The sequence below is a fragment of the Cryptotermes secundus genome, unplaced genomic scaffold (genome assembly GCF_002891405.2).
Source record: "Cryptotermes secundus unplaced genomic scaffold, Csec_1.0 scaffold251, whole genome shotgun sequence".
NCBI classification, from domain to species: domain Eukaryota; kingdom Metazoa; phylum Arthropoda; class Insecta; order Blattodea; family Kalotermitidae; genus Cryptotermes; species Cryptotermes secundus.
This window is the reverse complement of record NW_019744108.1, coordinates 326,319-398,407: the sequence shown is the minus strand read 5'-3', so window position 1 is coordinate 398,407 and position 72,089 is coordinate 326,319. Positions and strand designations below refer to the sequence as shown.

General features: G+C 41.6%; 5 protein-coding genes across 5 annotated transcripts in view; 3 read left to right on the top strand and 2 right to left on the bottom strand.

The window, feature by feature from the left end:
• The window catches only part of LOC111874405, a 14,587-nt gene extending 3,969 nt beyond the window's left edge, over nt 1-10,618 (top strand). Inside the window, exons 2-4 of the mRNA XM_023869898.2 lie at nt 4,247-4,437; nt 6,896-7,199; nt 8,827-10,618. Coding sequence (XP_023725666.1) covers nt 4,247-4,437; nt 6,896-7,199; nt 8,827-9,729 — 1,398 coding nt within the window. The 3' untranslated portion in view covers nt 9,730-10,618. The remainder of the gene's footprint in view (nt 1-4,246; nt 4,438-6,895; nt 7,200-8,826) is intronic.
• A 2,960-nt stretch (nt 10,619-13,578) lies between these two features.
• Nucleotides 13,579-22,481, top strand: LOC111874414 (protein TIC 214-like). Its single transcript, XM_023869911.2, has 3 exons — nt 13,579-13,625; nt 18,825-18,931; nt 21,758-22,481. The coding sequence occupies exons 1-3, from the start codon at nt 13,599-13,601 to the stop codon at nt 22,479-22,481; spliced, it is 858 nt and encodes a 285-aa protein (XP_023725679.2). The 5' UTR covers nt 13,579-13,598.
• Nucleotides 22,482-30,314: 7,833 nt separating this feature from the next.
• On the top strand, nt 30,315-36,447 carry LOC111874397. Its single transcript, XM_023869867.2, has 3 exons — nt 30,315-30,470; nt 33,500-33,642; nt 35,293-36,447. Exons 1-3 carry the CDS (start codon nt 30,456-30,458, stop codon nt 35,663-35,665), a joined length of 531 nt encoding a protein of 176 aa, XP_023725635.1. The 5' UTR covers nt 30,315-30,455; the 3' UTR covers nt 35,666-36,447.
• A 5,265-nt stretch (nt 36,448-41,712) lies between these two features.
• Nucleotides 41,713-48,683, bottom strand: LOC111874404. Its single transcript, XM_023869896.2, has 3 exons — nt 48,471-48,683; nt 43,432-43,779; nt 41,713-43,103 (listed from the first exon to the last, which is right to left on the bottom strand). Exons 1-3 carry the CDS (start codon nt 48,486-48,488, stop codon nt 42,342-42,344), a joined length of 1,128 nt encoding a protein of 375 aa, XP_023725664.1. The 5' UTR covers nt 48,489-48,683; the 3' UTR covers nt 41,713-42,341.
• Nucleotides 48,684-54,594: 5,911 nt separating this feature from the next.
• LOC111874412 lies at nt 54,595-61,452 on the bottom strand. Its single transcript, XM_023869906.2, has 3 exons — nt 61,264-61,452; nt 57,695-57,979; nt 54,595-55,576 (listed from the first exon to the last, which is right to left on the bottom strand). Exons 1-3 carry the CDS (start codon nt 61,273-61,275, stop codon nt 55,298-55,300), a joined length of 576 nt encoding a protein of 191 aa, XP_023725674.1. The 5' UTR covers nt 61,276-61,452; the 3' UTR covers nt 54,595-55,297.
• Between the last annotated feature and the right edge of the window lie 10,637 nt (nt 61,453-72,089).

The following is a 72,089-nucleotide window of genomic DNA, read 5'->3' as shown; positions in this document are numbered from 1 at the left end:
CACCGTATTTCTCTTACTAACTCCATGGAGCTGAGCCCTTCTTGAGAAGCTGCCAGTTGTGCAGCTATTCAAGAATTTCTCAACATTTTATGGAACCTGAAGGCTTATTACCGTGTTCACAAGAGCTCTCCACTGTTCTCTATTCTGAGCCAGATCAATCCATTCCATACCATCCCACATCCTCTCTAAGATCCGTTTTAATATTTTCCACCCACCTACGTCTTGGTCTTCCCAGTGGTCTCTTTCCTTCTGGCTTTCCCACCAATATCCTATATGAATCCTTCTTCTCCAACATTCGTGCTACATGTCCTGCCCATCTCATCCTCCTTCACTTGATCATTCTAATTATACTTGGCGAAGACTGCAAGTCATGAAGCTGCTCATTATGCAGTTCTCTCCAACCTCCTAACACTTCATCCCTCTTCGGTCCAAATATTCTCCTCAGCACCCTGTTCCAAAGAATCCGTCGAAGTCCGAGGTCCTTTGTGATGTTTCGTAACAAGCTTATTTCTCTAACACCAAGTTTAATACCGTTCTCCCACCGTAGCGTACGTTCTTTCCTGGGGGCGAAAGCCACAGTTTATATCCAATAAAATACAATAGAAACCGGATCCTCTGCCTCAGAATTTTCATGCAGTGAGAAGTCATACTAGTCGGCATCACAAAAAATAAAACGCGTTTCTGAATTATATAATTACTAATTCAAAATTCATGAGAGGTTATGAGTAAAGTTCGAAATGTTTAAATTACAGTCACACATGGTCAAAAATTCATCACAGAATTTCTTATCTTAACACCATGAACCAATTGATTTTTATGCCACATGTGCAGTGTATTTTCTCGTAGACAGAAACATAACTTTTGAACATTATTTGTACGATCTATCCAATGATTTTACACACCTGCTTCAAGCCACGAAATTAAGGCAGACTTTCAAAATATGTAACTCGGAAGACGAATCAAACTTTTCTCTTTCTTCTTCAAATACTCGTATTTTACTCTAAAATTAAAACTCAGTACCTTTCCAATTTACTCTAAAAAATCTGCAATTCGAAAATCGATTTTCTGCTAAATACTTTTTAAAAGTCCTCCCATATAGGATTAGGTCCATATAATGTACATAAATTAATGAACAACAAGCAAACAATCACGTTCCCACTGCAATAGTTGAACTACAACAATTAGGAACGGCGTTTTCTGTGGGGTAAGTTGCGAGATGGTATAAGCGGGACAAGCTTGGAACTGCAGTTAATGCAGTGCAGGGAAGTGAAGAGTTGATTGTGAGTAAGAGAACTGCAGTTCATTCGCTGTGAGAAGCTGATAGCTGAGGCACGGGGATAGTTCGGAAACCCTGACTGAGAGGATGCTGTTACCAAGCAAAGAGTAGTTGAAGACACAGAAGACCGGGAAAACTTAGAATGTGCTGAAGTTATTTGTAGAGTGCAGAACAGTGAAAGTGCTGTAACTATCTGTAGTTCCGAATGTCGAGCTACCAGTTAATTCAGTTACCGATCCAAATACTGTGTCTAGTCACCAACATGAGACAGTTGGTGTCAGAAGTCCTTGTGAGGAAGTAGGGGAGAACTGATCTATTGAATTTAAAGGATAAAAAATTTGCAAAAAAAAAAACTACAGACACGAATAACAACAACCACAATCACCATCGCATTATGTGTATTTTCTGTGAGAATTCTAAAAATAAAAAAGCATTATCATCCCCAGTCCTATCATCCGAACCAATTCCAGCACCCAAACCAATTACAGACTACGAAAAAAATCCTAGTCGGAACCCTCACCTAAGCAAATGAAATGGAATCCGCGCCGTCCTGAGAATTTGAACCAAGGAGCTTACCAGCAGACGACGGTTGTTCGTCCCCTGAATTCCAGCCTCAGTTATATCCTTATTTTGTTGATGCTGCATTATCTCATACATGACAAACATCGATGGGGGAAGGAGAGACAAAACAGGATCTGTTACAGCTCAGGATGTTGTTACAGGAGGAAGGTGGGCTCGTGCCAGAGTTGAAAACTACACTGGCCTTGGTGAAAGACGCGGAAGACAATCACTTTGCTCAATTCCAGAGAGATTATTTCAAGGAAACAGCTGATGAAGGCGAAAGACAAAAGTTATGCCTAATTCCAGAATGAGATGGACTTACTGAAGATGCCGATAAAGATTCAGCATGAGCGGCATGACCAATTGCTGAATGCAATGGATTCAGAGAAGAACACGATGAAGATGGAAAACAAATGCCATGGATGAGATGGATTCAATGAAGACGAATATGGAGAGAACATCTTCGATGTCTATGAAACAGACGGTACGCATCTAGCATCCAAGGAGCGCCCCCGTCGGAATGAGGGAACCCAGGAAAACCTGCCCTGTCGCTTCCACGTCTACAGTCATGAAGAGTTCCGATCAGCAAGGTCTGGGTGGGTCTGGTGCCGCTCCCAAATGTCAAGGCAGTAAGAGCCAAGTTAGGTACTCGAAGCAACATGAGGCACAACCCTGGTGGGGGCTATGTGAAGATATTTACGTAGAACCACAAGCTCGATTTGAGCAACGCGCAGGCCAAGATCAACACATGAAAGAAGACATTGCTTATGGCGGTGCCCACAAGAAGACTGAGAATACTAGTGCGTAACAGTGAACTGTAAAGTGCAGTCAAAAGTCGTGTGTTAAACATATGCAATAAATCGAATCACCAATCAAAACCCCGTCCACAGTCACTCCAACACGTGACAATATTATTACTTATCAACAGACATTCCTGTTAGGCCTACTATTAATTCCGATCTTGGGTATTACGTCCTGTGAACGCTTCGGTGGTACATGCTGCTTTCATCTTCAGGACAAAGTACATAACGTGGGCGAGTTTCTGTGTACACATAAGATCCTGTTAAGAAAAACAACTATGGGGGGGGGCAAGGAGGAAGAGTGGAGATTAGTGCCTCACGTGACTCTCCACCGCTGTCATTTTATGATATAGGATCCGGTTTCCATACACAAACTCATCCATCTTACACGCTTCGACTCTCAAGATGCAGGTAGCAAGTACCTCCGAAACGTCGTCAACATAGCTCACATCAACACTTGAGACAAGCCAAAAAATGAAATTAACGTCAACAATTAACAACTGAGAATACCTAAAATCAGTAATTCGTATTACTGATATCACATTATTTACTGAAGTATATCTGTTCTAATCGAATTAACCCTGTCTTACAATCCATTTTGGCCAAAGTAACGTCAGTTATTGTTAATTTTTTTTCCCCCTTGGCACTCAAGCCCCAGTGGGCCTAGGCCTACTTCCATGAACTTCTCCGTTCACTTCGGTTTTTCTCGATCTTACACATTCGGTAGGACTCCTTGGGCGGGTGATCAGCTCGTCGCAAGGCCTCTACCTGTATACAAACACAGAAAAACGCACACACACAAACTAAACATCCATGCCCTGAGTGGGATTCGAACCCACGATCCCGGTTTTCCAAGCGAGCGAAGACAGTACATGCCTTACACCGTTCGGCTACCGTGACCGGCCATGGTTAATTTAACTCCGGATATAAGTGGCACAAACGTTAGTTTGGCTTATTTTATTCACATTCAAATGTTCTGCATATCAAATTAATTTTCCTTGGTTAAATTTACAAATTGGCAATTATCACCCCACAAGTTGCCATTACTAAATAAAATTACGAATTTAGTTCAGTATCTCTCTAGGAATTCTTTCATTCACATAATCGTTTTTACGAAGTTTAGAAAAATGAGTCCGGATCCATCTGACATACATGTCGTTCAGTTCACCATCTATTCTGAAACAAATTAGCCACTTACAGAATTATTTTAACAAAGTTCCGCCACACAGTTGCTGATGATTCTCATGGCGATAGCTATGAAGGATATTATCTCCTGGCACGTAGTCTGGTAGAGGATCACTGACGTTTCGAAGGAACGTCAATAAACTTCTACCAGGTTGCATGGCGTCAGAGCCCAGACACCAGCGTTCAGTTACGGATCCAATTTCACAAAATGGCGAACAAAATTTGCGATTAAGACAACCTGTGCCTTTGACTGGATATGAATACTCGTAAACTAAAGACATTTGATGATTACGCCTCCCACAGCAGTAGCAAATCAGTAATAGTTTAGCGATACCATAAACTTTCTCGGGATTTCATAAGGCGCTGCATGTTATTGACCCTGCGCTACGTGGTGTGCGCATTGCGTAATCCGCCTGTGTTGCAGAGTTCCACAACAAAGAGCCTGGTTCTGACGGTGACCTTGACAGTCCTGCTGTTGCTGCTGCCAGTGGCACCAAGCCAGGCCGCGCCCCACCACCAACACCCACAGCAACAGCTTCTCTACTATAACCATGTGGTACCCGCACCGCAAAGGCAGTCAACTAACGTGGTTGTCGTTCCAAGGAATGGAGCTGGGTACGTTCATGGGCACCGTCCTTCCTGGTTTGAGTGAGAAAAATGGATTTGCATTTCTTCGTCTGAACTAGATTCTAATTTGTAGCTCAGCCAGTATAGCGACTGGCTACGGACTGGACGCCCGAGGAGTCGGAGTTCGAGTCATGGTAGGTGTAAGATTTTTCTCCTCCCCACGTCCTCCAGACCGGTTGTGGAGTCCACACAGCCTCCTATCCAATGGGTAAAGGGCGCTCATTCCGGGGGGGTAAAGCGGGAAGGGAGTGAAGCTGACCACTCATCTCCGTCCAATTCCGAGGTTAAGAATACGTGTATCTACGTATATCCACTCGCCCATACGTCTTCGTGGTGTAGTGCTCGATTAGTTAAGCACAGGGACAGCTTTTACGTTTTACCGTAGCTAAATTTATTTGCCGAGACAGCGAAGTCAGTAAAACTCCTGAATAGGGGCCTGACGGCTGATAATGTATTTTTAGCAGAGGAAGAGAGATTTTTTCGACGTCATTTTTGTCAGAACCATCTCTGAGTCCTTAGAGCCTCCTATCCAGTGGATACCAAGGGCTCTTCCTCGGCATGCATTTATTCATAATTTGAAGAAAGCAGTCTTCTGGGATTTGGCACCGTGTATATGTGGTGTTAACCGACGTTTCGGAGGAACGTATCGCCTCCATCTTCAGGGTAGAAGAAAAAATATATAAGAAATCTGCAAGCAGAGATTGCAGATTGCAAGCTTGCAGATTTCTTATATATTTTTTCTTCTACCCTGAAGATGGAGGCGATACGTTCCTCCGAAACGTCGGTTAACACCACATATACACGGTGCCAAATCCCAGAAGACTGCTTTCTTCATAGTCACCGCCGTGAAAGCCTCAAATCTTACATATTCATAATTTATTTCCTACAACTGTGATTTTTACCCTAAAAAGATATTTTGCAGAACTTTATAATTCAGACAAGCCACTGTTGTTTCATACAGACTTTTTAGATGTGCTTGTAAGTTGTTGCATAAATTTTACATCTTCTTTAAAGTGAAATCAAAATGTTGCGCGGGATCACCGTATGATATTTTATTGAGGTTTTAGAACTGATCGAATTACAGTTTAATTATTTTCAGAGATACACGTATATAAATCGTAAAAAGGTAAAGCTATCCCTGGAACAGGCCGTGGAGGCCCAAATGGTTGTGAGACGTCGAGGTTTCCGCATTTTCCCTAGACAATCGGCTCATAGATGGCGGTAAGGTTGTCAGCCTTACGCACCGGCTGCCCTTTACACTCAGGAAGATTCCTGGCATTCATTTCTGTTACAGGCTGAGTCGACTCCAGGGCCCCAGTGTGACTGGAAGGATTAAGTCTATTGGAAAAAATGCAATGACCTCATCGGGAATCAAATCCGTGACCTTCCGGCTTGTAGCATAATGCCTCACACAATTACGCTATCGTGTGTCCCATATTAAATATGTAGATTATTTACGTTGAGAACGGACTCAGTACTTGTTTTCATTTCGGAAACAGCTAATTCTAATCGAGTTTATTTTCTTGGAGTGGGGTGAGACTACTCGGTAAGTCGGCCACTAACTGGACTATTGTACCAACCACGGACGATAGATTAGTGTGGAGCAGTTGGTGGAATGAGAATTGGCAGGGGAAACCGAAGTACTCGGAGAAAACCTGCCCCAGTTACACTTTGTCCACCACAAATCGCACATGATCTGACTCGGGCTAGAACCCAGGCCGCCGAGGTGCGAAGCCGGCGACTAACCGCCTGAGCTATGGGACGGTGTACTGTCTATAACATTTATTTGATGAAAGAACGACAGACATCCACAGGAATTGAACGTATAACTACGCATTCCTTGCCTCGGTAAGAGATGGAAGTGAGTGGTCAGGTACATGCCCCTCTTCCTTTATCCCGGGGAAGAGCCTCTGGTACTCACTAAACTGGAGGACAGGAGGGCCTCAGAACAGGTCTGGACGCTGTGGACAAGAGCAGGTCTCTCTCCTCTATCGGTAAACGAGCCCCAGTTCCTCGATCATACAGCCCGCTTCCTACTGCCTATACTGACTTTGCTATTCCGACTCCCTAAAGGTTCGGCCACACAGAGCGCTACGTACGCTATGTTCGCTATACGAACAGAAAAATATATCCCTTTATTGTCAATGTGACTGGCCACACAGAGCGCTACGCTAGTTCGCTATGTACGCTACGTACGCTATGTTCCTTATGTTAGCTGCGTAGCAGAGTGTACACAGCGTACGTAGCGTACATAGCGAACTAGCGTAGCGCTCTGTGTCGCTGAACCTTAATTGATTCAAACATTGCCGTACTTGATCTGTAGTTCTGTACAGAGACGGGCTCTGAATGAAACGGTCTCTAAGTTTCTGTGCAGTATCGGATTTGCAATGCCCGAGGCGGGCAGAAAGCTTGAAGATAGTGCAATGAAATGAAATGGATTTTGCAGCATTCAGCAGTTCGCAGCGGCTGGCGTCCCGCTACCAGTGGGCGGACAGTACCTACTGGTGCAGCCTGGTGCCAACCCGGTGCTCTATGTAACACGCACTGATAGTGATAACAAGCCTGACGGCGGAGACGAAGGCGGAAGTGGCGGTTCAATTCTTGAGTTCATCAACAACCACTTGACGAATTTCCCTAGCTTTCCATCAATCTCGAACTTTCCATTTATTCCGGGGACCGGCGTCTCAGCTGAGGTTAATTCAACTGGTGAGGAACCAACCGAAAAACCCAGCACAGACAAAGGAGAAAAGGTGAGAGCTCCCAAGTGCATCGGATACACAGAATCATATTGTATAAAAAAAGGTAAAGGTACCCCTGTAACAGGCCGTGAAGGCCCATAGGTTTGAGAGACGTCGAGGCTACCACATTTTCTAGAAAATCGGCTCACAGATTGAGGGTGAGGTTGTCAGCCTTATGCGCCGAACTCCCTTTACCCACAGGAAGATTCTTGGTACTCATTTCAGTTAGAGGCTGAAACGACCCCAGGGCCATAGTGCGGCTGGAAGGATTAGGTCAACTGAAAAAAAAGACCTCATCGGGAATCGAACCCGTAACCTTCCGGCTTGTAGCACATTGCGTGAACCAAGTACGTCACCAAGGGCCCCCTGCCCCCCCATCATATTTTCTTTAAATTACACACTCAGAATTTGTGTTGCACGCAAACCGCCACTTACACGGCTACCGTTAGGAAGATAAGAGTTCGTCGAACTACAAAAAAAAAAAATACTCGCCCAGGGTGAGATCCCTTTTTGGTTTCGAAAGATTGTGCGGTGTAATTTTAATCCTTTAAATACTGCGTCTTCTTCAAGAATTGTGTTATTATAAACCAATTAGGAGTTCAGCGTAGTATGAAGTGGCCTGTATTTTACTCACGAAGAACTTATGTGGAAATTTTAAATTGTTTACTAGGTATATTTCCCATTTACTACAGAAAGAAAAATGGACTTGAAGTGAGTTTATTTCCCTATATATCAAAGTCAAGAAAAATTAACGTGGAAAATATAAGCCCCCAAATAACTATGAGACGAATGGGATGAGCGCCATCATTCGCAAACATCCACAGCAACAGGAAATTTTTTAATTAGTTTAACAACAAGACACCGCAGGAAGTGTTTCTTTTCACTGTCACGCAAACATTCAAAACATCTCGAGAGAACAAAGCATCCATCTCGTTCTCGCTCATAGCTTGGTCTAAATGTAGTCTATCACGTAAATATTTGACTGGCCCTTTACTACTACTACTACAATTATTGCTGTTAGTGGCAGCAGTACCATCCGTGTTAGCAGTCCGAGCAGTAATAGTTTCACTGTTACACTCGTATTTTAACTTCACTCACTCATGGAACTGAGCCCTTCTTGAGAAGCCGCCAATTGTGCAGATACTCAAGAAATTCCCAGCATTTTATGGAACCCGAAGGTTCATTATCATCTTCACAACAGCCCTCCAGCGGTCCCTATCCTGGGATCAATCCAGTCCATACAATCCCATCCTATCTCGCTGAGATCCATTTTAATATTGTCCACCTACGTATGTCTTGGTCTTCCCAGTGGTCTCATTCCTTCGGCTTACGAACCAATATCCTAAATGCATTTCTCCGCTCCTCCATTCGTGCTACATGCCCTGCACATCTCATCCTCCTTGGCTTAAATTTCCAAAATTCAAGTAATCATAGCAACTGTTAAATCTATTATTATCATTATCGTTAAAAGTGGCATTACAGACAGTAGTAGTAGTAGTAGTAGTACTAGTAGTAGTAGCAGCATCAACAGTAGCAGCCCAATAGTAAAGAGTTTATTATAATACAAACCACCCACCACTGTCTCCAGACGACTGGTAGCGAAACTGCGTGAAGTAATCGTATATTAATTTTTCTACAGCCCATCAAAATAGTGGACGGCCAGGCATCCTCATCTGCCGAGAGCTTGGGGCAACAATCGGCCTCGCTGGAGAAATTCGATGAAGACGCTCCAAACCCCAACTCTCCCTCCCTCCCCCGTCCGTCCCTCGTACCTGTCCCTGGCCAGCGATTTGTCGTCGTCGGCCAACCGCAGTTCTTTGGAAATTTCGATGCCCTCCGTAACCACGCTGTACAACAAGGGCTGGGCACCAACGGCGCAGTTTCCAGTTTCCTCCTCCTGAAGAACCAACAAGTCGTACCCCTAGCTTCTGCAGCCAACGGACAGTTTCAACAGGAGGCTGGAAGTTCAGTGGCTCAGGATCCTGGTGCAAGTGCCCTCGAGTTCCAGAGGTACCTCAGCGTAACAAAGCAGCAACAGCCACAACAAGACGTCGCCAACGTGGGTTCCGCTCCTATTGGATACCAGAACGTTGTTTACGTCGCTAGGCAACCACCTCAACAGATCCCTGTCGCCAGCTTGGCAGAAGATCCAGCATCTATAACAATAGAGGCTATGAAAGCGAAGCCACATGTGAGGAAGGAAAATGAAGAAGGGGCTGACGCAGACACCGAAGACGTTGAGGCGAATCCACCAGGCCCATCAGTGGCCCAAGTGAAGCCTCAGGCGATTGCTCTAGCAGGACCTGGCGGTGTGGCAGCGGCTGCACCAATAGGCACGGCCTTGGTGGGACCCGGAGGGCTGGCTGTGGCGGCACCCTCTGCTACTGCCGTGGCAGGACCCTCAGGGGGAGCACCTCCACCGCCTGGAGCTCATGCTTCAGCGGCTCTTAGTTCTCCCGCCGCATACAAGGCATATCTGTTAGAACAACAAGCAAAGGGGTCCTACCCTGCCGGTTCCTATCACGTGGCATATCATGTCTGACCTCAGCAGGGTTAAGAGTAGGCCATCGCTAAAGTAGGTTAGAGATCACATAGCAGTATTCTCCAACCTCTTACATACACAGCAGTTCGCGTAATGTACGCCACGATGTAATGTCTTCCAGAAAACACAGAGTCAAGCACCAGAGCAGTGGAACCACCACAAGAGGTACCACTGTCAACCATTTCTTTGAATGTAACTTCGGAGGATATTACTTCACTTAATTTCAAGCTTCCCTAACCATCGCAAAATTAAAAATAAAATTTCTTTCTGTTTAAGGCGCTGAAACCTCGAAAACGTACGTGACTTCTGTCAATAAAGTGAATGACTAAGAGCTATACGAGGGGGATTTAACGCCAGATAAACGCAGGAATGTCCAGGCTAGCTTCCTGTTAGTACATGGAGAATGGGGTTAAAATCCAGAATCTCTGGAATATGTAGGATAATATTCTCTCTTTTAGTCCTGTGTGTACTAATATATTTTGGTGATCTCTCAACCATACAGATATTGGAGACTTTTGCCTTTTCGCGATGGACTTCGCTACATTCATGGAAGACTATGATTTAGACTTTATTAGCTGTACTAAACTTTCGAATGTGCAATGTCTAGAGTCTCCAATGGTGTTAAAAAATTAGGGAAGATTTTACAAAATTACATATCTACTTATTGCATCTGTCTCTAAAGAACGAAAAGGATATATTAAAATTTGGTTCTGATAGTCGCCTATGAGCAAGTAAGTGTTTGCTATTTATAATGAAAGTGATCTTTTTTTTTGTATTTTTTGTATTTATTGCAAAGGCTGGGAAAAATGTCAATCCAAACAACACAGATATTTCAATTGTTAACACGTCTTCGTTATTGGAACAATAAAATATTTGTTATTATATATTATGTGCTCTTCACCTCCAAAGCTCTTCTTTCTCATATTCATTTGATATTGAGACCTGTCCGGAAAGTGTAAGAACACAAGAAGCAATGAATACGTGTGCATAAGTTTATAGTTTCCTATAGCCAGTGGAACAATTTCGGTTTAATATACTTTAAGCATTTCAGTACTGAGTTTTATATTATGAACTGTCTATGTATCAAAGATGTAACTAACATATAAGTTTCCCTGGCAATACGACCCAAATATGTAGCTGATCTGTCATAAGACAAGATAAGACAAGGAATTCATATTTTCTCACATACTAACACCGAAGTTACTCAGTCCAGATGACCAGTTATGTATCTCTTTCGGGATATATGCATTATAATTAAACATTAAGTACACCGACGTAAATGGAACACAGTGTTTCCGAATCTTTATCTTAATATCCGGTATAGATTTCTTGTATGTGCAGAACTCACATGTCAGTGCAAGTTGACTTCCCTGGCNTTTTTTTTTTTTTTTTTTTTTTTTTTTTTGCCTTCTGGGTTATGGTACCGTGCAGAATGGTAGGTGAACCAAAGTTTGAAAGGACCGTGCTGCCTCCATCGACAGGGCCACTTCTGGGCTGAAGAAGGAAGTCTATCTATCCACCTAGCAGACTACGAGGTGTCATAACAAAGAAGACCGCAAAATGAATCTCTACATCCGTGAAAACCCCAAATGTTTAAAATTCTTTACACGTTTGTGACTCTTTATACGGAGACAATATTCGGAATGCAAGAAGATGCATATGAACAGAGTACACGAGTAATGATTTTTTTTCAATATCAGGTAGAGGGCAATCAGTAAGAGAAAGAACCGAAATTTGGTGCATATGAACAGATATAAAAATAGAGGAATCTATTTAGGAGAGGTCTAGTACTCCAACATCGGGACTGTCTGCTAAATGAGTTCCTTACGCTTGGCTCGCCTCTGTGGTCTAGTGGTCAGAGTTCCTGGCTACAGATCCAGAGGCCCCGGGTTCGATTCCCGGCGCTGCTAGATTTTATGAGAAGTAGTGGGTCTGGAACGGGGTCCATTCAGCCTCTTGAGGATAATTGAGGATCTATTTCAAGGAAACAGCGTCTCCGTTATAGAAAACAGAGATTAACGGCCGTGGGGATTCGTTGCGCTGGCCACACGACACCCTATATTCGCTAAACTTGGCACTGACTTCGCCACAAGCTGTGGTTGCTCAGTCGGTATAGTTCGCTTGCGGACTAAAAGCCACGGAGTTTGTTTTGTCTTGTTTCCTTATACTTGTTTATTTCCTTTGTCTTCACATTCATTTATGAGCAAAGCTTGTGATGCTGCAGATACTGCAATGCGCAAAGTCAGGAGATTTCTTTCTAATACTTCATTAGCCCACCTAAGAAGTTTCAAATAAAATTTGTGAACTTTAATAGGAGTTCTATTTTATGTCATTCCACACTTTCTTGCAAGAATGGCTTTTGAAAGAATTCTTGAATTTCGACCTGAACTTCCTGTGAAGTAGATGGTATGCTGAAGCCAGTTACTAACTTCATGGAGTAGAATGCGTCTTAAGATTGTTATATTTCAGCATCCTGTTACATTGGGGCATCATTTTAAATTGTAAAGTATTCCATCTGTATTGCAACAAAGTCAATCCTTTCTTAAAGGACACTAAAATATATTTAATTCACTAAAAACTGTTTGCTAAACGTTTTAAAATATAATTAACTATGTGCATTCGTTGTTCTTGCTACATGTTTTGGCCGCACATGGGCCACCACCAGACAACAGTTATTATTTGGGGAGACCACTGCACTATACACTTTCTCCTTAGTACCCTAAGGCACATCGTTGTTGTTGTTAATTTGCTTCGTAGGATATTTTCGTCCTATTTTTTGGCGGCCGTTTCAGTGTTCCTTTTTAGTCTGTCGTTCACTTTAGTTGTGTGTTTTTAGTGCCGACAGTCGCTGAGGTAGTGAAGAAATTTCCCGCCTTGTATGGAACCAGCATACTCATTATTCTGATCACAAAATATCGTAATAGGATTGACATGGACCAAGATTAGCTAGCCAACGTTTAGTGTTGACCTCCAGAAGTTTCCAGTGGGCAGGACAGGAGATGAACCACGAGGGTGGACATACAGATCTATCCACATAGTTTCCACGTCATCCACTTTGCTCAAGAACGCATACAAATTCAAGTTCCTTGCAGACTGCAATCTGTCCAAGCAGACCTAGCTCTTAGCGTGTCACGTAAGCCTGTACTCTGCCACGTTGGCATATCTTTCTGCACATCTAAATCGACTTTACTCACGCAGTTTTAATGATTAAATTAGTTTCCGACGGGCAAAAGTAATATGACGTAAAAAAAAATTAATTTCACATCAGAAGTTGTTTACTGACCAGAGACTGACTGTTGAATCATATCACACGTGACTGCCAAATTAATGCTGTTATATGCATTACGTTTATCAAACTACTGGCTTATCAATATATATATATATATGAGTATCAGTGGCGTATGATTGATTTTCTGACAATAATTCACAAAATGGGTTATAGAAACCAAGTTTTATTATTTCCACACTTAGTAGAATGTGTCGTTATAAATTATAGCCCTGATTTTTAAATTTCTCTTCCATAATTTATCCAATATGTCTTTGTCACTACGATAGCTTTAATGCAAAAATTCGCCGAAGAGAGAGAGGCTTGAAGAGCATCGTTCTAGATCATCATGCGATGATACATTACAGTCAGAAATTAATAACTATGTTTAGAATACATATATTGATGGAACAGGAAGTGGCATTGCTGGAAGAAGACACGGAACATGGAAAAGATTTTAAAAAGAGAAAAAGAAGGCAAAGATACGTTCGAGAAGTGATCTGGAAATGGCTACTTAAATCTGAGCAACAACTTATAAATGGAGAGGCACTGGAAGCAGTCTGCATTCTTGGGGTCGCCGTAGCAAGACCAGGACCTGGAAGACATGGATCTTGGACAAAGAATTTCACAGGTGCAGTAAAACCAGTATTCAGAAGCATAGAGGCCAAACGCCAGGGATCAAGACATTTCTTTCTTGGCTCTTTTATTTTTGTTATCTAATAACTGTGTTTCAACTGTATATTGTTGGAGTGATTAAACTAAGAAGGGTGAGTAGCAAATGTATGGAATGTAGCACGCATGAAGAAAATGATAAAATCTCAGAAAGTTTTAGTCGAAAGGCTTTAGAAGAAGAGATAGCTGGAAAATGTAGAATTAGATGAGAGGATAATAATAATGAGAAACTTACAGAAATAATACGCGATTCAACTGGCTCTTGTGAGGTGGAAGGTAAAGTTGTCCCAGTAAATAAATAATTGAGCACTATGCGGTGAAGACGTATGGGGGCGTGGATATATAGATCCACGTTTTCTTTGCCTCGGCACTAGTTGGAGGTGAATGATCAGCTTCCTGCCCCGACCGCATTAACCGCGGTAACCATTAGATAGGAAGGAGGCTGGGTGGGCCCCAGAGCCGGTCTCGACGACGTGGAGAAAATAAAGTTCTTGACCCTACCGGGACTCGAACTACGAACCTTCGCCGCCCAGCCAGTAGCCAGTCGCTATACCGACAGAGCTCTCCCGGCTCCGCTAACTGGCTCTGGACATACTACAATATAGCACGATTCTGTATATTCGAATTTTCGTAAGTAAGTAGGGCCACGCCATAGCTGAAGGGTTAGTCGTTGGCTTCCCACCGCGGCGACCTGCGTTCGATCCCGGGTCTGATCAAGTGAGATTTGTGGTAGACAAAGTGGCGCAGGGGCATGTTTTCTCCGAGTACTTCGGTTTCCCCTGCCAATCTTCATTCCACCAATTGCTCCACAATCACCCTCACCTATCATCTTGGGCTGGTACAATAGGCCAGAAGTGGCCCCAGTAAGAGGGACTTAGTCCCACTCCACTACCAATAATAAAAAAAAGGTAAAAAGTAAAGATATCCCTGTAACAGGCCGTGGAGGACCATTGGGTTGTGAGATGTTGAGGTTCCCATATTTTCTATACAATCGACTCATAGATGGCGGTAAGGTTGTCAGCCTTACGCATCGGCCGCCCTTTACCACTAAGATTATTCCAAGAATATTCCTCGTACTTATTTCTGTTCTGAGTCGACCCCAGGGCCATAGTGCGGCTGGAAGGATTAGGTAAATTAAAAAATCTTATGACCTAATTTTCGTATTTAACAGAATGAAGTATTCTCTTGATCAACTAAGCAGTGCATATTCAAGAAAGTTCATATAGCATGAAGTTATTTGAATTAGTTGGTTTCCAGTTGCATGAATTTCTTGCCTAGTGTAGACCGTCCTCTGCCTAGTTCCTTGTGATAAAATTTAATTATTTCTTTTATTTGCAAATATCCCCGATGACGCACGACTTACAATGTTTAAAGGACCTAAATATTATGTTTGTGGCCAAAATTTAAATTGGTTTATTTCAGTAATATTTTTTTAAACAATACACACATTCGAGACAAAACCCAATCGCCTGGTTTGCATGTTACAAGAGGAGTACATAGGTTACATAGACCACATGTATAACAAGAAAGTGGCGACGATGAATTATTATTATTATTATTATTATTATTATTATTATTATTATTATTAATATTATTAGGAGCCGAGATAGCGCAGTCGGCATGGCGACCGGCTATTGGGTAGACGACCGAGGGGTCGGAGATTGAGTCCCTGTAGAATCAAGAATGTTCTCTTCTCCAAGTCGTCCAGACCGGCTCTGGGGCCCACCCAGTCTCCTATCCAACAGATACCGGGGACTCTTTCCCCGGGGGTAAAGCGGCTGGGGCGTGAACCTGACAAATCATCTCCAGCTAGTGTAGAAGTCAAAACGTGGATCTATACGTCCACTCCCTCATAAGCCTTCATGGCGTAGTGCTTAATTAGTTAAGCACAGGAACAACTTTTTTTCCCCTTGGCACTACAGCCCCAGTGGGCCTAGGCCTACATCCATGAACTTCTCCATTCACTTCGGTTTTTCTAGATCTTACACATTATATAGGACTCCTTGGGCGGGTGATCAGCTCGTCGCAAGGCCTCTACCTGTACACAAACACAGAAAAACGCACACACACACAAAATAAACATCCATGCCTTTAGTGGGATTCGAACCCACGATCCCGGTTTCCAAGCGAGCGAAGACAGTGCATGACTTAGACCGCTCGGCTACCGTGACCGGCCAGGGACAACTTTACCTTTATTAATACGTGTAGTATTACCATTATTAATGTCGCAACCTGCGCATCGGCTGGGCGGAGCTGCGCGGGGTGCGTTCCTGTGGTAACGCGAAATGCACCTTTACTCTGGGTTTTGATGGAGCTATAGGAAACATATGCATGGTAACGACATTCGAAACAGGCTGTTACCACGGATATGACAAACGGAACTCTTCAAGGAGGTAACTCCTATCCCAGCCGCCTAGCAGGGATAAAGGGAGAGCAGTTGAGAGGCCGTCAGTTCAGAGTTAAGAAGTGGAGTCAAGAGTTTAAAGTGAAGGCAGAGCTTATAAGTGAAGGCAGAGTTCATAACCGAAGGCAGAGCTCAGAAGTGAAGGCAGTGTTCAGAAGTGAAATCAAGAGTTCAGAAGTGAAGGCAGAGCTTATAAGAGAAGGCAGAGTTCATAACCGAAGGCAGAACTCAGAAGTGAAGGCAGTGTTCAGAAGTGAAATCAAGAGTTCAGAAGTGAAGGCAGAGTTTAGAAGTGGAGTCAAGAGTTCAGAAGTGAATGCAGAGCTTATAAGTGAAGGCAGAGTTCATAACTGAAGGCAGAGCTCAGAAGTGAAGGCAGTGTTCAGAAGTGAAGGCAGTGTTCAGAAGTGAAGGCAGAGCTTAGAAGTGGAGTCAAGAGTTCAGAATTGAAGGGAGATCTCAAAGTAAAGTCAAGAGTGAGAAATGAAACCGGAGAGAACACAGAAAGCGTGGGAACTGTTATAATTGAGTGTAATTGTAATATCGACGTCAAATAAACCTATTCAACAAATCTACAATCCACAATTATTAGTCACACGCACTCCCCCTACACGTGACATTATTGAAATGAAGTCAGAATTTTATAGGAAATGCGCGTTTCTTATTTCAGGCGGGATAACAATTAACCTGACAGAGGCCTTCCTTTACTTTCTTCAGTGTCTGCAGACGAAAGTGGAATAATGCTTCTGAGCTGTTATAACCGGCCCGATATGGTAACAATGTCGGTTAAATAGAAGAGAGTTTTGCTGTTGGTCCCGAAAGCAACTATAAACATGTTGAATAGGCATACCAGTAATGTCTCGAGGCAGATCTGTGACCCAGACTTATATGGCAGAAAGTTGCTAACCGGTATGTTGAACATAGCGGCAGTCACATGAATAGTGGCTGTACAGGTTTTCTTCTGACTTTGACCTTCAAGCGGTCATTCCAACCACACGGACAGGTCGAAGCAATGCAGCAATGGATGAAATATGTCGACATTTTCAGAAACCATAACCTAATCCTGGTGAATGTCGCCTCTGTGGTCCAGTGATCAGAGTTCCTGGCTACAGATCCAGAGGTCCAGGTTCGATTCCCGGCGCTACCAGATTTTCTGAGAAGTAGTGGGTCTGGAACGGGGTCCACTCAGCTTCGTGAGGACAAATAAGGAGTTACTTGAATGGAAAAGTAGCGGCTCCGGTCTAGAAAACCGAAATTAACGGCCGTGGGGATTCGTTGCGCTGACCACGTGACTAAAGTTGGCACTAACTTGCCGACAAGCCGCGGTCGCTCGGTCGGTATAGTTCGCTTGCGGACTAAAGCCACGGAGTTTAGTTTTAGTACCATTAATTACCTTCCGTTTCTTTAACTTGTGGATAAAATTTGATTAACTGTTATTACTCACATATTAAACAACTAACGATAATGGTACCTCCGCACTATCAGAATACCGCAGTCCATCAGAACTTCGCACTCGGCCACGACGTGGATAAATAAATGTAACCTAATATCTCATTGAGGTCCACATATGGACTTTCATATGGAACATTTTTCAATATGACGCACACTTAACTAAGCTCAAAGACAAGTCGGTCGTGTTATTTTTCGCTGTAGAATCTGTGGTATTAGCCGGTCGCAGTAGCCACGCGGTCTGAGGCATGAACTGTTTTCACTCGCTCGGGCGCTGGGATCGTGGGTTCGAATCCCAATTAAGGCATGGATGTTTGGTGTGCGTATGCATTTACTCTGTGTTTGTGCTGTCCTGTGTTTAGGTAGAGGCCTTGCGGCGGGATGGTCACTCGCCAAAAGAGTCCTGCTATCTGTGAAAAATGATTACGGAACTGAATAAGAGGTCAGGGCCTTCAATGGGCTGGAAGAGCCATCGGAAAGAAAAATCTGTGGTGTTAATAGATCGATGTGGATCGAAATCAAATTCACACAAATTCTACTGAATATTACACACTTTAATTGCCGCGTCTGTTTCAGTTACTCAGAGTAGCACGGACCACGGGGTCCCTGGACCGTAGGTGGTACACATCCATATCGGCACATTAAAGGTGTCAATGACAGGTCTCCAAAAAAATGTTTAATACATCGATTATTGTTACCTGTATTTAAACTGTATGAAAGGACTATACTTTTGCCTGTAATTCTGTATGGGTGTGAAACTTGGTCTCCGACATTAAGGGAGGAACATAGACTGAGGGTGTTTGAGGAGAATATTTGGACCGAAGAGGGATCAAGTGACAGAGCTTCATAACTTGTACTCTTCTCCAAGTATAATTAGAATGATCAAGTCAAGGAGGATGAGGTGGGCATGGCATATAGCACGAATGGGGGAGACGAGGAATGCCTATAGTATATTGGTGGGAAAACCAGAAGGAAATAGACCACTGGGAAGACCAAGGCGTAGGTGAGTGGACAATATTAAAATGGATCTTAGACAGATAAGATGGGATGGGATGGATTGGATTGATCTGACTCAGAATAGGGACCAGTAGAGGGCTCTTGTGAACACGGTAATGAACCTTCGGGTTCCATAAAATGCTGGGAAATTCTTGAGTAGCTGCACAATTGGCGGCTCCTTCAGAAGGGCTCAGCTCCATGAGTAAGTAAGTAAGAAATACGTTTTGTGTACTGGTATGTACTGTTTTCTTCTTCAATATTAGAGTATAAATACTAGGGTATATATTATGTTTGAGGTCGCATTTCCAGGTGCTTCTGCTGACGACAGCCATGGCGCTCTGCTTTCGAGTGACAACTGCGCAAGTCATCGCTCTCATCCCTGCTGTACTGCCCCCCACACCCATGACACTTCACAGGTAACAAGTCACACGCAGTAGGAGGCATGATGAGCAATCCTGCTTACTATTCCAGGTCCCGGATATGCTTTCAGATTATATAGATCAAATCAAAATATATGTTGCATGTTTTTAATAATATCCACGTAACAGATGCCAGTGAGGAGGCCTGGCTACATCGTCTGAACCGTCCATTGTTCTTCACAATATCACGTGATGCCGTCATCATGGTCTCGCAGTGTAACAAGTGCCTGAATATAAAAACGAGACGCCTTACGTAACTCCAAAACCACAGCCAAAATCATTTCATGGATAACAAATATGGCTCTCTACTCATTACGTTTTCTTTGTACTTCAAGAGAACACGGAGGTTCAATGCCGAAAATATTTAAGCCCGCCGTTGGACACAACCCTGATCTAGCTCAAAGTATAAATAACGACGTCGTCTAAGATATGGCGCAGTGTAGAGCTTGTGTATACCGACGTTTCGGAGGAGCATATCGCCTCCTCCGAAACGTCGGTTTACACAAGATCTACACGGCTCCAGATCCCAGAAGATGACATTCTTCATAGTCACCGCAGTCAAAACCTCAAATCTCACTTAAGCTCAAAATACTATAGAGGTTTACAATGTGGTCACCAGTTGTGTTGTGTTAAAGTGGTTTACGGTGGGGCCAATAATTCTGATTCAGATTAGGGGAATGTGCAGATTAAGATAATTCATGTTAAGCCTAATTATTCCAAATAAATCTCAAATTTAGTTTATTTTTCCCCATATTGTGAAATTCTTCCAGATTCGTTTCACATTGCCACAAGCTCACTTGCAGGATGCACGTAACACGAGGTCTGTTATCCTGCCATCTGCTTCCAGGTTCCCGAAATGACTGTATTCCAGAAGGTTTCCCCACAACATTTCTGAAAACATTTCCAACCAAATCCGAAATACATTGTAACCTCATTGATACGGTCAACTTCATGCTTGAATGGCTTCCTAGAAACGTTGATGGGTTTTCAATTGGTCAAGATAATCCATACTTTTAAGGAACCCGACAGTTAATTATTGTATTCACAAAAGCTCGCACTGTATCCTGTCCACAGTCAACAGATACTCTCCTTCATCTCCCAAATACTCTCTCCCTTCGAAATACGTCTGGCCAATATTCGTTTTGAACTTTTCATTCTCCATGCTTCCTGCGTCCGCCTCAACTCAACCTCCTCGATTTAAGTGCCTTCGCCATAACGGTAAGACGATACGAAGTAATCAGTACTTCTTGCGAGTCATTTGTAATTTCATTTGCTTAGGTTCGATATCTTCATTAGCTATATGTCCTAAAACACACGGAAAGTGTACTTTAAAACTTTAACATTTATCTATCTATGGCTCTACAGCCCTTGTGGACATCGACAGCTTTTTAATTTTCTTAATCTATACACGCCGGTATGGCAGCCGAGTGGTCTAAGACATGCACTGTCTTTCTGGTTCGGACGCTGGGATCGCGGGTTCGAATCCCACTCAGGACATGGATGTTCAGTGTTTGTTTGTGTGTGTGCGCTTGCGTTTTTATGTGTTTGTGTATAGGTAGAGCCCTTGCGACGAGCCGATCACCCGCCCAAGGACTCCTACAAAATGTCTTCAGATCTAGTAAACCGAAGTGAAACGGAGAGTTTCATGCAGGTAGACCACGGCCCAAATTGGGGCTGTAGCGCCAAAAGGAGAAAAGAATCTATACACAGAACAACATAAACACAGAATAAACGCAGACAGACATCTATTCCTCGAATGAGATTCAAACCAAAAATCCCACTGTTCTAGCGGGTCTTAGACCGCGCGGCCATTGTGATCGGCTGAAATTTTAAGATTAAAACACAAAAATTTATAATTTTTCCTGTTCGATTATATTGTGTTACAATATAATGTCACAGTCTATTGAAAGAACATAGGTCGAAGATGCTCCAGAAAAAAGTGCTGAGGAGAATATTTCGAGGAAAACCAAGGGAATGCACAGATACAATTAGACCTCTCAAATGAAAAATCTTCATAAAGTGAAAGTCTACATTCCACTTCTTGTCATTGCATTGAGTAAACAATGGAGAACTAAATCCACAGTCATTGTGTCACACACGCAGAATGCGGAAGTTTCGTATGAGTGTAATCAGAAAACCTCAAGCAATGAGACCACTTCGGAGGCGTAGAAGTGTATGCGAGCATAACATTTTACTGCATCTCAGATAAATCGTGTGCGAGTTTGTGGAGTGGTTTCAGCTTGTTCACAACAAGGCCCAATTGTGGACTCCTGTCAACAAGGTAACTATTCTCCGGGTTTCAAGAGAAAATAGCAGAATTACAGGGTTTGTGGACTTTTTCCATCATCCAGAATTCTAGGTTTCGGAAACTGGATCTGTTTCCGTCTTCAGGTGAGGAAGGAAGACACTTACACAGTTGTGTCCCTTAGAAAGAGCTAATCTCAATCACTGGACAACTCCTGTCAGATTTACCCAGCTATTTCAACATATAAGACTAGGCTAGTTCAGCGGGAGATAACAACAAGTCATAAAATAAAAATTGTGATAGAGCATGCACATGCGTGGAACTAGGATAGAAAAGGGGGTAGAAAATTATTTTAGAAACCTAGCTGACAAAATTCTTTGTATCATCCTCCATCGTCAGAACCCTTTAGAATCTGCTAGTAAAATAGCAACCAAAACTTCAAGGAAGACCTGCATTATGGAATTAGCTAATCTTAAAATACCAGCAAATTCGTAATCGAAATGATGACACTCGATATGTTTCTCCTGCTGCTAGAAGTACGAACTGGATTTTAACATGTTCATTGTTATTCTTCGCAGCGTTCCAGTGTTTGCCACTCACGCTAAACCGGTCTCACGCCCTCTGCAAATTCGAGGATCAGTCTTGGCACAAGAACCCGATGGTACAGAAGTTCTTATTGGACCGCTCGACGGTGGATCCATTGTTGCAGCACAAATCAATGTTCACAGTCCACTTCAATTAGTTGTACACCAGCCTGTTCCATACGCTAGCGCCACCGGAAATCCTATGGCTGTTCCACTGAAACTACTGTTTACTCGTTTCCCGCCGTTCATCGAAGCTATCGTTCAGAGAATTCAGAACTACTTTTCTACCTATAATCACGTAGGCAATGAGAATTATCAAATCTCAACACCGGAAAATGATCCATTACCAACAACAACGACGCCCACAACACCCGCGTCAACGTTTATAGCAACGACGGCGACAACACCAGTGTCAGCGTCTACAACAACGACGCCCACAACACCCGCGTCAACGTCTATAGCAACGACGGCGACAACACCAGTGTCAGCGTCTACAGGGACTGAGACAACTCTCCAGCCCGTTCCAACCAATGTTGGCTCGCAGACAGAAAATAACCCTCATGACGAACACAATTCATCATTCCCATCGTTTAGTGTACAAGAGGGAACTTATCGGCATAGGTACGATCCACCAGCATCCAGCCCTTTCAAATATCCATACCCCAAAACAGGTTTCCACAGGTTTACAGGGAAAGAATTTCCTTCTCCGGAAATGTGATATAGTGCTACGTACACGTGAAATGCAACTGCTTTAGTAAATTCTTTTAAGTTTTATTAATAAATGAATTTTTAATTTTAAATATTTGTTTAATTTATTCATTTCATTTCTAATTTTATTTTGTTCCGAAAGTTATTTTTTTTCCAGGTGAACACTTACTGGATTTTTCATAATTTGTATTCTTTGTTTAATAATGGTAGAGCAATTAAATCAAGAGAGATCTGATAAGATAACATGTAGCATGCACAAGGAAATGAGAAATTAATATAAAATTTCGATCGGTATACATCGAGGATCGAGAACACTAGACAGACCTAATAGTGGTTGTTAGGATAATAAAAAACTAAATCTTGCTTAAACATAATGAGTGGATACAAGAGGCTTGGTAGTGTCAAATAGTGGCTCTTTCGAACATGTACTGCACATTCTGATTCTGAATGATGTCGGGAATTATTTGATTGCCTGTTAACTACTTCATAAATGCCCTATACCATCCCCAACCCACACACAAACAAAATAAAAAATTTCAATATCATCCTTCCATTTTTGCTTATGTTTTCCAAGTGGTTTCTTCATTGAAGTTTTACGGCCAAATTGCTTTTACTCTCATTGCATCAAGTGCTACTAGAAGCTATTGAAAATATTCATAATTCATAATGTGTATGTATTAACAGTCTTCAAGTGCACACAATCCCATTTACCACCTCTACACTACATGTTTCGGCAGTATGGTGCCATCTTCAGGTGTATCGATCCGATACAAGCAGACTGCTTGTACCGGTTCTCACGATCTCTTCGCCTGCGGATTTCTTATATTTTTCCTTCTATCCTGAAGATGGAGGTGATACGTTCCTCCAAAATGTCGGTTAACACCACATATACACGGTGCCAAATCCCAGAAGACTGCCTTCTTCATAGTCACAGCCGTGAAAACCTCAAATCTTACATCGTATTTCGTTCTTTTGCAGAAATCTCCTACAGCACGGATCACTAGGCAAGTCAGATTGGCATCCGCGTTTCCGCTTAATGGTTTCGTATAGATTACACGTAAAAATAGGTCCCGTAATTCCTTAGCTAACAATGATATAACAGAACTTTCTGTGACAACGTAACTTTTCTTACAGAAGGGGAAAAAGTATTGCACGTGTTGTAAGATGAGAAACGAGTAAAAAATTTGTCTTGAGAAAAAAAAGGAGCTCATTATACGGAATGTCTTCTGTTTTCGGATCGGACATCTGAGGGCAGAAACTCTACAGCAGGGGTTCATGTCTTTAGGACCTGGGGCTTTCCTATCGGCTGGCGGGATTCCGGTTTATATAGGATGAAAATGTAATATCACTACAGGGCATTCTATTAACAGTGACTCTAAGTTATTGCCTATTGCAAACAGCTTCATATTCTATTAAGAATGCTATTAACTTACTGCCTCGTTCAAACAGGTACACATATTATTCAGAGTGATGTGTACTGCCCATTGCAAACAGGTTCATATGTTAGGCATGCTCAATAATTTCCCGTTATTGCTTACTGAAGATAGGGACTCGTGTCAGGGCCCTGTCAACAGGGTAATGAACTTTCGCAGTATATAAAAAGCGGGTAATTTCTTGCCTAGCTGGGCGACTGATAGCTTCTCAAGAAGGAATTTGCAGCATGGAGATCCAATTATTGTTTTTTCCTTGTACAATATCGATCTTCTGATTTTTTTATTTAAAACAACATTCCGGAGACTGCATTCTGTCTCCATCTTCAGGGAGAAACCTATTCAGTCGGGCTCAATTGATAGAGCTAGGCCCTACCTCTGAAATATTGTGTTTTAATCTAAAAAGAGGCCGGTCACGGTAGCCGAGCGGTCTAAGACATGCACTGTCTTCGCTCGTTCGGAAGCCGGAATCGTGGGTTCGAATCCCACTTAGGGCTTCGATGTTTGTGCGTGCGTTTTCCTGTGTTTGTCTACAGGTAGAGGCCTTGCGACGAGCTGATCACCCGCCCAAGCAGTCCTATCGTATAAGATCTAGAAAAACCGAAGTGAACGGAGTTCATAGAGGTAGGCCTAGGCCCACTGGGGCTGTAGTGCCAAGGGGAAAAAAATCTAAAAAGAGGACGTTGGATAATGTACAAAACACAATGATTGTGTTAATATATCATCGTCATAATTTTTTTAGGTGTTGTTTCCATGGAGTTACTTTGCTTATTTATTAATCATGCACTTAACATTTGATTCAGACGGCAAATGCTTTTCATCAGTTACAAGGAATAACACAATTCTGCCCTACAGAAATGTGTATGGGTCTTATAAAGCACATCTACGGACTGCACAATGAAGGCTTATATCTGTACAAATGTCTATACAGTGGTTCCCGCTCTTTTAGTCTGAGTCTCTTTCCCTCCAGCCATAAGAATTACTTAAAATTTTATTTAGAAATATTCATTTCATTTTATTTTTTTAAGTTGGTTGTTTAGCGATGATGTCAATAAAAGGTAAAGGTAAAGATTTCCCTGTGCTTAACTAATTAAGCACTACGCCATAAAGGCGTACGGGGGAGTGACCTTGACATTAATGACAGGCTCTTGTGAAGACAGTAATAAGCCTTCGAGTTTCTTGAAAGCAGAAATTTATTTAAACAATAATTTCCAGGAAGAATAAAATTTTACAATTAATATTTATCATAAAATATATTCCCTTATAATACTCTTAACATATATACATATATATACAGAGTGGACAGCCCAAAAATATATGCACACTACAACGTAACAGAGTATCTGCTTAAATAATTTATCGTGCATCTTCCGTTCAGTTTTGAAAATTTTTCGTAGATAACTTCTATAATACAATTTAATAGAGATTACCTGCGGGCATTTTCAAAGCTGAGTTGGGAAAACTTATCTGTCCTACTGGAACTGTTAAATGATTTCTGATTACGAACATTAGTATTGACAAAACTTCCATTAAGTTCAACCGGAGGTCATTTACCCTGAACTGTAAACTGTATTTCAGGGGTGATAAAACTTCCAGTCATAGCACCAAGAAATATTTTTAGATTACTTTAGAGTGTTTTATAAAAAAATGGACTATATTATCATGTCCACGTAATTTTCTTACAAATCTATGTACCATACGGAAATTTTTCACGAAACTTCGTATGTGCATTATTCCACTAGAGGCTACATCTTTAAAAAAGTAAAAAAAAAAAAGTAAAACTACCCTGTAACAGGCCGTGAAGGCCCATAGGGTTGTGAGAAGTTGAGGGTCCCACATTATCTAGACAATCGGCTCGAATATGGCGGTAAGGTTGTCAGCCTTACGCGCCGGCTGCACTTTACTCATCAGGAAAATTATTTAATTAATTCCTGGTACTCATTTCTGTTAGAGGCTGAATCGACCCCAGGGCCATAGTGCGGCTGGAAGGATTAGGTTAATTGAAAAAATCCAATGACCTTATCGGGCCTTGAACCCGCGACCGACTTGTAGCATAGCGTCTCAACCACTATGCTACCGCGTGCCCCAGAGGCTACATCTTTACACATTTAAATTGCCTACCGTTAACACCACCAACATGGCTCTGTGAACATCTTAGACGTGAAATTCCGCGATATTATCTGAATTAGGCGATCACCTCTTCCTTCCAAATCCTTTCCAATTCATCGTTCATGTATCATCCCAATGTTAGATCGATGTAGTACCGACTGCGTGGAAAATAATCCCCCCCCAAAAAGCTGTATAAACTGTTCAGTTAAGGCAAGGCATGAAAAAGAAAAATCCGCATGGGTAAAAAATCTTATACTAAATGTCAGAATTCTTCCATCTACCTCTCTATAGCTCTACAGCCCTTGTGGACCTCGCCTGCTTTTTCAGTTTCTTAATCTATACAGTCGACAGAACTCCTTGGATGGGGGATCAGCCCGTCGCAAGGTCGCTACCTACACACACAACAACACAAACGCAGAATAAACGCACACAGATACCCATGCTTCGAGTAAGATTTGAACCCACGATCCCAGTGTTCGAGGGCGCGAAGAAGGTTCTTGCTTTAGACAACACGGCCACAGCGATCGGCAGAGTTTGTTCAGCCCTCCGGAATTTAATCCTTAAAAAATAAAATTAAGAAGAAGACGAAAAACTTGCATGGTAAGATCCAATGCTGAAATCTTTAAATGAGTGTGACACAGCGATAAACCGGCGGTCTACGTCACAAAGTTGGAGATTTTAATTCAAGTTACCAATAGCAGATCACAGAAGGGTTCGTGAGTGCTGATCAGAACAGTCCATGGTTTTTTGTGGATTAGAATGTAATTCCTGTAATTGACGACAGGGTCAGCACATTGGTGCAGTTCTTACTCATCTCTGTAACATCCAGGCTTTAATCAAGATCTTGAATAGAGTACATGACTTCAGCTGAAAGTAATTCCTCTTACTTGGGTCATCATTTGTACGTACGTTTTTGTGACAAAACAGGACAACTGAGAAAGAACTCTCTAGTTTCAAAAGGCAATAAATCGTTAGATATTGAACAAAATGAAACGTTTCTTTATCATACGGGGGAACATGGTAGCGTAACTGTATGAGGCACTATGCTATAAGCCGAAGGTCACAGGTTCGATTACCGATGAGGTCATTGCATTTTTTCAATAGACCTAATCCTTCCAGCCACACTATGGCCCTGGGGTCGATTCAGCCTCTAACAGAAATGAGTATCAGGAATGTTCTGGGGGAGTAATGGACGGCCGGCGCGTAAGCCTGACAGCTCACAGATTGTCTATAGAAAATATGGAAGCCTCGACATCTCACAACTCTAAGGGCTTCCACGGTCTGTTAGAGGGGTAACTTTACTTTTTTACTTTGTTTACTTATTTAGAACATATCACAAAGTTTTGTGACATCCTTACAACATCTCGACGTGAGCACCATTTTGGACCCTGTAGATATGCAAGCGATATTCGATCACGTCCCAGGTACGAGGAAGCATGTTCGGAAAGGACTGCCAGTGCAGCAGCAAGAAAAAATCGCTCTCACAGGCGAAGCAGACCACGGGGTTTCTCTGCGTACACAATGTTGTTCTCATACTTCCGCGTAAAATTATCCAGTGGCATAAGATCCGGCTCCCTTTTGTGGCCAGGAGATTTGTTCACTTCATCCAATCCCTCGATTAGGAATCTAGTATTCAGGGCATGTTAAAGCTTACGAATGAAACTGGATGGGGGGTTTCGTCCTGTTGAAGAACAATTGTATTTTTTTTTTCGCCTTCATTGTACTAATTTCCGGGTAAGTAAACAATTCTAACTCGTTAAGACAAATACTACCCGTAACGGTGTCTTTGCAAAAAGAAAGAAGATTTTCCACACGGTCATACAGAAATCCAGACCACACGTTCATTTTAGGGTTGTCACGCACGTACACAGAAACTTTTGGCGGATGTTCTGCTCCACAGAATCGACAGTTATGACACTTAATATGGCCGTTAACGTGAAACGAAATTCCGTCTGAGGAAAATACTAATATTAGAAAGCCATTATTGTCATAAATTTCAGGTAATATTAATATATGTATATTGACTTGAGTTACAATTAAACGTCTTGTGACTTTGAATAGTCTAATCTTCTTCTGTATTTAACCGTATTTATCACCTGAAATCAGACGACAAATTTGTTTACTTTAATAGCCGTGCCATAGCTCAGGCGGTTAGTCGCCGGCTTCCCACTGCAGCGAGAGGATTCGAACCCGGGTGAAGTCATATGGGTTTTGTGGTGAACAACGTGGCACTGGGGCAGGCTTCCTCCCAGTACTTCGGTTCCCCCCTGCCAATTCTCTTTCCACCAAATGCTCCATATTGATTTATCATCAGGAGCTCGTTAAATAGGCCAATTAGTGGCCGACGTACAAAGTGGACACAGTCTGAGCCTACCCCATGAAACTTAAAAAAGAAACTACGTGCTTCAATATGACGCTTTGAAAGAAAGGGTAATATGAAATATTAAACGAATGAAATATTGTACATTAATACCCACAAAACAGTAACCGAAAGTATTCAGACATATTCTAACGAAATGGGTAGCTTCTCCTGCAAATATAAATGTCCGTTAATAAACTATATCACAAACAGAACCAAAATTTGAGCTAGATAATATGTAGGTAAATGTAAAGGTGCCGGTCACGGTAGCCGAGCGGTCTAAGGCATGCACTGTCTTCGCTCGCTCGGAAGCCGGGATCGTGGGTTCGAATCCCACTCAGGGCATGGATGTTTGTTTGCGTTTTTCTGTGTTTGTGTACAGGTAGAGGCCTTGCGACGAGCTGATCACCCGCCCAAGGAGTCCCACCGAATGTCTAAGATCTAGAAAAACCGAAGTGAACGGAGAAGTTCATGGAGGTAGGCCTAGGCCCACTGGGGCTGTAGTGCCAAGGAAAAAAAATGTAAAGTTGCCCTTGTGCTTAAATAATTAAGCACTACGCCATGAAGGAGCTTGGGGGAGTGGAGGTATAGATCCATATTTCCTTGACCTCGGCACTAGTTGGAGCTGAGTGGTCAGCTTCACGCCCTTGCCGCTTTACCCCCGGTACCCACCGGATAGGAGACCGGGTGGGTCCCAGACCCGGTCTGGAATACATGGAGAACAGAAAATTCTTGACCCTACCGGGACTCGATTACCGACCCCTCGGTCGTCCAGCAAGTAGACAGTTGCTATACCGACTGCGCTATCCTGGCTGTTAGATAATAGGTAGAAATACATTCATTCCTTCCTATCCAAAACTGTTTAAACACTACAAAATAATTCAAGTGACGTCCTATCACATCAAATAATACAGCTCAGTTGGGTGCAGTATCGTGCTACAGCAACAGCATCTGTAAACAGTTCCTTCTATACTTGCTGCCCTGGGCCAACAGACAGACGCAAAATGGTATTCCTTATTGTTGCGAAGACAATACCACACGCTGCTATAGGGAATAATGCACAATCAGGGGGGCAAATTGCATATTGCAGACGTAACAAATCAACGGGCTCACGAACAGAAAAAGAAGCTGCCACAATAAAACATCTGAAGAAAAGAATACAGATCAAAACAACTGGACGACGCCCCTTGTAAGGTGTAATAAGAATTTTACAAAATTTAAAGAAAATTTTAGTAGATTTTATTTTATTTTATTTAAATTAAGTTAACTACAGCGTGTGCTTTTTAGCGCATACCAATTGACTATGATTATGACGTTTCAAACAATGAAGCGTGCAGTTTCATATTAGCTGAATGGATTATATTAGTGCACTGTAGTAGTTTTAGCATAGTAATACACCTGAAGATGGCCATTTAGGGCCGAAACATGTTGCATCGAAAGTAAAAGTGTAAGAAAAAAGGAACAATTTGTAGCATTGTTGATGGACTGTGTAGTCCATAAACAGTTTTAGACAGAGTAATGTAACAAGATGCTTAAATACAAGATAAGCAGAATATCTTAATCCGAGGAAAGTAAATTGTAGAGGAGGAAGGGAAAACGTTAATACACATAAGCTATACGTTGTATGTTGATTAGTTGCTGAAATGTGATTTAAGAAATGTTGCTGTTTTCACTAACACTGAAACGCTGCACGTAATATTTATGCTTCAGACAACCAAGTCAGATTGCCTGTATCTTTCAATCGACCTCGCATACTTTTAGAAACTGTCATAAAGCGGTCTTTCCATTACCAAGATAAATCTGATTAAGAATAACGAAAAGGTTCAGGTACTAACTGACATTGGAGCAGCCTGATTTGCATCCAACTGCTCTTAGGTCATTACGTTGTGTGGTCTATGCTCCTACTTGTCAGTTTATTCCTTCTCGGTGTTGAGAATACATCGGCTGGAAGCATATAACGTCCCGTACAGTGTAATAGGTTTTTCTCGACCTATCCTATACACTGGATTTACTTCTGAGTTCGGAAAACACGTTTAGAAGCAACAGTTGCATTCTGCCATACCTGCAGCCACGAATTGTTACTACAATGTTGCAGACAAAGGTAGGAGTAAACGCATTGTTCTTACATAAACTCCGACAGAACATCTGTCAAGTAATAACACATTCCATGGAATAATGGACAGTGTTATTTGAATTACAACTAAAATGGAAATTCTGACCCTTCTGCTCTGAGCATGGGATATCTCGGTTATATGCGCTTCTGTTCTGAATTCATTTCATAAATGGAAGAACAAATATTTTCTGCCATCTCCCAACAGTTGACACCATTTTCTTATTGCTAGTGGGGTGGGACTAAGTCCCATGTACTGCGGCCACTTCTGGCCTGTTGTACCAGCCCCAGATGATAGGTGAGGGTGATTGTGGAGCAATTGGTGGAATGAAGATTGGCAGGGGAACCGAAGTACTTGGAGAAACCCCGCCTCAGCCCCACTTTGTCCACCACAAATCCCACTTGCTCAGACCCGGGATCGAACCCGGGCGGCCGCGATGGGAAGCCAGCGACTAACCGCTTCAGCTATGGCGCGGCCCAACAGTTGACACTAACTACGTATATGAGGCTTTGCAACAATATAAATTACATGCCGTCATGGAAATTTACTAACAGTCAAGTTAGTTAAAATTAAAATGTACTATGGAAAATGTTAATTTACATATTACAAAATTACATGTTAACTAAAAGTGGTTCCAACTCTGCCAGAACTTTATATGATTTCTTAATGAAAATGAAATCATTCCGAGCAAGATATCGGATTCCTATTGGCTGCCAACCGAGGGGATTCCTAAGAGACCTACTAACGCGATGCTCTGTAGGCCGTTTCGGATATCAGTAAAGGTAACGAACTGTCACGCGTATGTGTGACTACAGACGGGGTTTGGATTAGTGAAGAGACTAATTCAACTCTTATACACACGACTCAGAACTACAAGCAATTACAGCGTCACCGCTCATCTTCACAAATCATCGCAGCACCCACTAAGCCTTTTTCCAGCCTGCTGTGTCTTCACCAGCCGTTCCATGATAACGGCTTCTAACAGTGGAGATTCTTCAGCTTCACGCGCTGAGGTCATCTCTTCACAGCCTTCCCTGCAGAACTGAACATACTTTGTCCTTTGCTTATAAGATCTCGGCACGGACTACATAGATAACGTAATTCTTCTACTGTTGCGTTGAACTGTTGCATTATTACGAATCTGATGTTTAGCAAAGAGAAGTTGTTTACCAAGTTGTTGCCCTGAAACGGTCGCTGTTTACAAAGCCACCGCTTAGCAACGGGTAAATACGCCACAATGTACATCAACAGCGATATGGTATAGGCGTTTTTTTTATCGTTAACAGAGATGGGTGGTAAGCTATGATGCGTGTAGTTTCGAAGTCAATAGCTTCTTTTCTACGACCGTCGGTTCACTGTGAACTGTTGATAGTTTTCTATATAGAATACACAGTAAAAACATGGTTACAATCAGATGTCTGTAAAAATATTTCCTTTTGAAAACAATAAGATATGGACTCTCATAATTTGGCATATCAAGCATGGGTGGGTGGTTGGATGTTGGATTGAAGGACGATTCGTAAGTATAATGATGCTACATCAACTGGAAAGACTATTTCGCTCCCAATGATATGAGACAATGATCTTCTTCGGTGAAATTGAAATATTTGCGGAGGATTGGGTTATGGTCTATTTCAATGTACTATCCCAGCATTCGCCCCGAGGAACTGAGGAAACTCACTGAAACCATCAGAATTCGAATGTATCACATCCCGAACCCAAGTTAGAAGAGCTTGCTCGATACGAAGCCTCTATAAAGATACGATTATACGAGAGAAATGAACATGGCAACAAATTTTTGGATCTATGAAACTCTTTCTATTAAAATTGCAGACTACTTGTAGGGTTGAAAATAATAATGTAATTTCAGGAAAATATTGTGGAAGTACATCAAGAATAATGCAAACCTATTACTCTTCAAAAATACTCACTCACTCATTGAGCTGAGCCCTTCTTGAGAAGCTGTCAATTCTGCAGCTACTCAAGAACTCTCCAGCATTTTATGAAACGCTAAAGCCCATTACCGTGATCACATGAGCCTTCGACTGGTCCCTATCCTGAGCCAGATCAATCCAATTCATATCGTTCCATCCTATTTCTCCAAGATCAATTTTAATATTGTCCGCCCATCTATTTCGTGGTCTTTCAAGTGTCCTCTTTCCTTCTAGCTTTCCTATCAATATCCTATATGCATTGTTCTTCTCCCCATTCCTGCTACATGCCATGCCCATCTCATCATCTCTGACTTGATCAATGTAATTATACTTGGAGAAGAGTACAAGTTAAGAAGCTCCTCATTATGCAGTTTTCTCCAACCTCCTGTCATTTCATCCCTCTTCGGTCCAAATACTCTCCACAGTACTCTCCAAAAATATATCAACAACATTTAAAAACAATTATAATAAATTGAAACAATTCTGTTGGTAGTGTCTAGTTGTATATCTGACATAATTCATCTTCAAACTAAAGAGGCAAGGTAAAGTTGTCTCTGTGCTTAACTAATTAAGCACTACGCCATGAAGGCGGATGGGGAAGTGGATGTGTAGACCCACGCTTTCTTGACCTCGGCACTAGTTGGAGGTGAGTGGTAGTCTTCACGTCTCGGCTGCTTTACCCCTTGGGAAAGAGTCCCTTGTACCCATTGGATAGGAAACTGGGTGGGACCTAGAGCCGGTTTGGACGACATGGAGAAGTGAAAAATTTTGCCCTCACGGGGACTCGAACTCTAACCCCTCGGTCGTCCAGGCCGTAGCCAGTCGCTATACCGACTGCGCTATCCCGGCTCTTCCATCTTCAAAGTACGTAGGAATCTTCAGGAGATATTTGAAAGGAAATAAATTGGCATTATAGCCGAACAAATACAGTTCACAGCACACAGAAAGGTTAGAAAGCGAACCTCAACTGGCCTTCGGCATGTGTTATATAGCTAACAATACTGAGGGCCAGATAAAGAAGAATTTAATGAAACGAGGCACAGATACCTATAGTTGTGGAACGAGTCCATTTGGTGGATTTTCAGATTCTGCTGCTGGTAGTCACGACATCCGCGCTGTTCCTTGGGACATGTGCTGCACCCTACCTGCTCCTGCAGCCTCGAACGATGTCATGGGCATGGCCAACTAACAGTTACCCACCGGTCTTTGCGGTCTTTGCTCTGCACAGGTGATGAGTTTGCTCCAGTCATTCCATTATAACTGTCTACTCTCAGTTTTTACGTCAGTAAGGTTAAAATATGCATACAGCTTTTGTGCGGTCAACAGTAAAGCGCCATTGGTGTTGTAGTTACTATAGGATTCTGACGATGGTGTATAACACAATGATATGTTGGGATTTTGGACTTTATCCATCGTCCTGGTTTTTAAGATAACAAATAAAAACACGACGTTTCGGAAACTGGATCTGTTTCCGTCCTCAGGTGAAGGAAAACACCTATTCAGTTGGGTCCCTTAGAAAGAGCTAGCCTCAATCACTGGACCAACATTCACCCACGATAACCTGCTGGCACGCGGTAGCGTAGTTGGTTGAGAAACTATGCTACAAGCCGGAAGGTCGCGGGTTTAAGTCCCAATGAGGTCATTGGATTTTTTCCAATTGACCTAATCCTTCCAGCCGCACTATGGTCCTGGGGTCGACTCAGTCTCTAACAGAAATGGGTACCAGGAGTCTTCCTGGGCGTTAACGGCGGCCGGAGCGTAAGGCTGACAACCTTACCGCCATCTGCGAACCGACTGTCTAGAAAATGTGGGAACCTCGACCTCTCACAACCCTGTGGGCCTTCATGGCCTATTACAGGGATAGCTTTACCTTCTTTTACTGTGATACCCATGTAAAAAGTAAGGAAAAGTTTCTGCAAGATGTTACAGTTCTAAATAAGAAACTGTTCATGCAGTCTAAACAAATTTCCGCAGACGGGGTCGTTATTATGCAAAGAAAAAAGAACAATGCACATAGCTCATTGAAGAGCTCTGATGAAATCGGTGCTGGCGTTGAACATCCTTCGCGAAAACCCTTTACACGCCTTGCAGAGGAGGTCGGGGAGTAATATTTCAGGTTACAAGTTTGCTCAGTGTCTAGAAAGGAACTTCAGCGCATGAATATAAATTATCTATGTAGCTGCAAGGCATGCGTGGGCAACAACAAAGATAGGTACCGGCCTCGATTGGTTTTTCTAAGTCTCACATGCAGCACTGTGTTCTATAAAATTTATTAAAAGTTATTCTTCTTTAAAAGTTCGTCACTGCATATTTCGACCAATGCGGTCATCATCAGATGATAAAATTACTGGGCGAGGAAACTGCTGTCTTCTGTTGTTTATGTTGGTAATAGACTATATAACTCCTTTCGAAACGCACATGTGTTTGGGTTGGTGGGTTGTGTTCTCTCCTGTTACTGGCATCTCTCATGAAGTGAGTGGTTTTATTCTTGATTTGTTGCCTATGAGCCTGGCGATTACTTGCGATCTGCTTATCAGGAATTCATGAAGACAGTCTTCTTAAAGAAAAAGGTGTAGTTGTATCTTCAGGAAATATAAGTTCTCTCAAAACAGGCTATACTGGCCAGGCACATTTGATTGTTGTTCGGTATTCAGCACCCGACAATGGTGTGCCGTGCGACAATCTACTACTGTAATAGAGGTCAATGCTACATATATGCGAGTATGTGCAGCGTCTTCCTGCCAACTTTTCCCTCTTGTATTTGCGAAATGTAACTAAACCCACATTCAGAATAACCGGTGCTTCACTTTAAGCCCAGTTTCTCGCCGTATAAAACATAATTATCTGGTGTAATGTTAAAATAATTATCTTATTTCAGGGGGAAGGTATTCAATTCACTGCCATCCGACTACGTCCTCGACACAGTAACACCTGCCGGTGACGACAAGTCTGCCCTACCATCTAGCGGCATTGATGTCTACTACGTTCCAAATACGGCCCCGCTCGGAGTAGCAAATATGTACGATCTGCCATCTGGGGACGGAATCATCAAATCGAATAGAACAGTGACAACACACCCCCACGCATTGATACCAACTTTGGGGGACGTGATTGAATTCATTCCGTTTCTTCCAGTTGAAATTAATGTTCCTAATGTGATATCATCAATGATGAATTTCTTTAGCTGGATGATTAACAGACGACCACAGGACCAGACGACCCCCAGAATTTATTTCGTGCTTAAAAAATGATCATGATTACGGAGTGTATCTGTTGAGCATGGTGATAGCACTGTCAGTGTTCCTTCCAATAGCCAACCTTCACACGCTGCTACAATAGCGCGATTGTCGCATCTTGTGAATCGTACACATGTCCGTTGCAAACTACGAACAGGAAGGAACATACACCACTTATACTCTGAACAGCTTCGGTGAATAATTTCGGTGAACACAAATTCTGTACTGACGTACGAGTGGGTGATCTAGGTAACTTCAAATGTTACCTCCTTTATGTGTGTTCCGTTAGCGCTGCCAACAGTAACTAGTATTTCAGAAAACAAGATCCAATGTCTAACGTTAGGATTTACCTCCAAAAGCGAGTGCCAGATATGGCCTTTAGTTTTATTTTCAAATGTTAGGGAGTATTGTTTTCACGCCCAAAACTCCTAGTGTTGGCAGCGCTAACGTGACAGATAACATGGCGGTAAATTTTAAAGTTACTGGAACATAGTACCAGACATTATTTCCTGTCTTTCCTTTGTTAATTAATTAATTAATTACTGTATGTAGTGCCTGTGTTATAATGAATACTGGAACTTCAGACAAACAAAAAGAAGAGCGCATATTTACTAAATTAAATTCAACATCGAACAGGTAGATAGCGAATAAAATAGACCAATGCAGGCAGTTACTGAAGGTATAATTCAAGCCCGTATGTAGTTAACGCTTCATACTGCAATCATAATTATATACATTACCAACTTTACTGTTCAATAATGTAATATTTATGGGTTTCGCTCGCCTGTTACAGTAAACAAATATTGCTAATGTTATATTTTAGCGCCCTGTTGCACTGATTTAAGTCCATGATTTATTTAATCCGAAACATGTAGTGCGAGAGAGAGAAGGAGATAAATGAGTGTATGCACTGCAAGACGGATTAAATAAATCATGGAAATAAATATTGCTTTCCCAGATTTTCACCCACAAGTTTTGTCGGGTAGATGTGGTGAATAATTCGGTACAAGAGAATTTTTACATATATACAGACCGATAGAAGGCATACCAAAAATTGCTTTTTCATACTTAGTGGGGCACAAAACCTATACTTACTTACTTACTTACTTACTTACTTACTTACTTACTCATGGAGCTGAGCCCTTCTGGAGGAGCCGCCAATTCTGCAGCTACTCTAGAATTTCCCAGCATTTTATGGAACTCGAAGGTTCATTACCGTGTTCAAAAGAGCCCTCCACTGGTCCCTATCCTGAGCCAGATCTATTCAATCCATACCATCCCATCCTATCTCTCTAAGATCCCACCAATATCCTATACGCATTCCTCGTCTCCCCATTCGTGCTACATGACCTGCCCCCCTCATCCTCCTTGACTTGATCATTCTAGTTATACTTGGAGAAGAGTACAAGTTATGAAGCTCCTCATTATGCAGTTTTCTCCAACCTCCTGTCACTTCATCCCTCTTCTGTCCAAATATTCTCAACACCCCGTTCTCAAACACCCTCAGTCTATGTTCCTCCCTTAATGCCATAGAGCAAGTTTCACGCCCATACAGAACCACAGGCAAAATTTTCACCATCAGAATATCTTCCCATGCGTACTACTACTTGAGGGAGAAAATGGTAATTCAATTAGACAGATAAGTTCAGTATTAAGTTGTGGTAAAATAGGAGGAAACTGAAATTTTGTAATATTATCAGGATATATTAATATCTACTGTGATGGATTTCACACGATGGACGAATAAGTTATTAGAAAACAAATAAAATAACATCTGGATCAAATTCTTGAAATTCAATGCTACTACTACTACTACTACTACTACTACTGCTACTAATAACAATGATAATAATAATAATAATAATAATAATAAATTCAAATATAAAAAATATAGATGTTCCTGTACATATAATTTATTAGCAAATAATTATGAACCATATTATGAATGAAATAAAAATGAAAATTTCCGTATATTTTGGGCTTCAGTAGTACAATAAGTTTCACGATTCGCAAAATTTCTTGGTGTTACTAAGTACAGTTTTCAGTGTGGTGGCGAAGAGAAGGCTGTTTTCCAGAATACTTCAACCTGAGCCACTTGAACTCAATCCATTGCCCCGCACCCTATCTTCCTAGAAACGGTTTTATTATTATCTCCTCGTAAGTGGTACATGTCCACCAATGTTAAAAGTCCTGCTATATCGCCTTGAAAATATTACATAGAGATTATTAGGTCACAGATGCCCCATAATAAAAGATATTTCAATGTCGATAACAGGAACTGAATATAGAAATTGGAGCTTATTTGTAGGCCAGTAGGCCCCAAAAATGGGCCCTTAAAAATACATATTCAAGTTTAACGAAAATCGTGATCTCCTATAAAAAGTAAAAGGTAAAAAGTAAAGCTATCCTTGTATCAGGCCGTGAAAGCCCATAGGGTTGTGAGACGTTGAGGGTCCAACGTTATCTAGACAATCGGCTCAAAGATGGCGGTAAGGTTGTCAGCCTTACGCGCCGGCCGCGCTTTACTCCCCAGGAAAATTATTTATTTAATTCCTGGTACTCATTTCTGTTAGAGGCTGAGTCGACCCAGGGCCAGAGTGCTGCCGGAAGGATTAGGTCAATTGAAAAAATCCAATGACCTCATCGGGACTTGAACCCGCGACCTTCCGGCTTGCAGCAAAATTGAAAAGTTGTCACATAATTCCAAAAAAAAAAAAAAGGTCTTTACGTTTTCCTTTTCCATACTTCAGCAACCTCGTCCCTTAAATTTTTATCTTGAAGTTTTTCCTGACATAACGTTGGAAGTTAAAGCACTCTTGAGTTCAACGGTGCCATACATTTTCTGAAACTAATTCGCCCTTAAGTTCCTCACGAATATAATTTTGATTCAATAACATCGTTCCCAAAGGTTTTAACTTAGCCAGATGTTTAAGGGATTTGGTAGGGAACGTTACCACAATAATTTTACATAACCAAAGAACTCTTTTATTGAAAACTATCTAAAATGCATATCAGACAGATATTGGGATACAGTAGTAACACAGGTCTAAGACCCCACATAAATCTTGGCTGCGCTAATTAGCCTGATATGAAATATGAGGGTGTGATAAGTGATAACAAATAAAAAACTAAATAAACTTAAACGAACTAACCTTATAATGCTGCATCTTTTCGTTCAGTCTTGCTGTTGTTATCTTCTGTTTCACATAACAATACATAAACATGAATATATCACTAGTATATATAAGCACAGAGCACTTATTATCCTGCAGTTTGTCACTTTTACGACATTTGACTGTTCTGGTCCTATTGAACTATTGAAACCCGCCAATTGCGTTAGAAAGTGAGAATCACATGCGGTGCGGACTTCATGCCATCTTGCGGTATTACTTACAACTCGGTTGTAAACAAATGAGTGCAGGTTCCTTTTCCGCGCTTGATTTAAATTTTTAACGATTAGACGCATTGATGTCTGTCTACGTTAAATTATAGAATAATGTCAAAATTTTTGGTTTAAAAAATTTTTTAAGAAATAAATATGAATTCTTCAAAACAAACTTTGTCAAATTTGTAAAAAAGTAGCCGATGGCATCTTGTCGAGATCCGTAATTTGACACATTTTTCGTTTGTTTGTACTACCAGTCAATAAGTTCGTGGAATGGCCGCAAAGCGTCGTACGGGAATTTCCTGCCAATATGTTTCAGCAATGTTTCCGACAGCTATATCAACGTTGGCAGACTTGCATAGCAGCCAATGGAAATTATTTTGAGGGCCGATGTGGTCTGCGTAAGTTGTAATATGATGCGATAAAACCACATTCCAGCCGGTCACGGTAGCCGAGCGGTCTAAGGCATGTACTGTCTTCGCTCGCTTGGAAACCGGGATTGTGGTTTCGAATCCCACTCAGGGCATGGATGTTTAGTTTGTGTGTGTCCGTTTTTCTGTGTTTGTGTACAGGTAGAGGCCTTGAGACGAGCTGATCACCCGCCCAAGGAGTCCTACCGAATGTGTAAGATCAAGAAAAACCGAAGTGAACGGAGAAGTTCATGGAGGTAGGCCTAGACCCACTGGGGCTGTAGTGCCAAGGGGGGGGGGGGAAACACATTCCACGAACTTAATGACTACCCCGTCTGTTCAAGCATCTGCTGCAATTTGCAGACCACCTCAAACCTGTACTGGGTCCCTCAGTTCTAGCATGTGTTCTCGACTGAATACTTTGTCAGAGGCAGATATTTTTTGGGGTTCATGATTCAACACAAAAGGAAGGTGTGTCTATAGGATAGCCTTCATTGAAATATGATTCCCTATAAGAATTATTAGTAACTATCGCCTCCATAAACTTGGCTGTGTATTTCTATACATATCTTTATGTTCTTGCCCTCATTAAGAGATCGGCGGACAGGAAAATATGACCTTGAAATAATTTTCAGTTTGGATTTGAGGTTCTCACAGCGGTGACTATGAAGAGCTCTGGGGGGGCGCCATAGCTCAACGGTTAGTCGCTGGCTTTCCACCATGGCGGCCCGGGTTCGATCCCGGGTCTGGTCAAGTGGGAGTTGTGGTGGACAAAGTGGCGCTGGGGCACGTTTACTCCGAATATTTTGGTTTCCCCTGCCAATCTTCATTCCTCCAACTGCTCCACAATCACCCTCACCTATCATCTGGGGCTGGTACAATAGGCCAGAAGTGGCCGCAGTACAAAGGACTTAGTCCCACCTCACTAGCAATAAAAAATATAAAGCTGAGTTGTCTGGTGGAAGTGCACCGGCATTTTCAGGGCCGATTGACAAGACAAGCAATAAACTACCAAGCAGTTTGGTTGACTTGCCAAACAGATTTCTTCACTCTTTTATTTCTTTTCCGTTTCCTAGAAACAAGCGAATGAGCCTAGCTTGAATCATTTATCTTCAAAAAATATTGTCCACTGCAATGAATTATGTATGAACCCCGCACCATAGTCGGGAAAGAATGTACTACTTTAACTACACTGTAAACCTCTTACAGTAAAATTATTTCAGAGGAATTAAAATATTTCAGTAAAACGCCATATTAGATTCTTCCTTGCAAAATGAAGAGTTGTTCGACTGATCAATAAGTTTCATGCATTTATGCAACCCATAGCTGTGTTGATAAAAGCAGGACATTGTGTGTTATTCTGAGGAAACTTAATTCAGTCATGGATAAAAGGCAAAAAGACGTAAATCTGTGTCTTCTGTGAGTGACTATATATCCTTTAATAAAACACTACGGGTATAAGAACATGTATAACATTTCAGTATTGAATTTTAACATATAATTAAATTCTATCGCATTCAGCACTTAACGAACACAGCATCCTGCCACGTACTACATACACAAATGCCCAAACAACAATACATAGAATCATCACAGTCCTTCGGTTCCTGATACGACACAAAAACTCTACACATACACACTTCAACAGAACAATAGTCTAATAGGACGTTGTAAAGTGTTATGAATGCTACATATCCTGAGATGAGTAAAACGACTTTTGATTCAATCGTCGTGGCCACTAGCTGTACGCGAGACAGCACTATCAACAATTGCATGTAAAAAGGATCAATGACATTATTATATGAAATTTGTTACCAGACAAGGTATGAAGTCTTTAGGTGTAAATAGGAAACGGAGGAAAAGGGCTCTGAATATTTTCTACATCAACCTGACGAGGAAAATATTTCTATCGGTGAATCATGCTGTTCACCCAAAGTGACTGTATTAGATTGGAATTGTGTATATTGGCGATTCAGTAATAATAATACAAGATTGTTTGAAAATTTCATGTGTTAATTCTGCTATGCACTACATGGTACGGGCACGCAGTAGCGTAGTTGGTCCAGGCACTATGCTATAGGCCGAAAAGTCGCGAGTTCGAGTCCCGGTGTGATGGATTTTTCGATTTGCCTAATCCTCCCAGCCGCACTATGGTCCTCGGATCGACTCAGCCTCTAACAGAAATGAGTACCAGGAATCTTCCTGGGGTGTAAAGGGCAGCCGGTGTGTACGGTTGATCTCACCGCCATATGTGAGCCGATTGTCTAGAGAAAATATGGGAAGCTCGATGTCTCACAATCATATGTACCTTCACGGCCTGTTACAGGGATAGTTTTACCTGTTACTACATGCTAGGTGTACTTTATCCTTCTGGAACTACCGGAAATACAGCAACTCACTCTTAACATCAACCGCGGTGCTGAAAAAACAAGTTACACGTCACCGCAGCGGCATAAGCCCTTATGAATATAAAAAGATTCTGCAAATTAAAAATAAGTATTTACTCAGGTGTATTTTAAGAAGCTTAACTTTGGAGACGAATGCATCCGTCCGTAAATAACAATAATCTTTTTGGCTGTGAAAGGATATTTAATCGAATACAAGATCTAAGTTATGCTAACTTAATTCTTAATTTGCACACAATTATATCTATATAATCTGACATTATCCGAAATAACATCCAGTCCTTTAGGACGCTATTACAATCCAAAAGCTCATATTGAGTGATTCATTTTCCTGAGTAGCACATCGCAACATACAAAATATTAGTATCACAAATTCAACAAGAGTGATTACCAAGTATAAAATATTCTACAATTCAAAACATGACAGTAATCTTGCAGATGAATCATATCATTAATAAACCCCATAGGCCTAACTCATTACTGTCACATTTTTAGTCGGAAATTTCAACATACAAGGGCATAACTTGATAATTTTTTATAGAATCCTTCGAGCGAGATGGGACCTGTGCGTCGTGGACAGCAGCTATGGGAATTGCACCAAAGAGAACAGCCTTCTGTGACACCGATAAATCATCTTTGACAGTTACTGCATCCTTATTTTCTTCATAGTTTTTTGTTCCTTCCTCCGTAGTCCTAACTTGGACATACAAAGGGAAAGGATAACTAAAACTATAAAAAAATCCACCGGGTACATGAAATTGTGCCATTCCTTCCGTAACTCCAGTCGGTTCCTCTGCAGACTTCACCTGCAAGGTTTTGGCAGCTCTAAGATTATTTCCAGATGTATCTGGGGTGATACTGGGGTTGTCCACAATAACAGCCTCTCTATTAGCATCATGAACATGTGTGGGATCAAAGAGGTTCTGAGGAAACATATGAAGATTAGGGTATCGTGTCAATTCATTCAAATCGTCGTCGGCAACAGTGCCAGGATCGTCACTTTCGACAACCACTCCCTCGTGTTCGAGTTCCTGCTCTGAATGTGTTTGCTGAGGTTTCTGGCTCTTGCTTGGATCCGTTTCATCCGTTGAAGCGACAGCAGCTGCAAGTGCTTGTTGGAAAAGCTGAAAATGCTGCTCCTTTGCTGCTGTCACTTCGGGAGTGTCTTGAATCGGTTGGGGCACTTCTGAGTACAGGCCAGGGAGATTGTTTCCTGTTGCATGGAAACCCGTACCATCGTCCCAGTAATGCACCTAAAATCATTAGAGTAAAACTACAGTTCGGACCACATATCTGGCTCATATTCTGAAACAATAATATGACTGAGGCGCAGATTTAGCCCTCTGTAGCAACAAATTCAGAGTTCGGTCCTGCAAATCACTTGGTTGGATGAGAGGAATACAATGATTAATATTCATTTCGGTGGGGCTGGAAACTTACAAAACGGCCGTTTCAAAATCAATGGAGATGTTGAGACATTAAGATCAAGATTTATGATAATGAGACATGTTACGAAGAGGGAAGCTGGTATAACTGGTTTTGGGAAAATTGGCCTAATGTTGTTGAGAGGCTGACTCTTACCTTTATCGCGTGTCCCCACGCATCCAAATAGCTGTAGGAGCCTCTAACAGTGCCGTCCTCACTTCGAGACTCTATTCGAGCCTGAACAGGTGTCGTGTAGCCGAAAAGGGCTCGGCCCTTGCCGTCCTGCGAGTGGAACTGTGAAGTTTCCCCTTCGATTAACTCCTCGTTCCCTAGATGCTGTTTCGTGTGAACATCAGAGGACTTCTCACCTGCAGCTCTCATGTAGCTGCTAGCGGCTTGATATGACGGTATTATCCCCACGTTGTTAGGAGTTAGGTAAAACAGTTGAAGGGGATGCGGAAGTTGGTCAGCCAAAATACCGGATGCGCAACATATTAAGCTGACCTGTGAGGTTGAAATGATGACAAACTATTTTAGAAATCATAAAGAAAAGAGAAACTGAGTGGGAATGTGAAACAAAAGGAGAAATAAATATCCCATTCCATTTTTCTGAACCTTGTAATTCGATGAGGAAAACGTCAGTTGCGTTTAAGCACCTGGACTCATGCAGTTAACACAATGTCTGATAATTTGATAACTTTGAATGAAAAGAGAAAAGACAAAGGAAAATAAAGAGAGGAAGATGTATTCTGTTTCTTTCTTCTGAACCACGGAGTTTGTTAGGGAAAACACCGGTTCCCTTGTCAGACTCTTTCAGTTCACAGTATGGTTGATACTGAATGCCATGTGCTGCCATCAACGCGAAGAAAAGTAGGTGCTTTCTATTTCGTAACGACAATAAACATAGAGACAAGCACATGAAAGTAGAGAAGTTATCCAATTATAAAATCACTTCAGACAGACATTCACGTTGAGAGGTAGTTATGGCGCGAGGCATTATGAAGGCTATCAGAACATTTCTTGTACAAATGTGCAAACGTGACATCTAGATGGATCAAGCTGAAAACTTGTTCCTAGGTTGGCAATGGCAGTGACCTCATGAGATTGAAAGTCAAGCTGAAGGTCAAGACTAACCTGCAGTCACCGCCCAGCGTGACTGGATATAAGCACATTTAAAGGGAATAATTGTTTAACATGTTGCATACCAGAGCCCTACAAAGGCACAGAATGTCCAGTACTTTAAATATCGTTTCTGAAAGCATATTAGAATATCTTTTCTCCTGTAGTTCAATTGACGTCTCTCTTAAAATTTAATAGTCGAGCAGACAACGTAGGGGAGGGTTAAGGATCAGAAAATGCGATGAGAACAATATACCAGAGGGTTAGAAGGAAAAGGACATAACTCCAAATTAACATAATAAAATAAAGGAATTCGTCCATGCGCAGAAGCATAATGTAAGAAGATAAGGGGCGCGGAGGTAGAGCTCCTTGCATTCTTAACCTCTGAAATAGAGGGAGGTAAGTGCGTATGTGTCAACATATTTATTATCTTTGTTTGTCAGTCTACCTGCGTGTCTACTCATTCATCCATCCATGTATCTAGAACTCCTTCTTCGTATAGGATACGCCTCGGGATCTATTCCTGACCGCAGACCAACGGATGCAAGAAGTCACAGACGACAACTGAAGAGACAGATTTTCACTTGAGTCCCAAACTGGCCAAAAAACTGCTCAACTGCTTTAGAATTTGATGATGAGAATGATTGTATGATTACTGAATAATTCCATAATATTTTCCAATTGCATGAATTGCGTAGCACCGCGTTTTGGGGTGATTTTGAATGATGAAATGGAAAAGATGTGGAAGGAAACGCAGTTATCTGTTTTAAGGCATCGATGCAAGATCTTCTGGAGTAATTCTGGTAAATATAGCCGTGTGGAGGCGGGTTAGAATAACCCCACCGTAGCTCTGCGGGTCGTAGAAGGCGCAGGAAAGCGAACCTCGTGCCTGGGAGCATAACTGGGCAGCTCTGCCACTGGGGACATAAACAGAGAGACCTAGTCTCCAGGTTGCAGGATGCCCGCAAGACTGGCGACCTTTAACTGTAAGAGAATTTTTTTTTTGCGAAACTCAAAGAAGTAAAACTGCATGCAAACTGGTAGAATCTTCTAAGGAATGCTATGGCCCCAAAATGGCTGATTTTTCGATGATGATGTTAATGACGAATTTTGGTAAATCAAAAATAAAATCTCAGTCAAAATAATAGAAATGAACAACATCTAAAGAAACTTCTAGCATTGCATGTAGTGCTGGTTCAGAACGGTGACAGGCGAGTTAAACCACTGTTTACCTCAGCCGTTATTATAACAGCAGACCTAAGGTACGGTAGAGGAGAGAGTATGGTGTAAAAACTGACACCTTCTAATTGACGGGATGCGAGCGCAAAACAGGTTTCATAGAAGGGGTAATTTAACTTGCCAGCATGTAAACGAATCAATAAAATCCGCTTCATCATCATCATCATCTCAAACTGCCACATTATATATAATTACCGTAATAGGACCTAAGTCTATCTGTAACAAAACTTCAGCTTGGTCACGGGGAACAGACACACGGCGTCTCAATTTAAATATCGGCCTGCCACCGTGGAGGTCACACCTATTATACGCATCCAGCTCGTTAAGTTCTTCCTTGGGAGTTCCCTTCCTACTTCCAGGATCTGTGACCCGATTCATATGGTCAAAAAACTGGAACAAGCTCGCTCAATGGTCTAGATGTATGATTCCTGCTCTGGGTGCAGAAGGTCCTGGGTTAAAATCCCGACTGAGCCCGTCAACATTTTGAGAGTGAGTACATGTGAACACGGCAACGAACGTTGTACAAAAGTAATTACGTCCATGTAGTACAAAGAATTCATATAGGATCTGAGTGTGAATGCCAAAAGGAAAATGCATTAGGAAGATCTAGACGTAAGTGGGAGTATAATATTAAAATGGGCCTTAGAGACGTAGAATGGGGTGACATGGACTGCATTGATCGGGCTTGGAGTAGGAACCAGTGGAGGGCTTTTATGAATATTGTAATGAACTTTCGGATTCCGTAAAATATTGGAAAATTCTTGAGTAATTTTACAACTGACGGCGTCTCAAGAAGGGCTCAGTGCCATACAAATAGTTGGTTAATTAGTTAGTCACTCAGTCAGTTAAGAGTTGAACAATTCTGTAGAATTACAGTTTGGTATGGGGTAATGTGAGTTTCCTTAGAAGATTCTGTCAAATTTGCCTTGAATTAGACTATCCCGGTTTCATCTCCTTGAATTTCGCAACAGTATTTATTTTACAAAAGATAAAACAACTCCGTCCAGTGTAACTGTTGAAGTTTTTTCTACTTCAATTCTTAACACCCTTACATGTTCCGGTCTCTATAGACCAACATAAGAGGGATATCAATACTCTTTGGATACCGCTATTACAGTAGGTGTTCTGAGTGTTAAAACAACACAACACGCCATGAACAAACACAGGCCGATATCAAAGAACCTCCTTCTCAAGAAAGACAGGCGGCACACGTTAGGCCCCCGTCAAGAAAGGCGATAAGAGAAGGGACACGAACCTATTTGGTTTATAAATTTTAATTTAAATAACAAAAGTTCTAAAAAACTTTAATATACCAAGACAACCGCTGTAGTTGTGAAAACTTTGGACTTTGTATATGTTGTGCAGTACAAACTTTGTGTGTATATATTTTAACATTCAGAACACCCACTGTAATAGCGGTTTCCAAAGAGCATCGATGTCCCTCTGATGATGGGCTTTAGGGCCCGAAACATGTAAGGGTGTTAAGAAGTGAAGTAGTAAAAACTTCAACAGTCACACTGGACGGAGTTGTTTTATCTTTTATAATATTGTTAGTGTGACGGACTGAATGAAACAAATCAGTATTTATTTTACAGAGCAAGATCTTCAACCTTGCGTTTAACCCTCAAATTGGAAGGCCAGATCTCTGTGCTTATATTCCAGGCAGTGGCCTGGCAGGATGGCCCAGTTATGTCCCCGGGCAATAGTTCCATTTTCGTCACCTTCTACGTCTTTCAGGGTTAGGATGGAGGCACGTTAACCTGCCTCCACACGGGGCGTTATTAAAATAGCTTAATCGAATAACCCAGAAATTACTTATTCATAACCTATGCAAGTGACACAGCGTCGTTAAATAATGAAACAATCAATCATAATCTTTATTGTTGAAATAGCGTCGTCCAATAAATTGAGTGTCAATCATAATATTTTTATAATAATCTTAATTTAATAGGCAATGTCATCTCTTCCTTCTTTGCCTTCCAAATAAACATTCACTATCACACTTTCATCCTATCTGCATTATACAGTATATATATATATGGCATATTGTACGGTGCTGTCAGAATATACAAAAAACAAAACAAACTCCGTGGCCTGTAGTCCGCAAGACAACTATACTGCCCGAGTGACCGCCGTTTGTCAGCGAAATTAGTGCGAACTTTAGCGGATAGACGGTGTCGCGTGGTCAGCGCAACGAATCCCCACAGCCGTTGATCTCGATTTTCTAGACCGGAGCCGCTATTTCCTTGAAATAGCTCCTCAATTATCCGCATGAGGCTGAGTGGACCCCGTTCCAGACTCATAACTTCTCAGAAAATCTGGTAGCGCCGGGACTCGAACCTGGGACCTCTGGATCTGTAGTCAGGAACTCTGACCACTAGACCACAGAGGCGGTCGTCAGAATATACAGCATTAGTAAAAACTGAATGGGAAAGGGCGTGGAAGGAAACGGTCATGGCCTATTTTGACCTATTACACAGGTATCTTTTCTGGAGGGAGATATGAAGCCTGGACTTTCCGGGCGCGAATTGGAGTGGTACTCAATTGACCACTATGTTCAGCACGTGTTATCACACTGACTGCTTTGTCTTCTCACGTTACATAGACAATTGTGAAAGAAATTAACAAAATTCAATATAAATACCTACAAATAATATTTCCGTCTGGGTTTCCTGCATCTTTCCCCCAACAGCTAATTCTTTCGACTCCTATCTGATGACATTTCGGGGACGTCAAACTACGTAATGTAATTTAATGTGCAGACATCTTGCAGGCCTCAAAATATGCTAAATGTTTAAACAAATACGAAACAAACAGAATATTATAGACAAACTTACCACTTTGAAGCAGTTCATGTCGTGTTTTCGTAGCAATGACAGTAAGCATACACTATCCTCGAAGCCGGGACAATACAGTGGGAGACCCTGCAGATGCTGCCACCACAGCCAGGCAACCAACAATATCTTTCTGAAAACTCCGACCACGTTCAGGCGAAATTTTGCAGCGATTTTCCTTCCTCTTTTATTTCGATATGATCTTTTTCTTCTAGGGAGCCGAGGCCAAGCAAGTGGTTTGTAGCTAGCTACAAGCAGGTGGAAATATTGACCAACCACAGATCAGCTGGGACCGCACACTGTTAATTCTTATTGGAAGACGACAAATGAATAACACTTCCAATTCGGTATGCTTTGCAAGCCTGTCAACTGCTAATTAGAGTGCGGATTTTCATAGGAAGCCTTGTGAGACAAAGATAATTAATTTAAGAGTCTGACATTGATTTATGTTCCTGTGTGTTACTAACAATGGGCTAGTGGCTTTGATTTATATAGAAACATATGAGACAACAAGAAACGTCCAGTTTTATTTGTCTGTCCATACATTAGAAAACCAGGCATAATGCCAGTATAGTAACCGTTTGCGTACATCTTCCCCTACATAATACTAGAAAAAAGAACCTTCCAGACTTATTTATATTTCCACATCTCAGTCGATTAAAGCTCATTGTATAATTACCGATATACTAACTGCCTGTATTCATAATGACAGAAAGTGAAACTTCGTGTTTTACATGTCTGTTTGCTGCTTGAGCACGGAAGCCGAAGAGTCTCTATTGTTAGAAACCGCTACCAAACAACGAATACTTGAAGACACAGCAGACTATGAAGACTTGGAGTGTGGTGTAGTTATTTGTGGAGTTTTTAGATTAGTGAAAATACTAAAACTATTTACATTCAATAAATTAATGATCAATCCAAACACTGGGACTAATCACTAATGCTTCACAATATTGCTGTCTGCTTCAGATGAATATCTAGTACAAGACTACACGATAACATGATTTGATGAGCAGTAAGAAAAGCAGCGTATGCAACAATTTTACCTTCAAGATCGTTAGCCCTGATTCACTGATAGGCTTACAACAAACAAGAGTCTATCTGCACCCAACAAGTGTTCAGGGATAGACCTGAACGAAGTATGGTACAAAGTCTGATGTCCATACAGGAGTACAAAACCAACAAATGTGGACTCACCTAGAACGTTTTCAATGATACAATGAATAAGGCTGGACATAATCCGGCAATTGCCATGCAATTGTCAATCACGCCAATCCTTCTCTGTGGGAGCACTCTTCCTATATTCGTGTGTGTATTGTGCTTTGTGTTGTCACAAGTCACAAGAGAAAGACACAACACAGAGCACAATACACACACGAATGTAGGAAGAGTGCTCCCACAGAGAAGGATTGGCGTGACTCGCGTATTTGAGATACGACGTATGGATGACGAATCCTGAAAGATTTTAACATTTAGAATTTATTGTTGTACATGACGAATACACATTTTAGTCATATTAGAATGAAGACGTCATGGCATGCAGTGCAGTAGTTTGACGTGCATAGAGACACACCTGAAGATGGCACATTAGTAGTAATGTAGTGTAAAAGTGAAGAGAAAGGTGAAATTATGTGCACTCTAAGACGGTTAGCAGGATACACATCATTGCATTTTCTTTGTGTGTATTTTGCTATTTTTTTATTCTTCTTCTTTACTCATGCGCATTTTATAACTGGCTTCTGAGCTGATAATTTTGCACGTAAATGAAGAGGAATTGAACCGAATTATTATTATTATTATTATTATTATTATTATTATTAGTAGTAGTAGTAGTAGTAGTAGTAGTAGTAGTAGTAGCAGCAGCAGTAGGAGTAGTACCGTGTAGCCATTTAAATTTTAAAGGAAGATCAAAGAATTCAAGATCTATATTTACAATCATACGTTACATTTTATTAATATCATTTACCAGTAAAAACATTAAAATTTATAATGTAACTAATTCAATCGCCAAGTCTTTCTTCAGAAGCCGACGGTCCATCAGACAATTAGGAAATTTCCTGCCTTTAATGAAACTCTAATATTCTTACCGTGTTTACTAAGAGCCATCCGCTGGTACCTACCCTGATCACAAAGACAGAGATACCAGTGTAGGGCCCTTTAAAACTCGATAATAAAACTTCTGGATCACTAAACGCTTCGGAATTTCTTCATTACCTGAAGGACTATAAGGTAAGTCCCTGTGCCTAACTTATTAAGCACTACGCCATGAAGACGTATGGGGGAATGGATGTATAGACCCATATTTTCTTGACCTCGGCACTAGTTGGAAGTAAGTGGTCAGCTTCACCAACCGGCCGCTTTACCCCCGCGGAAAGAGCTCTCGGTGTCCATTGTGTAGGAGGCTGGGTGGACCCCAGAGCCAGCCTGGACCAAATGGAGAATAGAAAATTCTTGACCCTACCAGAACTCGAACTCCGACTCCTAGGCCGTCCAGCCCGTAGCCAGTCGCTGTACAGACTGAGCTATCCCGGTTCCTGAAGGACTGAAGCTTTTCAAGAAAGGCGCTACTTCTTGGAGTCACAGTGGCTCAGGTGCTATAATGCCGATGAGATGTGAACGTGATATCATAAGTGGTAAGCAGGTAAGCAGGTAAGGTCACGGAATGGGACGATATTGGCCTAATTTGTATTATCTCGAAACGCATCTGGATAGACCGAGGAAAAACACGAAAATCGCAAAGATGTCCGGTCGCATGGGCGAATTTCGAAACGGATACTTCCCGAAAGCAGCTGTAGAAAATGAGTTCAGTGCAGTGCAACAGAAATATTAACCAGCTCAGAATTTTTCACCGAAAGGAATATAGTCATTCAGCTGACCAACAGATCACATGTGCTGAGAGTTCCAAGTGTTAATACCTTTAAACCAACTCCAGACAGCCGACCCACTTCAGTCGAGTTCACAATGACAGGATAACACCATCTTCCCATTTTCGCCTCAGTCTCTCAACTACAACGCGCTCTTAAAACAACTTATAATGGTAATAAAATATTTAATAATTTCTTATTAACGCAGTAGCCTAGTTGGTTGAGGCACTATGCTACAAGCCGGAAGGTCGCGGATTCGAATCCCTATGAGGTAATTTAATTTTTCAATTGATCTAACCTTTCCAGCTGCACTATGGCCCTGGGGTCGGCTCAGTCTCTAACAGAAATGAGTGCCAGGAATCTTTCTGGGGGTAAAGGGCAACCAGCGCTAAGGCTGACAACCTCACCACCATATGTGAGCCAATTGTCTAGAAAATTTGGAGCCTCGATCTCTCAAAGCTCCATGGGCCTTCACGGTCTGTTACAGGGATAGCTTTATCTTTAAACGTTTTTACCTTATTAACTATGTGTTTCGACCGTCCAGTGGTCATCATCAGATGAAACATACATACACTAATGAAAAACGTTAGTATTTTACCTGATTATGATTACGAGTGCCAACTTTATCGGATAGAGGGTGTCGCGTGGTCAGCAGGACGGAACCACATGACCGTTAATCTCGGCTTCCTAAACCGGAACCGCTGTTTCCTTTAAATAATTCCTCAATTATCCTCACGAGGGTGAGTGGACCCCGTTCCAGACCCACTACTTCTCAAAAAATCTGGTAGCGCTGGGAATCGAACCAGTGACCTCTGGATCTGTACCTGGGAACTCTAACCACTAGACCCCAAAGGCGGTCAGGGGAAATAAGCAGCGGTCGCTCGGTCGGTATAGTTCACTTAGGGACTGCAGGCCACGGAGTTTTTTTGATGACTACGAGAGTGTCGAAACTTGTAGTGAATGAGAAATAATTAAACTGAATTTTAAATATGAGTTCGTACCGACACTGCTTATTTACAGCTTTTATAAAACGCAAAAGGAATGCATACATATAAAACAAGAAGCTATGGGAAGAACTAATCTCTTACTTTCCATTGATACGACACGGACCGCATACAAACGATGCGTCCAACAATTTTCTATTGTTGCGTGCATATTCGTTGCCGCCGTAAGACTTTTACCGACCGTTACCTAGTAGAGATAAGGGAAGTCACATGGACAACACAGACTGATGGGAGGGATTTATACTGAGCGCCGTTGAGATGGGCTCAGGTGTCATGATATACATACCAAGTTTCATAAGGACTGGTTTATGCATTCAAAAGCTGATGGGGGGGGGGACATATAGACACGCAGGCAGGATGGAGATCGCATAACCCTACTTTTATTTCTTGAAAATATTTTTTTATTGCTAGTGGGGTGGGACCAAGTCACTTGTACTGCGGCCATTTCTGACCTATTGTACCAGCCCCAGATGATAGTTGAGGATGATTGTGGAGCAATTGGTGGAATGAAGATTGGCAGGGGAAACCGAAGTACTCTGAGAAAACCTGCCCCAGCGCCACTTTGTCCACCACAAATCCCACTTGAGCAGACCCGAGATCGGGAAGGCAGCGACTAACCGCTTGAGCTACGGCGCGGCCCTTCTTGAAAATACAGAAAATAAACTAAAAAGTCTCTAGTGCTATCTTGCAATGGAATTTCCTTATAAATATTTTATATGTATTTCTTGCTTTATGTATGTCTTTTTCATCTCATCATTATTCCCATAACCCTAATCATTTATGAATATTTCAACAATTAGTCTTCAAAGAAATANACGGTCTTTTCAAACAATAAACAATGCTTTTGATTGTATAGATAAACAATTTAGAAGTGTAAGTTTTGAGGTTTTCTTCTTGGATCTGGCGCCGTGTATTCTTGGTTTTAACCGACGTTTCGGAGGAACATATCGCCTCCATCTTCAGGGTAGTTGAGTTGCGTGCGAATATAGATAGCTCTAGCTGCAGTTACAGCTATCTCTATTCGCACGCAACTCAACTACCCTGAAGATGGAGGCGATATATTCCTCCGAAACGTCGGTTAAAACCAAGAATACACGGCGCCAGATCCAAGAAGAAAACCTCAAAACTTACACTTCTAAATTGTTTATCTATACAATCAAAAGCATTGTTTATTGTTTGAAAAGACCGTTATTCAATAAAGTAAACAATCCTTAAATGGACTGCAGTATATTTATTCTTCAATTATAGAACTCAGAAAATCAGTACAGAGACAGGAATCAACAGAGTATGTGGAACTCTCAGAAGAAGGTAAAATAAAAATTACATCACAAACACTCCTACATAAATGACGTTTAAAATATTATATTTCTGCGATGAAGAATTTAACTTTACATATTGTAACCTTCACCTTTGTAACTTGTAACTAAATTACGGTCTTAGAATACAGACCACATCAAGAAACTACCATCGAAAATAATATATTTATGGATATCTAATTGCTATATTCACTACATCACGCATCATGTGAGTAGCTTAGGAAACCAGTTCTGTCGTCAATACAATGCCACGACTAATCCTTGAAATCTCCTTGGTCCCACGAACTCGCGCAGACATGTCACGAAATTGGGTTGCAACTACGTAGCGTATTATCATCCTGGAAAGATCAGGGCGTTGTGAGGGTGAGGCTTTTTGTAGAATAAACCGTGACCAACTTTATTTGATCTGACCAACTATGTTTCGCTGTACGTAACACAAAAATCGCATCCAAATATTAGCCTCTCTATCATAGCTTACAGTTAGCGTAACAGTGGAAACAATAGAAATGTTTCAGTACAGACGAATATAGTTTGGGATTTGAGATATTTCTCGTACATGTCATGTAAGCTTAACATCCTTTTAAAAGATATGTTCGAAACATCCTGACACACGTTGACACACATGCGAATATTCGTTTAAAACCACGCATAGAGTTTTGAAAATTAATATTTATAAGAGTTTCCATAAACTTTCTTTAAACATGCGATTAAATCAATTATCAGCTTCTTTCGTAACGCCTTCTAACAAAAACTTCACTTAGTTAAGTCAGGAATTACATTTCACCATTTCATTGCAGAAATTCTTTCCGTGATCATTATAATTCATCTCTTTATAATAGATGAAAGTCATTAAAACAAACAAAAAACAAACTCTATGTCTTTAGTCCGCAAGCGAATTATACCGACCGACCGACCGCCGCTTGTCGGCGAAGTTAGTGCCAACTTTAGCGGATAGAGGGTGTCGAATCCCCAAGGCCGTTAATTTCGGTTTTCTAGACCGGAGCCGCTACTTTACAGATGAAAGCCATTAACATTTATAAAAGGTCAGAGTTGAGGCAATTTTATAACGACATACTTTATATAATGTCTGCATTCATACAGAAATGTGATGGTCAACATTTGAATAACAACGAAAATGGCAAATATGACTTCAGTCTGTGCGAATCTATATGTGTGTGTGTGTGTGTGTGTGTGTGTGTGTGAGGCGTAGTGACTATGTACTAATGATTAGGCATATTTACAACACCTTACGATTAGATTACCGGATATCTTTTACAAATTGTGAATTTAGTCTCAGAAAATGAATAATTTAAATTTCCTCTCTCCAACTCCTTGATTTGGTACTTGAAATGCCTAAACAGAGATATGTAATTAATTCAAATTTTTTAAAATTAATTGCTACAACTTCGTGTAACTATACTACGCCTGACGACGAAATAAACCCTTTCAATTTTCATTTGACGACATTTCTTACTCGTCAGTGTAGATAAGTGGAGGAAGTCCTAAAGCCGTCGAACTGCGCCAAAGAATTCTGCTGACAATAACAGACACAAATCCAAAGGCCTGTCAATAGATCGCACTTTATGGGAAGGGGAAAGAACTAAGGGCTGGTCGAACAAATAAAATGGGTCAGGGTACGAATGAGTTTAGTAAGTAATGACTGGGACTGGAGGAACCCCGTAGACTCCGGGAGTTTGCGCGAAGTGGCTCGGAACTTGGTGGCCGGACACCCACGAGTGGTCAGCGGAGAAGGTCACCAAGGGCCACGGGTACTGCATGGGACTGCGCAGATGCGTGGTACTGGCTGGAACCTCCTTCATCATTATCGATGAAATGTCACGGCGCTTGCGCATTTCAGGTGCCAGTGCGGCTGCAATTGCCGCCTTCTCATATTCCTTGGCGAAGAGGGCTTTTGCGTTCTTTACCTGGTGTCGAAAGACAAGATTAGTTAGAAATTACATGTCCAACGTTCTGGGTATTTGGAAATATCTTGGACAACAAGAAATTATGGGAAAAGCTTATGTCCTGTCTACTTTCTTTCAAATGTTTTAGTCTATATGGTGAAGCAGCACTAATTAAAACATGATAATTGTACAGTTTAATGACCTACTTCTTCTATTTGTGTATATTATTTTTTAAATTAATTAGATATAACCTCAAATGTCTGCACTTTTACATTGTTTACACTTAATTTATGTCAGAATTTGTAGATAAATTTACGAGTAAAATCTATTCTCATAAAGTTTTTTTTTTGTTATTACTATGAAACTTAAAGCTAAAATTATATTTCGCGCAGCCGCCATATTCGTGTTTTAGATTTACAAGCACAGACATATCTTCACAAAAGGTGTTATGTATTTCGCACAGAATTTTATGTCTGTACGTCAGGCAGTGTTGATGTGGACCGCAGGCCAAAAGATGTCATTGTTTTGAGTTTTGTGTTATTGGTAGTAAAATGTTGCTTCTAGTGGCATGGTGTTCATACCAAGTTATGTGAAAACCGTTCTATTTGCTGAAAGCTTAATTAGAGGACAGTCACAAGGACGTGTCACCACAAGACACTTCTTCTTTACAAAACATAGGAAGTCGGCGAATATGGACCGGCCATTTTGATAATGAAGTCAGGGCGACTTAGAAACATACTCGTATATAGATGTCGTATTCCTCTTAACTAACTTAGTGACTAACTAACTAAATAACTCATACAAAAAAAAAACGTTACTGGATATGAATCCAGGGCCACGTCTATCTACCTGCCATTCTCACAACCTAGTTCCTAAAATCCATATTAATGCTAGCTTATCATTTCCTTATCGGTTTTCCAAGCGAATGTGTTCCCGAAGGTGTCTTCACAAATATAATGTACGTATTTCTTTCCATGTTTCTTATTTCTCTCCTTCACAGTGTCCAGATTAGATCTAGGGCCCACACAGTCTCCGGTCCAATGGGTACCGGAGACTTTTTCTTCAGGGATAAATCGGCCGAGGGGTGAAACTCGCCATTTGCCTGCGCCTAGTGCAAGAGATCAAGAATGGTAGAGCTACACCTCCACTCCCTCACACGTATCGATGGAGCGCTGCTTACTACATGGGCTTTACGTTTTACCTTTATTATTCACTTCAGATTATTTTATTTCTCTATTGCTTATTTAAGATTTCAAATATAAAATTCAAATATAAAACTAAAATCTTAACTTTTGTTTTATATGCGCGTGAAACTTGGTCACTAATTCCAAGGGCGTCTGAGGAAAGAGTACTGAGGGGAATAACTGGATGTAAAGGGGGGGGGGGAGTAACAGGAGCCTGGAGAAATTCGCTTAAGGAGGAGCTTCATATTTGCATTCTACACTAAATATTAACAAAGTAAGTGAATCGTGGATTATGAGATGGGTGGGAAACGTGGTATGAATAGAGACGAGAAGTGAATGCAACATTTCATTCTGAAAATCTGAAGTTAAGAGACCGTTCGGGACCTTAATGAAAGAGCTTGTGAGTGTGTTGACTGGTTGCACTTGGCTTTGGGCAGGTTCCAATGTGGTTTCTAGTGAACAAGGTAATTGACTTTCAGGTTTAATTAAAAGTGGGTAACTTCTCGATTATCTTCGCAACTATCAGCTTCTCGAAAAGGACATGAGGTATTCTTCCCTGTCTCCCGTTCTATCTACGAAGTATCTCCTCAACAGCAACAGTCTTAGAGTACTGGGTAACATGCGGCGTGTAAGCTTGACAAACTCACCGCCATCTGTCAGCAGATTGTCTAGAGAAAATGTGAAAGCCTCGACGTCTCACAACCGTATGGCCCTTCACGGCCTATTACAGGCATAGCTTTATCTTTTACCTACATAATGCTGAGGAAAATGCCGGCAGATTTTTCCCTGGTTATGAGATGCCGACTTGTGAAGTTCATCTCCATGAGGCGCCGAGACTCGCCTCTACACTCCTATATAGATTTTTCACATAAGATCCAGGAGGACTTTAATCTTTGCTTTTTTTTCTATGTGTCACATTACAAACAACAATCCAAAACTCTAGCATGTAGAGTACCTCAGGAGTGTCCTCCACGGGCTGTGGCATTCCCCGGGTGGTGTCCTGCGAAGGGATGGCGACTTGTACGACGTGGGGATATTGATATATGCTGGATACAGGCACTCCGAATAGACCCTTCATGTGCATGGGGTTTTCCACCAGAGACTTGACGAGCACGGTGGAAGGTTCCTTCACGGCCACAACTGGAGCCACGGCGCCAGCTTGTAAGAGAGTTGCACCGTATGGCCAGGCGAGATGCTGGGCCGCCACGTTGGCTGCCACTAGCACCACAAGCAGAGCCACCTGGATAGGCAGAATGTAAAACAATGTATTTCCATCTGTCCACATACTCACTGAACGGATTTCTCTTAAATGTATTACTCGGGGTTTACAATGCAAGATGTTAAGATAATTTTGGTTCGTGTCCATCAATTATAGTCCCCATTTCATACGAAACTCAAACTGAACTTGCAAGATCCCGCGAAAACGCCTCGTCCTCTGTAACCTTACATGGCCAGCAAAGCTAAATAAACTGTAATTTGTTTTTAATATTTTTCGGTGCAGTAACAATTTAAGGAAATACAAGGAAGTCAATTTTCCATTTGTGCGACATCACATACTCTATGATTCGCTTCGAAACATTAATTATGTTGTATTCTGCTTCCTCCATTATACCAGTCTCACCGTTAATTATCTACACAAATCGTAAATTCTTTTTCTCTCTCCTTTTGCTCCCACTGTGGAGCATAGGGCTGATTCCTAAGTTTCATGATCATTTTACAGACGGTAGAATTCCTTGGACGTGTGACCAGCTCGGCGCAAGGCCTCTACTAAAACACAGAACAAAACAAATACAGGATAAACGCATACATATACACACATCAAACATCCATGCTTTGTGTGGGATTCGAACCCACGATCCTGGCTTTCGAGCGAGTGAAGAGAGGACATGCCTTAGACCGCTCGGTCAATACAATCACGAATGAAAGACTCTGCGAAGAAAGCCAGATATTAAGGGCGTGAGCTGATGCCATCCACTGAACTAGAAGATTGTATGCAGCTGGTTGGTTTCCCATTCATATCAGCATCAAAGTCATACACGTGTCTTCGTAATGTAATCACAGTCTGACAACTTCTATAATAATTTTTCTCGGGAAAGAAGACTTAGGAAAGTATTTAGTGCTTCATCAGTGTGCAAGTCTCTTCTCTATAATTTGTGCTACGTTCTGGTGCAGTAGTTCCTACGTCATATGCTCCAAAAGGTGAATACAATGAACGAGTTGTGAGGGTGAAGGTCCGTCTGTCTCTCTGCATGTTTCATCTTCAAGAATTACTGAATGCATTTCTGATCCTTGTTCATCGCTTACTAGAGTTACACCTCTACCCTGAAGATGGAGGCAGTATGCTCCTGTCGAACGTCGGTACACCTCTACTAGACTACGCAACATCACATCCCATTCTAGATAAAAGTGTCTGCCAATACTGACAATCAGTCATCTGAAGATAAAAATAGAACACACAAATAAATCGTTGGTTGTATTTTTGCTCCATTTCGGACGGCACACTCTTAAAAATGAGTAATTTGTTATCTTACGAACCTCAATAGGTTCTATGTTTTATTATTACAGAAAAGCACCAATCTCCGTAGAGCTAATAACATAACACATAATTATACGCTGTTCATCTTCGTACTTCTTAAATGTACACCGTTTCGACAATGTTGCAGATAAAAATTATAAACCTTAAGGAGAAAGTACCAGAATTAGTGAATAGAACCGCATAGTGCAATTTGCAATTTGTACTCTTCGTCTAATATATTAAAATGATTATGTGAAAGAAGATGAACACACGTGGAGGAGACGAGAAATGTAAAAAAAAAAAAATAGAGAAATAATTTTAGAGAGAAAATATGAAGAGAAAAAAAATGCTTCGGAGACCAGGGCGTAGATGGGAGGATAATACCTACCTACCTACCTACCTACCTACCTACCTACCTACCACTTGGCGCTACAGCCTTGGGTGAGCCTTGGCCTCCTCTACAACCAGTCTCCACTGCTCTCTACCCCTCACCTTCTCTAGCCTTCCTCTCAGATGGGATGATAATACCTACCTACCTACCACTCGGCGCTACAGCCCTGAGTGAGCCTTGGTCTCCTCTACAACCAGTCTCCACTGCTCTGTACTCCTCACCTTCTCTAGCCATCCTCTCAGATGGGAGGATATTATTACAGGAAATCATGGGAAGAACCAAGCGCTTGCTTTCCTTTCACTACATACTGAGTACTTGGTACGAAACGGATCTCATAGAAAGCATCGCGTCCAAAAATTATTCTATTGTTGACTGTATCTTTTGCAGCGGGAACGTGTTTACCCAGCCATCGCCTAGCAATGACCCTCTCTTCTGGCTCCATTAATAGGGGTGACACACACACCAACTTGACTTTATAAGCTTCTTTCAGTTTTTTCAAAATACGGAAAGTAGGCTGAAAATGGATCTTATAGACATGTGGTACAAGGAGTAGAACTGGATTCATCTGGCTCAGGATATGGGTCAGTGGCGGGCTCTTGTATACACGATAATGGGTAATCAAATTCAATAAAGACCACGGATGTCTTGTCTGGCTAAGTAACTATCAGCTTTTCAAGAAAGACTCTACTACATACAGTTATTTCTTGGTCTATGTTTCATGTTGTGTAGTACATGTACTCGACCGCCTCTGTGGTCAAGTGGTCAGCGTTCCTGGCTACAGATCCAGTGGTCCGGGTTCGATTCCCGGCGCTACCAGATTTTCTGAGAAGTAGTGGGTTTGGAACGGGGTCCACTCAGTCTCGTGAGGATAACTGGGGAGATATTTCAAGGAAATAGCGGCTCCAGTCTAGAAAACCGAAATTAACGGCTATGAGGATTCATTGTACTGACCATGCGACAACCTATATCCATTAAAGTTGGCACTAACTTTGCCAACAAGCAGCGGTAGCTTAGTCGGTATAGTCCGCTTGCGGACTAAAGCCATGGATTTTTTAATTCGCTTAGTGGGGGTGGAGAAACCGAAGTACTCGGAGAAAACCCGCCCCAGCGCCACTTTCTCAACCACAAATCCCACTTGACCTGACCCGGGATCGAAACCGGTGGGAAGCCAGCGGCTAACCGCTTGAGCTATGGTGCGACCTCGGAAGCCACGGAGTTAGTTTAGTACATGTACTCTTTCACAAGACGAGATGTTTTAGAAAAGATGGTCTGATTTGGACTTCAAGCAAAGTCTGTATCGTACTGGGAAGGGCTAAATGGAAACTCGCCTGACAACCTTCAGTGCAAACCTTATATACAGAATTTAAATGAAATTCAATTAGTTTCGGAGGCGGAATATGTGACTGATGGACACACTCGTTTATAAATTTTATAGAAGAAAACCCATTCCTCACATATCTCGAACAATGAACAATTTTCCACATAATTATAATGAGTCAACCACTGTTACCTAATTTCTGTCAAAAGAGAGAACTTTCCAAAACTCTTCTCCCTTACTGTACGATTTAAGTTTGTGAAAAAAAACAATGGTAGGCAGTAACCAACACCGTAAACTCACCAAAATGTTCATGACGATTCAGAAGTCTGGCCCAATTCTTCAAACCTTTGTGTTGACGATTTCCAGACGTTCACTGAACTATATATACCAGAAGACTACAGACTTAGGCTGAGACAGGAACGTGCTAAGAATTTCAGACACGCGATGTAAGAACAGTCCCAAGGTAAGCAATTCGGAATGTATTACCACAGAAGCTACCGTACACGTTCTGACATCCTCGTTAGTTATAGATCACAGAGATCCTAAGTCGAAACATGATTGGTTGGGTTCAAATGTAACTTTATTTTCTATTGGATGATAATATTGAAAAATCAGCATTACGCTGGAACAGTTATCGGTATTTGCCTTTATTTCAAAATAGCAACAAAAAACATTAAATTCCCAAGGTCTCTGAATCGAGGTTATGTTATTGGTTGACTATACAGAATAAGGTGCTCTGATTGGGTGAGTTCCCAGGGTGACAAGTGTGCTTGACATCCCTTTCTGCTGTCCTTCAGGGAGACTGTGGTCAGAGGCTGCCCTCGTCTGGCTGGACCAGTTTTCACTTTGTCTCAACAGGCAAGTTCTCTTCCCCCTTGCCCCTTCTTGGTGCCCTCTATGTGACCTACCTCCTATGTCCTAGGTCAGCGTACACATGCTGGGAATTGTAGATTCATACCATTCTAAGGCGAGAAAGCGGTTCTATTTTATGTGTCTGGTTAGTAACTTTTCAAAACCTTTAAGTAAACAGGAGACTATTTGGGCCCTATGCCAGAAGAACGACGAATCTATTGAAATTAAACAGAGATGGGTGGTAGGACCATTTACAGGACACTGTTCCCCAAAAGGACACCTTTTCAAACCGGGACTAACAGATGACCCTACTTGCGAACCGTGCATACTATGTGATTGTGAGGCTGGCCTGAACCAGTTTTTATGGAAGCAAGTGACTGTTATGACGCCCACATAAACAAATTCCTACATTTCATTCGAAGTGTAGGATTGATAAAGGGGAAGTACAATAGATAATTGAAGGTCGCAGTGCAAGAGCCGGAGGGTCCACCCCTGATGCATTCTTTCATTCATTCATTGAAAGAGGGAGTTTGATTGCTGCTCCATATTAACTGATATAATCAGATGAGAGATTTGAGGTTCTTAGGGCGGTGGGAATAAATTTACTGTCTTCTGGCATATGACGTCATGTAGTAAGAAAGACCATTGCCGACGTTTCGGAGGAACACATTGCCTCAACTTTCAGGGTAGAAGGGCTCCCTGAAGATGAGAACAATACTTTCCTCCGGAACTTCGCTGACTACTAAACTACATGGAGTCACATCGTAAAAGACAATAATCTTCGTCGTCAGCGGCCTCCTTAGTCTAGAGGTAACGTTCCCACCTCATGACTCAAGGTACGCGGGTTCAAACCCGGCGGATGTCGTGGAATTTTTAAGGGCGGAAAAATTCAGAGAACAAGTCCTCCGGGAGGGACTTTAAGCCGTGGGTCCCGTGTCATAGCTTTACGGCATGTAAAAGAACCCCATGCCTCAAGGAGGCCTCTGAGCCAAATTATTAAGGACATTTCCCGCCCAACAATAGTCTCTAACGCTTCTGGTAGATGGGGAAAGCATCTAGATACCGCTGAGCCAGTAGAGGCCGAACTCGCTGGCTGAGTCGCGACTGATGGCACGCACCAGTATCGGTAGGGCATAGAGACTGGTAGAATATCATAGGGGGACGTACAATAGACCACTGGTCGCGGTGCATCGGGAAACCCACCCCCTCCAATCATAATAATAATAATAATAATAATAATAATAATAATAATAATAATCTTCATCCTTGATATAGGTTTTAAGCATAATTACGTTTATAGCAGAGCTTTAGTATCTCGTCACTTTCATTTATTTCGTTGTTCTTACTAAAATATTCCTATATTTACCTGTCGAGACAGAACAGAAGAGGGGACATAAACTGAAAATGCAAGTACATAAACTACTGATCAAGACAGCCCAGAGTGAAACAAACGCACACAGGGGATTCAGCCTTTTTTCTTTTGCGCACACGTCCCATCTATGAAGTTACACAACCGATTTTGAACAAATTTGGTACTGAAAACCTACAATAAATATTACAAGGCGAAATTAATTTTACATATAATAGGTCCAATATACAGACCTGGATGACTAAATTACTGAAGAAAGTAATTATAGGCTCGAGGACCGGGTTTAAATTCCTGACAAGTGCGTAAATTGTTTCTTTCCTCAATTAATTAAATATAAATAATAACACAATTCCAATTCATGTGAAGTTAAAATAAAAATTCGCGGCTCGTCTTTAAATTATTCATATAAACAAATTATTTTTATTTCGGCCGCATTTATAATTTTGTCTCTCCCTCTCTCTCTCTCTCTCTCCTTCCCAGATCTCTCTTGCTTTACGCTTTGTACGTCTTAACTAGTTTAGGAATGTGAGGTCTTGGAAATACTTCTTCCCTTTCTTTCTAGTTTATGCTATTTTACTTCTTTTTGGTTCAACGGAAATTTTATCCAGATCTGTCTCTTGTCTTCGTTTCTTGTCCTGTTGCAACCTTTCACCGATCTAAACATTTCAGCTGTCTGTATTCTCGTCAGTCCATACTCTTTCCCCTCCAAAATGGGGATCCATAACTGTGTACAACTTCGACCATTACTTCTGTTCTAGCCACTTTCTAGGTGTTCTAAGTTAATTTCCATTTAAATAACGCCATGTAGCAGAACGTCTGTTGAGACATTGACAGTAATTCAGAAGGTCAAGAAATTTCCGACCTTTTATGTAACCTAGAGGTTCACAGACATATTTAAGAACCTGCATCTTGGCTGTATCCTCCATTTTCATTCATGTTCGTCCTATATTAAATATGTTGACTGTTGCGTAAGTTTCGCTGGAACCCAATACAACAGAAATGACTTTTTTTCTTTACATCAACACAGCATAAAGATTTAGGCCTACTCCTTTCCACTGCTTCCTATCTCTGCCACAACATTCCGTAACTAATTGGCAGTTCCCAGAAACCAGCAACTTCTATACAACAGTCGAATTTTAATCTCTTCATTTGGCTGGATCTGCCTCCTACGGAACTGTAGGACTTACTGATTTATTCTCAGTGTATTTCCGTTCTCTCTTTCAAGAGGAATTTATATAGGGCTTTCTCTTATGGCAGTGCATTATCAAACAAGTTACGTTAGTAACTGGAATATATAAGAGAGATGGATGAATTATACAGCAAGCTACAATGATAACGTTCTTGATTGAAGAAGGAATTTACTTTTCAGAGCTGGGATATCTCAGTCGGTATAGCGACTGCTTACGGTCTGTATGACCGATGGGCCAGAGTTCGAATCCTGGTAGGATAAATTATTTTCTCTTCTCCACGTCGTCCAGACCTGCTCTGAGGTCCACCAAACCTCCTATCCAATAGGTACAAGGGGCTCTTTCCTCAGATGAAAATCGGCTGGAACGTGAAGCTGACCATTCACCTCCAAATAGTTTCGAGGTTAAGAGAATGTGGATCTATACATACACTCCCCCCATACGCTTTCATGGCGTAGTGCTTATTTAGTTAAGCACACGGACAACTTTACCTTACCTGTCTCATGGTCGCTATAGATCTACTGCACTAATACAAAGGTCGCATAAATATTAGTGGCAACATCTCTATAGTTCTGAAATGACTTTATTATCTGAGGTAAACACACTTACATTCCTTCAATATAATCGCCCCCCCCCATGTGTACCACCTTCTGCCAAATTTGTGGAAGGCGCCGTACACCATCAGTGCGTCCACTTCTGTTGATGTCCAGCAGTGACTCCTCTACAGCACGAATAGTCTCCTCTCTTGTGTTGTAACGTGTCCCTCGCAGTGGCTCTTTAATTTGGCAAAGAGAACATAATCTCACGGACTCATATTGGGTGAGTATGGCGGATGTTGCAGTATCTTCCAACGCCAGCGGCGAAGGAGATCCTTGACAGCGTCAGCAGTATGAGCCCTTGCATTGTCATGAAGGATGATGGGGTTCGTTGCCAAGTGTCTTCGCTTTCTCCTGAGTGCTGCTCGAAGATGTTTACACCCTGTGCTTAACTAATTAAGCATTACATAATGAAAGCGTATGGGGGAGTGAATGTATAGATCCATATTTTCTTGACCTCGGCACCAGCTGGAGATGAATGGTCAGTTTCACACCCCGGCCGCTTTACTCCAGGAGAAGGAGTCTCTGGTACCCATTAGATAGGAGGCTTAATGGGCCCCAGAGTCGGTCTGGACGACTTGAAGAGAAAATTCTTGACCTTACCGGGACTGGAACTCCAAATCCCTCGGTTGTCCAGCCCGTAGCCAGTCGCTATACCGAGTGAGCTATCCCGGCTCCTTGTACCGCCTAAGGAAAAATAATAATTTTTCATGATCATCTCCTAGCCTCTTTCGACCATGTGTAACGTGTACAGTCGAAACTATGTATCAAAGGAAACTTCGCTAGTCATCCGTTTGAATATGTTAGGCCTACACGTCCAGTTATGGTATCATGAAATAATAAAGACATGCCGGGAAGTTATGCACAGCTGTCTAGCAGTTGTGTTGAAGAAGTTGTCGCTGTGGTAGGTATACAAGGGTTGGATAAAATGTAGTGGCAACACTGCTATAACATGAAAGATGTGCGTCAGGTGGCACTAGCGCCGTCTGTAGCTGATAGCAGAAGTTCAGTTGAAGTAGTGCAGTGAGTGGCTCTGGTTGTGTTTCATTGAGTTGCATTGTGCATCGTCTTGAAGTGTAGGAGCCCAGTTCAAGCGCCCTAACAACATGTTTACGAAACAAGAACAGCGCTCCTGGCTAAAAATTGAAGTTGCACGAGGTCGTAGTGCACGAAACTGTTATCAGGGACTGCGAGAAGCATGTGGTGATGCTGCTTTGCCATATCGCACAGTGGCAAGATGGGTGAAATTGTTCCGTGAAGAGAGGAATGCCATTCAGGACAGCAGTCGTTCAGGACGATCCCATGTTGACAGCCACACAATTCAGCTTCTTGCTTCTTTGCTGGATGTCGATCGTCGATGGGCTGCGCGGGAGTTAGCTGCTGAGGTAGGCGTATGTCACAAAACCGTGCTCCACATTCTGCACGATATTCTTGGATACTGCAAATTGCAGCGCGTTGGGTATCCCATACAATGTCCGAGGTGCAAAAATGGCAACGTTATGCAATTGCACAGGACTTGTTTGACCGGTACCAGAGGGAAGGTTACGACTACCTTGGAAGATTCGTCACTCTGGACGAAACTTGGGCTCGCTCATACGAACCGCACTTGAAGCGACAATGAAATGAATGGAAGCATCCTGGCTCTCCTCATCCAAAGAAAGTGCGCCCTACACAAAGTAGTGTGAAGGCGATGTTCATTGTGGCATATGACATTGATGGAGTGATACTGCACCATACTGTACCTCAACGACGGACAGTAAACGCTGCCCACTATTGCAATTTACTGACAACTTTACCTTTTACGGGGTACAACTCTTGCATCTGTATAGACATACTGAGGAAAACCACATATGTGGTTAGTCAAAATAACCCTTAACTGAACGATATTCGAATAGTGAATTGTATAATCATGAACCTCCTATAGGTTTGTTTGGGCTTCATGGGTGAGACATGGATCTATTGCAGAGTCTGGGTCTAAAAGGTAAAAGTGAAGGTGACCCTGTGCTTAATTAATTAGATACCAGGTCATGAAGACGTGTGGGGAATGGAGCAATAATTTCCGGTATTTTTAACCTAAGCACTAGGTGAGTAGTCAATAGGCTAGCTTACACGAGAGGAAGGAGCCCCCAGTACCCACTGGGTAGGAGTCTGGGGACTCCAGAGTGTCGTGGCTCTGCGGAGAGCAAAAATAATTTCTGGTGGCCCATACCAGAAACCTAACTCTAATTCCTCGGCTTTCCGGCCAATACTACGTCGTCGATTGGACTGAACAATCCCGATTCTCAAGAACAACCTAACCATTATAAAACTATACAAAAAATGTGAACATATATCAATTCATAGAGTGGGTGTCGAATTTGCAGTCCCACTGTTCGTAATTTCCAAGATCACAAAAGCTGAGCGGACACTCTGTTAGGTTTCCGTGTATCCCCTTAAGCACTCCGTGTTACGAAGCCTCCAAAGTTCTTAAGTCAATGATTGTGATACATCAGTAACTGTAATCAATGTGACATATTTTAAGATGTTCTATTTTCTGGGGTATAACGTCGTGTACTCCGTTCAAAATCAACGGACTTTTCAGAAGAAAATTTTGCCTGCATCTCCAGGATCGAAGACACATCCTAGAACAGTGTTCCGCAACCTTTTCGTACTCACGGCACACCATGAAGTATCCATGACTCAACACGGCACACCAAAATGTTATTCTCCTCAAAAACGCATGATGCCAGACAATTAATGTAAATACGTAACGTGATCAACTTATTACTATAATATTATTATATTGTTATTTTATTATCATTAAACAGATATCGACTCGTGCATTTATTAGCAATTAATGAACTTCAATTCACTGTAGAGTGTAGAGAATACACTTCTATTGCTATTAAAGTAAATACAGTAATTCTACTCATACCTTCAATGTGATACTTGCGCCTGCGTAGCTGCACACAGGCGACTGATCCGTGGTGGAATCGTTGACAACGCAAGTCTCATTTCTTCATCGATGGATTTGAGCCGCTCCATCTTTGATGTCTTAATTTCAGTTAACGTCGAGAAGCCCAGTTCACACAAATATGTAGTTGAAAATGGCAATAACACATTAACTGCCATCTCGGAGATAGCCGGGTATCCACTCCTTATTGCCAACCAAAACGTATCCAAAGGCACTTCGAGAAGTTTTAGTTTCAATGTTCTGTCTGCTTTTAAATCTGCGAGTTCCTCTTGTATATTAATCGGAAGATGTTCTGAATTCACAACAAATGGATCACGAACCCAGTCGAAATCTTGTACACTCTCTCCAAAATACTTATTGAATTTCTGCTGCAGCATTTCTAAATGTTCTTTAATTGTGTCCATCACCACTTTATTGCCGTCAGCAAGTGGCCATACAGTCGGGGACATCTCAAACGACCCATCTGTAATTCTCTAACTAGCAACCAGAATTTGCGAACTACTTCAGAGCACAGCTGTGATAGAACTGAAACAATTGTAAAACGCGGGGTCTCTACTCTTCAAACGGAAGAAGTGACACTATACCGACTTATTTTTTAAATATTTATAATTTTAAATGGAGTCCAACAATCGGTGGGTGCATCGTTACAGGAAGAAAGTCATAAAGTTGAAGAAGCTCTAACTTCTAACAAACAGGGACAAATACCAAAGCAGAGTTATAAAAGACAGGAAAACCCATGGTAATCCCTGCAGTTTTAGGGAAAAGCACGTACACAGAACATGCGGCAAGCATATCAGAGAAGCTGCGTAGATGCGAGAAAAATAAAAATAAATCAATAATGAAAACTACGATATAACAACAGCTGTGAGTAAATAATTCTCGTTTAATTACTTAGAATACAACATTACTGTACATAAAAACTCACAGCATGTAATAAAGAATAAACAATAATCATCTTATTTAATCATTGCAGTGGCTGAGAATAAAATACAAGCATATGAAACACGGTAACTGGGATAAAATAAAACGAATAAAATGCGACAATTAATTTCTTACAATAGGTAAAAGTTTGCGTCACACCTTTCACCTTGTGACGGCACACCGGTTGCGGAACACTGTCCTAGAAGATAGAATCCTTCATAACCACTTATGTGAGAATCTCACATTCGACACGTTTTAAATGCATAGCCGCAAGTTTACATTTGTAAATACAATGTATTATGATGTCTAAGGTATCTACTGGCCGGTCACGGTAGCCCAGCGGTCTAAGCACATACTGTCTTCGCTCGCTCGGAAGCCGGGTTCGTGGGTTCGAATCCCATATAAGGCATGGATGTTTGATGTTACATGCGTTTATTCTGTGTTTGTGTTTTCCTGTGTTTAGGTAGAGACCTTACGACTAGCTGATCACCTGTCTAAGGAGTTCCACCATCTGTAAAAATGATCTTGAAACTCAGAAATCAACCCCGTGCTCCACAGTGGGAGCAAGAGGAGAGGAAAAAGAAAAGGAAGGGAATCTAATAACTTCCTTACCAGACTGTAGTAAGTCCGATAACAATGCCCTAGACTAGACATGCACATGGAATGTTCGAGGATTGGTTTTTGTTACTAGCGTGCTGTGAGATTTATCGCATGCCCAATGGCCACCTAGCAAGAGTAACAATACGGTGGTTCGTTTTTATGATAAAAACAAAAGAGAGCAGTTTAGATACAACACTAGAAAGCAAATCCTCCTTTTAAAAATATTTTTCCTTAAAAGCAATGTTTTTTTAACTTAACCTAAATAAGGATTCGCTGGTAAAAGCAAACTAATCCTCTCCGATGTCTGTTAATGAGGCGCAAGGAAAGGCAAAGCTATCCCTTCGCTTAATCAATTAAGCATTACGCCATGAAGACATACTGGAAATGGAGGTATAGCTCAACCATACTTGTCCTCGGCACTCGATGCAGGTGAGTGGTCAGCTTCACGCCTTGACAGCTTTACCCCCTGCACCCGTCGGTTAGAATGTTAGGTGGAACCCAGTGTCGGTCTGAACGCTTTGGAGAAGAGAGAAAAAAAAAGGGCCCCTTTCGGAAATCGAACGGAGACCTTTCAGCCCGTAGCCCGTCGCTATATGAACTGATTTACCCGGGCTTAAAACGAGGCACAAGAAAATAAAGTACTGAACTCTCATTAGACACTTTCTGGAAACAGGTCTGAACTTTATTACAACAAATTTTTTATAAGAGGCTATTCCAATGCTTTGATACACATCTATAGAACTACACGGCGTCACATCCCAGAAGAGAGTAATCCTAATCTTAACCGCTGTGAGAATCTCATATATCATAATAAATATATGACATATAAAGCAATAATCCATTTATATGCACAACCGTTCCATTCCAACAGCTTCCCACTTCGTCAAAGATATGACTTCAAGATTTCGCACTGACGCCATGTTTCTAACTGCTAATATATGAAAGAAATATTCCTACAGAACATGTATATATGTTTATGATATATTTCCACACAAAATGTTACATGCCTGTATTCAATAGTTCATTTGTTAGTGGTGTCAGACGGAAAAACAAACACAAACTTCGGGTGGCCTCTTTGTCGTTACTTTTGCCTTGAACAAAAGGATCATTTGTGTGCTACTTCTCTTTATACAAGCGATATTTACTTTTAGATGAAACTATTATTGTGAATAACAAACTGAGAGGGAAACATGTCGAGCGGTTTGAGAAATCTAAGAGAAACGTGAGAGAATATTTTGAATTTGGGTTATGATACAAGATTGCTGACTGCACCATTGCAAAGTCTAGTTATCATGGCACGCATCTGGTGAAAAAAAAACTGTTCAGGTTGATTCCGAACTGAAATTTGTTTTATTTTTGGCATTTGAATTCAGAATAATTTGTTTCTAAGAAAAAAGATTTTTAAAAAGGAGAATTTCCTTTCTGATGTTTTGTCAAACTGCCCTGTCTTGTTTTTATCATAAAACGAACCACCATATTGTTTCTGTTGGTGGGTGGTCATTTGGTACGCAATAAATCTCACAGCGCGCTAGTAACAAAAACCAATCCCCGAAGATTCCATATATGTCTAGTATAAAGCAGTGTTATCGGACAGTCTGGTAAGAAATGTATTGGATTCTTTAGACGCCGTAATTGTTTGTACTTATAAATGTAAACTTGTGGCCAGAAACTTAAAACATGTCAGATTTGAGATTCTCACATAAATGGTTATGAAGGGTTCTATCTTCTGGGATATGTCTTCGACCCCGGAGATTGAGATGTAATTTTGCTCCGAAACGTCCATTAACATTCAACGGGCTACACGGAGTTATACCCTAGAAAATAGACCCGCTTAAACATGTCGCATTGATTCCAGTTACTGATGTTTCATAATTACTTACTTTTGAAAACTTACTGGGACACTCCTTTAGATTTTTCCCTTTTTTTTTTTTACCTTATACTCCATTAGAAATAACAAGCACTGGAAACTCATATCTGATTTTGTTTTGCATCATTGCAATATGCCACAACTCCTATTTATTCTGCACTGAAGATTGAGTCACGTGGACACCCCTGTCATGTCGAAATGTAACACGTAGTAAAATGGAAGCGCAAAGGGTTGGGGAGATCATTATGTTGTCGTGAAGTCTGCAGCCTAAAGAAATTCCGACCGTGACGCGTGTATCTAAGCGGTCTTCGTGCCTATCTTGAGGCCACCATTGCCCTTCCTCGACGTGAGAGAGGAACGCTCACGAGTATTTGCCTCCAGCGGAAGTAAGTTTCTATAAAACACACAACGTAACGTTTTCCATAAATTCATTTTAGTCTTGTTTCATTACGTGTCCACCACTAATAACTTTTTAACCAATTAGCGGATTTCGTAATATTTGGTGTGAAGATCATGACACCAGTGATCGTCGTAACTTTTCCCTTCTTAATCAGTATTAAGAAGAAAAAGCTGCTGCATGAACTTCTCCGTGGAGCACCATAAACGTGAACGAGTCCTAGGATTTGATGTGGGAAGAGTCGAAGCCGATCACAGTGGCCGAGATGTCTAAGGCACGACCTGTCTTCGCTCGTTCGAAGGCTGTGATCATGGATTCGAATCCAACTTGAGGCAAGGATGTCTGTGTGACTTTATTCTGTGTTTGTGCTATCCTGTGTGCAGA

Bases quoted from the DNA above. Each gene is read 5' to 3' on its own strand.
- LOC111874414 (XM_023869911.2), top strand. From the start codon at position 13,599: ATGGATCTTGGACAAAGAATTTCACAG. The intron at 13,626-18,824 runs GTGCAGTAAAAC...TCGCATTTCCAG, and splicing joins TTGGACAAAGAATTTCACAG to GTGCTTCTGCTGACGACAGC. The intron at 18,932-21,757 runs GTAACAAGTCAC...TATTCTTCGCAG, and splicing joins ACACCCATGACACTTCACAG to CGTTCCAGTGTTTGCCACTC.
- LOC111874397 (XM_023869867.2), top strand. The intron at 33,643-35,292 runs GTGATGAGTTTG...ATCTTATTTCAG, and splicing joins GCGGTCTTTGCTCTGCACAG to GGGGAAGGTATTCAATTCAC.
- LOC111874404 (XM_023869896.2), bottom strand. The intron at 43,104-43,431 runs GTAAGAGTCAGC...TAATGATTTTAG, and splicing joins CGTGGGGACACGCGATAAAG to GTGCATTACTGGGACGATGG.
- LOC111874412 (XM_023869906.2), bottom strand. The intron at 55,577-57,694 runs GTACTCTACATG...TTTCGACACCAG, and splicing joins CCGTGGAGGACACTCCTGAG to GTAAAGAACGCAAAAGCCCT.